We start from the raw sequence: 72,089 nt of genomic DNA, 5'->3' as shown, positions 1-72,089 counted from the left end.
AGTCCATGGAAAAAATGTCTCTTCACTATATTGTTATCTCTGCAGCACCAGCAATGAAGTTGTGTTAATATTTGTTATTGTTGCAGGATACTGAAAGCAGTTCAGTCCATGTGCCCCTGGGTCTGTCACTCTTTGTCTGGAGCACATCTCCTGACCTATATATGCTAGCTTCATGAAACTTGGTACACATATCAAGCATGATCGCTAGATGTGCCTTTGAGTGGGGTTGACCCATATATGAGTTATATGTTTTGTTGCTGGCCATAGCCATGGCTCCATGGCTAAGGCTGTGACTATGAGGATGTCATCTTGTCTGGAGCAGATCTTACAAACTATACATGCTAGCTTCATCACACTGGTTCCATAATATGTCAGGCATGATCCATAGATATGTCCTTTTTGGACAAGACCCTTGTATCAATTTTTTTTTGTTTCCATGCAAAGGTAACATGCTAACTTCATCAAGCACGGTCCCTAGATGTGCCTTTTGGGGGTTAGACCCAGATATGAATTTTTATTATGCTGTTTCCATGGAAACATAACTTATAATTAGGCTGTGACTAAGAGGATTCATATTTCCAGAGCTGAAGTTTAAACCCTTGAATATTTCATCACAAAACTTGGCACATAGATGGGTCTTGTGCCATTTGGTAGTTTTGTGTTCCTGAATAAAACATATTTTGCATTTTGATAGGAACAAGTTTGACTGACTGAAATTGGTGGTAATGCTGTTCTCAGGAGCTCAACTTCCACTTTGTAATACATTCACAGAATTGGTTGACACTTATCACTTTACCCCATTTCTGTAGATCGATGCTCATGCTATTGATATCTGGATTATCTGGTCCTGATGTTAGAGATATGAAGATCCATGTCAGAATTGATCTTCAGCAACACATGCTTGTCTAACAAATGGATTGTGGTCAGTCCCTCTGACTTGGTTGTCACATGTCATGGTATCCCAGTTGCATAGATAGATGCTCATGTTGTTGATCACTGGATTATCTGGCCCAGATTCTATTATTTACAGACAGCTAGAATATTGCTGAGTGTAACATAAAACTAAAATCACTCACTGCTATATACACACCAAAATATTTGACACAGTCCTAACTGACATACTGATGAAGAGTATTTTGCCACTGGGGGGATACTGATGAATTTGTCCTCTTGTTTTTGCAGTGACCTGTACAGGGAGGAGGTGGAGGTGTGCACAAGGACGGTCAGCTCCCAGTGTGGGGACAAGGACAACCACCTCCTTCTGTATGACTTCGCCTACCACTACATCTGTGACAGAAAACATGGTAAGTCTTTTACCTTGCCCTATTATACACATTTCCTCAATTAAGAACTGGGTTGTCACCCTTTTATATGGCATGTCCCAAAGGGAGACAGAGTGAGGACTTATCCAGAATTACAATGACCTTACTCTCTTGGGATCCTGGATTAGACTTGACCCAACGAACCTCTGTTGATTGTCCTGGGCAACTTAATCTATTGGTATTCAAATTGCCAGACCTGGGTGACTGCCAGCAGTTGATGCAGATGGTGTAGATACTAGTTCATGCTGTCTGTCACTTGTTTGTCGCTTCCAGACTGACCTGTTCCAGGCCTTACAAAAAAGTCATAGTTTAGCACAAGGAAGCCCAGTGGTCAGTTATTAGACTGAGCATGAGCGCTGGCTGTATGTGCACTTATCCAATAACCAGGATAATATTATTGAAGCGGTGAAAGCAAAACATATACAAGGCCTTATTGCTATCATTTTGTATTATTAGAAGTTGTCATTGATATATCCTTGTGAGGCCTGATGCACTTTAGTCTGTCTCTAAAACAGCATGGAAAGGCATTTCCTGTTCTTCTACCTATATTAATTGACTCGAGGTCCGCTAATAAAATACACTACTGTTCTTTTTTTCAGATTTCATTGAAGCTGAAGAATGCTTGCACAGTAATGACTTCACCCACATCTTAATTCAATGTATTAAAGAAAACGACAAGGCCGAAGATGGCTTGTGCACGTAGGTGTGAGTGAGTGATGTCTGTTAAGTGCTGTTCTATTGATTCATTCACATGGCAGTGATCAGCCTTCAGTGTGGGGAGGAATCCTGAGGGAGTATCCTTTTGATTTGTATTGGTGGGTGGAGAACAAACTGTCTTTTTCCCAAATGCATGCAAGAAACCTTCTATTTGCTGCCTCTATAAACTGTCATTTTTATATTTTACACTAACTTCAAGAAGAAGATCTAGGATTTTGGAGGAGGGGAAGTACATATGGGGAGGGTCGGTCAAGAAGAAGATCTAGGATTTTGGAGGAGGGGAAGCACATAAGGGGAGGGTTAACCACCCTGCTCTGGATCCACCCTTTGACTATCTGTTTTCATAACCACTGTCCCTTCCCACACCCCTCATTCCCCATGGCAATCAAATGGTTGTTCACTAACCTGACACAGGTAGGAGGCTGACAGAACCACCTAATGCAGGTGAACTCATTTGCCTTGGGTTGGGTCTAAAATGCAAAGGGTGGTGGGGTAGCCAAGTGGTTACTGAAGGCTGGGTATGATTCCCCACATGGGTACACTTTATGAAACCCATTTCTGGCGTCACTGTTGTGATGTTGCTGGAATATTGCTAAAAGTGGTGTAAAACCATATTCATTCATTGTAAAATTCAAATTATGGTTCAGCTTAAATCGGGGTGAAGGAGTTGGGAATACTCTTTTATAAAATTATTTTATTCAGACCTAAATCCACAACAAGCCTTTTGGTAGTGATTGACCTGCACCATTTCTTCATCGCTCTCTGAATGGTTTCAAAATTTGCAATGTGTTCCTGGTAGAAGTCTTCAAAATGACTTACAATTAGTATGCAGCCTTATATGCAGAAGAAAACAGAAACTAAAAGAAATGTGTCATTAAAGGCCACCAGTATCGTGCTCCCTACCATTGTCTGTATCCTGGGGCTTGTCAGTTCTGTCTTGGCTAATTTCTGTGACAGATGCAATGACACTTGCTGCTTCAGGCATGGTAAAAATGGTTTTTCCTGAACTTCATATGGCACTACCAAGACCTAAAGGACTAGTTAATATTGCATACACTTATCACAAAGATTCTGGAGCCACTCCCATGCACATATGTCCATCCTTAAGTGCCTTGCAAGGATTCCTTTCATAACTGACAGCAGTGTCAAGTTGCAGTTTTATTGCTCTCCACCATTATCTTAACTCATGTTACCCTATTTATTTTCTAGTTTGACTCTGCACATAAAACACAACATGTACTGACCTGTGGTCATTGGCTATATCCAGATGACTGAAGCCAGGTTTCTAATACTGTGATGGGTTGTGATTACATTACATATGGCCGTAACCCACTAGGTACCCGGGGGACATATAACTTTGACCAATGAATGTATTAGAAGGAAGTCGTACATAATCATCAAAGAGCAATTTTCTCGAGCATAATTTTCAAAAAGTCAAATTTTATTCCGGTTTCCAATCCAAAGTCAGAAAACTGGACAAAAATAATCGGGAAAGTCTAAATAGGTGGCCAAGAAATATGTCAGTACTTTCTTTGAGTGGCGTTAGGAAGTCGGTGTGATGAACAAGAAGATAATTCTATGAGAATACAACTTTTTTATTACAATATATGCATCGTTAAGTGTATATATTTCAAAACAGGTATCTTGTGCGTGCATCTCTTAGAGTCTTAGAGATTGCATAATTAGAAAGCATATTCCAACTGTCACACACTGGCATTCGGAATAGAATTTCCGAGACAAGATCCACCACGATATATATTCGTGTTACTTTCAGCGACTACCCAGCTTGTATACAACGCAGACTCGCTCGATCTAAGGACTGTTCAACAGAAGACGCAAGGACCATAGGTGGACTGTTGAGAGGAGCAATGAAGAGAAAACACCCGCACTGTCAGCACATTCCAGACTGACTTTGTCATTGAGTTACTGTCTATAAATGAGCTAAACGTCCTTTTGATTTAGTAAATGAGACTGATACCTCTGTGAATGAGTTGACATTAAGGTAAAGGGCCCCAAATCACAAAGCAACCATAAGTCTCCTTACATTTAGCTAAGATACACAGCGTTCACTACACAGCTACGTAACATTTCTTGTGGCATTCGTGCCCCCTATACGGTAAAATTGACTTACCATAGTTGTAGCGCTATGAGAGCTTTGTGAAAAGGGGTCCTGATGTATAATATGTCCTGTATTCAGGGACTATCAGCAAGAGGAAAGTGTGGTAATCAGGTAATATGAATCGGCCAGCCTTATCAACCTCACAGCATAAGTTGACCATGTTGAACACCAGTGCTTGTAACCCTGTTTGTGTTTGGTAACCTTATCCATTCAGCAGCTAGTTCCATATCAACAAGAATATTTTGCAGGGTGGGAGGTATCATGCTAATTAATGGATCACTCCCGTACTGCTGCTGAGAGATCCTGAAAGATATGGACATATGGCCTCGGAAAAAGTTACGCTTTTTAAATATTCCATCAGTATCACGGCAGGGACAGCAGAAATGGGCGTCACACATTGTACCCATGTTGAAAATTGAATCTTTGTCTCGAGTGTGACATGCACGCACGCACGCACGCACGCACGCACGCACGCACACACGCCTACCTGACGGTCGGCTTTACAAGGCAGAAAGAGGACTGGACGGCTCCCACTACGAATACTGTGCCTGAGTTATACAATAAGGCACACCTTGGCACTGTATCTAAGGAAAGCTAAAAAACATACATATCATTTTTCAAGCAACGCAAACACAGACACTTTCATGTGTGCATTTTCTATTCACCATGACGTCATTTCAACCCCTATTAGTTTCACTGACAGTTGTTTTAAAGCGAGGTACAGATCTGTGAGAATCGTGACATCACAGAGGTCTACTACAGGCAGGTCGGACTTGAGATTACGTTCCAGATAGTCAACCATGCCGACTGTATCATAGCTCACACATATTGCAACTGACCACATGGTCCTAGTGTGTACTTTGTCGGACAAGTTCCAGACTGCCTGACCTGGGAAATAATTCCCAGGATGATTATCAGAGAGAGAAAACAGCGATGTGATCAAACAGTACCGAACTTTCAAAGAACAAAGTCAAAGATCAATTAGTTTAGCACTGATGCCAGAGTTACTGCTTGGCAGTTGTTTTACTATTTATAGTATTGATAATGACATTTATACTGCCACGCCATGAAGGTATACTCAAATCGCAAAATACATAATTACTTGTCAGTATTATAGTTATGTTTGTTAAAATCCACTCAAGTCAATAGCAGACTGAATCAGTGATTGATGTTATGAGACACCGTCCTCACCATCAGGATCCGGAGACGGCCTCACCATCCGCTCCACAAAACCAACAACAAGCAATGTTTGCTGGGGAAATGTACTTTTTTATATTCATTGCTTGGAAAAGATATGTTCACTGCAATAATATCTAATGCGGTGAGTGAGTTTGGTTGTACGCCGGTTTTAGAAATATTCCAGCAATATCTCTAGCAATAGGCTTCACGCACTGTACCGACGTGGGGAACCCGGGTACACGGCGTAGAAAGCGAACGCTTTAACCTCTAGGCTACCCCACCGACCCTGGTATCTAAATACTAACCCATTTGTTAGTGTGAAGATGCTGCGTTTTTTTCTGTCCACCATGATTAAACGTAATATAAAATATCTACACCATCTTCATTTCATATTTACAAAGTACCAGAGGCTGGGCACAACCAGGTCGCCATTTGAAACCGTTCTACCATGTTAATGTGTTATAGAATAACTGCGCAAAGCGCTGTTAATCCAGCTCAAGGACATGGGTTCTCAAGGGTTGTCTACTTCCTTGTGGCAAACTGTCAAATTCCCGATGAAAAGTAGGAATGCCTCCGGAAAAAAACAAAACGAGAATGCCTACAGGAACACATTCACCATTCGGCTGTTACATTTCCCTCTCATTCCCCGTGTTTATGTGCTGCATGTATTGAGCGTCTTTGCGGGCGACACCAGAAATGATCTTCACAGATTGTACCCATGAGGGGTATCGAATCAGTGTCATCCACGTGAAGAGCAGAAGCGTTAATCACAAGGCTATATCCCACGTGGCCCTAAGCGCCTTGGAAACCATTCTTAATTTCCCCAGTATGACACACTTTTTAGATATAACCATAATACATGCATGACTGAGTCTAATAGAGTAAGATAACGTCCTGTATGTTCTAGGGAGGTCTTGTTCTAAATGCATTAATGTAGTCTAAAAACTCGTCCTTGAAAGCCTTTTCCGAATGACCCATTGATGATTCCCTTTCCAATTACCAACACAATGCCTGGGGTGTTGCACAAGGGTGAGCTGATGTTAACACCGGTCTAAACAGTATTCCATTTCAGTCAGGGAATTTCAGCTTGATCTAGAAGACAGCCTGAAGCCATGCAGGGCTCATAAGTCTTTTTTCACTTCAAAGGTATTTTTCATTCAGCCTGGTACCGCCCGTAAGGACCGTTTACTATTGACACATATTTGTTCCAATTTCCAACGACTGACGAGCCTTGGTATGGTTGTGACAAATCGGGAGGCATAACTGAGGCGAACTGTGTTTCTAACCCAGGATCGTCCGTTTGTGACTTAATCCCCCGGCATCTGTGCTTATCCAGGTGGTAACACCTGTGATGTTTTAAGCTGTTGGTCGATCATCAGTCATTAGGACAGGCAGGGTAGGCAAGTAAAGCAAAGCTAAGGGAGATCTGGTAGATAGCAGGAAGAGGACGGACAGACCAGCAGAAGGCAAGCAAGGACAAGGAGAGACGAACACTAACCAAACAATTTAGGAAATGTGCTGATCAGATGTCAGCCTCGCGTTGCCGCCTTCTCCTTTTAGTGTCTGTCGGACTCTGTGCAAACTGTTCACCCTAACCCACGAAGCTGCACTGCGAAAATAGGACCAACCGTTCTTTACTCGCCAGTACATGTGTCGTTTAAAAAGTGCCAGAGGTGTGCCCTGGAAACTGAGTAACCCAATGCCCCCACAATCAAGAGGACTGTAACAGTCATACATGTAACAATATTAGAAACAAATTAGTGAAATACATTTGTGTATTCTACAGATCCACTGCGTCAAAGTACGTGAAAACAAGGAGCTTCATATTGAAACTCGGTCAGAAACGCCATCACGATTTCTATTGAGGAATTAAGCTGAAAATGCATCTCACTTGCAGACATGCTAATTTATATAATGCAGTTGACTGTCAACACAGCATAGCAAAATATGTGCTATATTCTTACAGTGTTTTAACCTTGGCACCGAGTGCACTTTACCTGTTTTTGCAGCCAATACAAGCTATCGCGAGTCCTAGATGTGAGTATACGGGGGTGGTCGAAGAGGCCCAAGTATGGTGTAACATTACTTCCGTCTCTACTTCCCTGCCCACTCAGCGAATTAAGAATTGTTTCAAATGTAGCGACAAAACCTAATTCATTTCTGCCTGAAGTAGATTCCATTAGACTCAAAGAGTACCAATGTGTTTGTGATTCCATGATCAAATAGAGACGATACCAGGTATCCGCGAATATGTGTGCTAATTAAATAAACTTAAATAAATAAGTTAACCCAAATTACAGCTTTAAACTTTTACACGTAAAGCTAACAACACACACTCTCGCTGTTTCTTATTTTGCAGGAAATGGTGCGTCGTGTTGTTATCGATCAGTGTGAACTACACAGTTAGTTCTGCCCACGCTGGGACTGGGGTCCGCCAAGCTAACATGTCTGAGAGGGCTCTTTTCCCCCAAGCTCACACCATGTCGTGGTCTTGCATAAACTACCATCCTAACGTTACGTCTCTGTGCACGACCACCCACCAACAGTTTGAAGATCTTTTGACTCATGTGTAATTATTTTTGTTTAAGATTCAAAACTTCTTTTCTTCCCAAGTATGTGGTATTTCGCTGTCAGGTTTCGAAGCGTGTCAGATATATTTATGTGTCATGATAGATAAAGGTTTTATGCTAATGCTTCCTACAGTGCTCACAGGTTTTGTAGTTTTTTTTCCTTTGGCTACCATGTATGCTGGTTTCACTTATGGAGGTGACAGAGGATGAGTGAGTTTAGTGAAAGTTATGTTCTCTCTCTCTCTCTCTCTCTCTCTCTCTCTCTCTCTCTCTCTCTCTCTCTCTCTCTCTCTCTCTCTCTCTCTCTCTCTCTCTCTCTCTCTCTCTCTCTCTCTCTCTCTCTCTCTCTCTCTCTCAAGGGAGATGATAACTGTCCATGGCTGTCGTTGTAACTGTCTCTATTTATTGCGCATTACTGTGTCCTCTGGGCACACCAGTAACCAAGACCAAGGGTTCGAATCCCGATTCGATCAGGAAAATCAATAGTCCTTACAGGACTGTTCTCAAACCTCACATTGTTTCTGGTTAGACTGCAGCTGTGTTTGCGATTATTTTTGAACTTGCGATTAAAGATTCTACTCTCAAATTCGACAGACCGTTGCTACCAGCTAAGGCTACTTAATTAATTAAGAACTCGTAGTTTCCACGACCAACATCCTCTGACTTCACCTTTGAGTTGAGTGAATGAGAGAGACTGATCGAATGAATTCCGTGGCAATATTCCAGCTTTATCACCCATGACTGTAAAAAAACCTGTCTTGACCATACAAGATATTTCATTTAACGTTCCGATAGTTGCAAGTGGTCAGTTGAAATCACATGACGCCACAGTGCTTCACTATTGAGAATCTGATGTCATCCATCGTTCATGACTTCCCAAATTAATTATGATACACATGAACAGTTTGTTTGTTGTTTAACTCCGCACATGGTCTGTAAATTAATAGTCGTGTCTGAACGAGACAATCCAGTGATCAAAAGCATTGATCTACGCAGTAGAGTTGACATGCGTCAACCAAGAGAGCGAGCCTGACCACCCAATCCCGTTAGTCGCTTCTTACGACAAGCATGGGTCGCAGGATCATGCTGACAGAAAATTCAGGACTTATAATAGTAAGTGGTTGTGGTTTTACGCCGCTTTTGACAATAACACAGCAAAATCTCAGCCGGAGAAACAGAGCGTCCGGTCTGGTGTGCAAATGCTTTAAAGCACTAGGCTACCCCACCGCCTAGCAACGCACAAGAAACACATATGGAGATATGAAGACAAAACGAAGACCTCTTCTTAAACTACTGTGAGCTACCTTTGTACCGAACACGCATATTACGAACTGATGGATATATCAAACTATTCTCTTTTGGTCCAGGCCATTTAGTTTTGGGTAGGGTACTGTAGGTATTTAGAAATAAAAATAAATGGTCCCTCTGATTCATTTCAGGCGTAAGCTCCAACCAACTAGGTCGGATATAACGAACTGAATCTGTTCAACTTCGTCATATCAGTATTGCATTGTAGAGCCTCAGGGTTCATGTGTTCGTTAGTCACAACGAAGACAAGTGTTCTGTTCCAAGTTGTGTATCGCCAATATTAACGTTACATGTGTCCCTACTATTTGACTACACCTGTAAGTTAAATAAAAGCGTCGTAAAACATCACGCATTTATTACGTGGAACCGAGTCAAAAGTCACCTCGTTCCCAGGAGTAACCTCATTTCACAAAGAACGGAATTGGGTGACCTCTTTGCACCAGGCTATTAATGGCATCAGGGAGTCGTGCAACGCCAGCTGTCTGTGTCAAATGCGTGCACACTGACCACACCTCTCGGCCACACCATGTTTACAATATGACATTTTCTGTCCCTGCCGAAAGACTCGTTGCCAAATAATCCAGCATACTTGGGCACACAACGAGGGATTTTATTGGGCGCTCAGTGCTCAAACACTAGGCATCGATTGTTTTAGATCTCTCAGGCGCCCTGGACAGACTGGAGTGCGGAACATCGCCAGCGGAACATCCAGTGTGAGCGGTCATGTTATGGAATCTTAACTTATCAGACGTCATCAGACACCTCATACAGAAAGTAAGGTAGGATAACCTTAGGTAAAATATTAATTAGAGGATGGTTGCAGCTATTCGTTGAAAACAATCACGAATTCGTGTAACGTTGGCTAAGTTTCAAGTTGTCTCACGCTGTGACAAGGGTTAGACTCTCGTATTGATCTTTACGTTTCCCGGCGTTTGTAGACTATTTGCCGAATAATGCTAAAATGTTTAAGCGATAAGTCCGTTACTGTAACCTATTTTGCTGGCTTGTAAAATCTCTTAAAGGACCATCAGAAAACAAATGAATACAACTACTGAACACGGCAGGTAATAAACCCATTGATTTTTTTTTTTACTTTTTAACGTTTCTTTGAACATTGCAAGGTTGAGGAAAGGGGTTATGCATATTTCTTTTGTATTGTTTTTGTATGTTGTTCTTCGTTCCCCTGCCAGAAGAGAATCATCTGGATCCTACACTGATTTTAGTCTGAAATTGTTAATAGTAACATTGAAGTTGCTGTTAATGCAAGTTGTTGTCTCCGCAATGTTAACACCATAGACGACAGAGCCGTTTTGCTTTTAAATTTGTCATATCAGCAATAACTGTCTCGGTTCACCGAAGGTTCATTTCTCTCATGAACACAAACGTTCTAAAAAATTAAATACGTTGTATAATGAGTTTTAAAACAAAGGTATTCCTATTCCTGAAAAGTCACACTGGGTACGTAATTCATTTGTGGTATAAGGAATATACTAGTTATTTACGTGACTACTCCTGATCCAACACAACGTGGTCACATGTAGTGTTCGATTCTCATATTCTCCATGATATCTGTATATTTTAGTCAGAAACATACACTTGGCTTTTGCTAGACAATAACAAAATGTTTGATGACCCACGGAAGGTCGTGAATTCCTTCACGAACAGAAATACTATTACACAAAGAAACTCAGAGATTTAATATATTTTCGTCTTGTAATACATCATTTTCCTTTCCATCCCCATCCCGTTAATCCGGACAAGTTTAATGAAAACCCTCGATCATCCGGGCGGGTCCTTCTGATTAACAATGATTGTTTGATTGAGTAGGTCGATCGGGCTGGGAAGTGTATCGCCAGCGTTGTTTTGTGGATATGTCTCGTTTGGTTGAGTCTGTCAGAGCCTACATGTTGTATTTAACCCAGTGGTTATTTTTATCATTGTTACAGTTTCCTCACATTATCGACCTCCCACAAACAAACATTCGTCTTCCTCAAATAGAAGGGGTCTCTTTGTCGGTTGACCTAATATTTGTCTAGCTGTGTATTTGTTGTTTACTTGACAATGCTAAACGGCAAACACTCACTGGCGGATTTCTTCCCGTGAACACAGACTAAATCCACTAACGATCATCATGTTGTTTTGAATATTTTGTTTTCCTGAATACACACCCAAAGATAATCTACAAACTGGTGTAAAGATTGTGAACTTTTACCTTTATGACGGCGATCTGTAAATTATGACGTCTTAACCAGAATTTCTGATATTATTGACTGATATTATTAGGAACCTATTCAGCCAAGTAACCAAACTAGACTACTGTATCCATCTGACCGCATCACAGGCTGCTAATGAGTTCTGATCAATTTTAGCCCAATAGTTTGAGAGTAAACCACTGTATTTCACTCCGCAGTGACCTGATGTAAAGCAGCATTCCCTCTATACCACGGCAGTTTGCTAATAATTGAGATGCAGTTGTCAGTTGTTCATGGTGCGGTTGTCAGTTATGAAAGTCGCCATTATTGAAGTTACAAGAGCTGAAAGTAATGCTGTTCAAGATGCAGTAAATAGATGCATTTGTCTGTTTTCAAGATGCAGTTCAACTGTCAGTTCAAGATTTAGTTGTCAGTTGTTCAAGACGCAGTTCAACTTCACTTGTCCAAGATACAGTTGGTAGTTGTTCAAGATGGAGATGGGAGATGATCAAGATGCAGATCAATTGTCAGTTGTTCAAGATGCAGTTCAACTGGTAGTTGTTCAATATGCAGTTCAACTGGTAGTTGTTCAATATGCAGTTCAATTGTCAGTTGTTCAAGATGTAGTTGTCAATTGTCCCAGATGCAATTATAAAAGGCGTGTTTGTTGGTACAACAATAAAAGTTACTGTTGTTCTAGATGCAATAATAGTCAGTGAGCCTAAAAACGAATCTCTGAAATTCAAATGCAAAATGATAATGCCCAGTCATGACACATATTGTTCCACACTGTATTATAGTCTAATGTATTCTGTTCAGACTCAATTATTAACAACCTGCCGATGATCATGTAATCTCGCTGTATGGTAAAACAATATCCAGTCACGCCCACACAGATGAGTAGACCAAAAAGTTCAACAACAGTCCACGCCTCAAGGCACGACACCAACACCAACGCTGCGACCACCCCGTCTACAGTGAAGTGAGAGTCTAAATACCAACACTGCAGTGTGATAATGAGCGAAGATGTCCAAGGAATACCCACGACGATCATCGGAGTAAACGAGACCCGAACGTAATTGAAAAAAAATCCGGATACATCTTTGCCCTTTAATTTTGCGGCGTTTATAATGTCTAAGTACAAGACATCCATTACACTCGAGACTCTCAATCACTGTCATCTTGTGTTCTCATCCAAGGGGGCTGCGTGGGCCACGCTTTGAAAATGATTGGAAACTACAAAACAAACGGTTCTAGCACGTGTGGTAAGCGTCCAGCGAACGTCTCTATGCTCTAAATGATCAAATGATGGAAGCGGTCATTGATTCTCTGACTCCCAGACCTGAGGTGGTAGGAGCTTTGAGGACATGCGGCCGTTGTTTTGTGGTACGGATCTTCAGGTCGTCAGATTAGTTCCTGAGTTCAACTGCTTTGTAGTAATTGGTTTCTTTGGTGTTTAACGCTGCACTTATCAATATTTTAGTCGTATGACTTTGGTGTGTAAAAATTCAAATCTGTAAAAGACAGTTCTGTAATTGACAACATGAGCATCGATCTCCGCAATTTGTGACATTCAAGGGAGAAATTGGCAGAGCATCGAGTCTGATTTTTTTTTTTTTTTTTTTTTTTGTTCTTGTTTTTGTTTTTGTTTTTTGTTTTTTGTTTGTTTTTTGTTTTGTTTTGTTTTGTTTTGTTTTGTTTTTTTTGGGGGGGGGGGTTGTTTTTGTTTGTCTGAGCTAAAGCAAATAATTACTCCGGTAGCAATTATAGATATGAAGAATGTCTTTCACTCATCTTAGTTGGGACACGTGAAGGTCCGGGGTGGGACAGGCCTTCAGCAACCCATTCTTGTCGTAAGAGGCGACTGACGGGATCGGGTGGTCAGGCTCGCTGACTTAGTTGACATATGTCATCAGTTCCCAATTGCACAGATCGATGCTCATGTTGTTGATCACTGGATTGTCTGGTCCAGACTCGATTATTTACAGACCGTCGCCATGTAGCTGGAATATTGCTGAGTGCGGCGTAAAACTAAACTCACTTACTCATCTTACTTGGCTCCCTGGATTTCTATATTTATACTCAAACTATGTGACCATTCCTGTGATTAACAGCATGAGCACTGATCTTCGCAATTGGGAACAGATGACATGTGTCAACCAAATCAGCGAGCCTGACCACCCGATCCTGTCAGTCGCCTCTTGCGACAAGCATAGTCGCCTTTTGTGGCATGCATGGGGTTGCTGAAGGCCTTTTCTACCCCGGGACCTTCACGGGTTCTTTCGGTGAATGCAGAGAAAGTCTTGTCATGATTTCATTATGGAATATGATAAATCTTCCATGCATTGATGCCACTGTACATTTGGGTCCAGCAATGTGTTTCTCTTTCTACGAAGATTCGTGGAGTGAAATGAAGAAACTGAAATCCAGTCCTAAAGAGGCATAGGCAGGTTTTAGTGTCTAATCAAAAGTTACTTGTGCCTATTCAGGTGTCTCCTCGGTTAAAATAATGGCCTTAATTGATAGTCACTTTTTCTGATCTCCTTTGTGAAGCAATTAATGTAATGATGATCACATAAAATGATCATGTTTTACGAGGCTTTGGCTTGGGACAAACGTTTCATGTTTTTCAGACAGACTTGGGATGGGACGAAATGGGATGGTCCCAATTCTGTTTCCGCTATTTAGTGCATTCTTCGAATGCTCCCATCGAGCAGTGACTCACACTTCCTTGACAGACATTAAGTGAGTTCAACCTCTCGACTGCCCATTTTCCCAGCACCAATAAATATTATAAAATTCTTCCAAAGCATTTACAAGTTGATGTAGTAATATTAAACAAATGTTATGGACAATAGATTCTTTTTTTTGTTTCTTACCTGAATTGGAGGTAAGATGAAGCTCAGAAATTTCTGAGAAACAAAGAAGTTGTTATCCATAACATTGTCTTGTACCAATATATATGCTCGGGTTGTGGTTTCATTTAGAAGCAGTCTGTTTCCTACATGACGACCTATTTTGTAAAATTGGCAAAGGGTTTCTTGAACCAAACAGAAATCAGTTGTTTCAAAGGCATTTAGAAGTTGGAGGAATCAAACTAAAAGTGCTTTATGGTTCAACTTCTTTATTATACAAGTTCACAACGTTTCGAGACAGATTCTAGTCTCTTCTTCAGGTAAGGTGAGGATAAAACTAAAGGGTTGTAGTATATATACACATAACAGTAGACCGATGACAATGGGTAACAAGATATACAGGTTTGTATTGATTGATGCACAGGCTTCGACTGATTGATTTACAGGCTTCAACTTATGTACAGGCTTCAACTGATTGGTGTGCAGGCTTGTGTTGATTAGGTTAACGAGTTACAGGTAACGATGTTTGGTAAAGATTAGTCACTGAGGATAAGGTGGTTCCATGCATTGGGTAAGTAAACACCTCCGTCTCTGTTGATTGAGGGCTTGTTCCGCTTGATTGCAATGGCTTCTAGGAGCTTCCGTTTTTTGAAGTCACTGGCGTTCCTAACTAATGTCCTGGTGTTGTCCCAAACTGTCTTGTGATTGGGGTTGTGCATGATGTGTTCACATATGGCAGACTTCTGATCCAAATTTTGAACTGATGTTTTGTGTTCTTTTAACCTGATAGTCAGTGGTCGACCAGTTTCACCAGTATATGTCTCTTTACAACTACATTGGATCTGGTAGATGCGTCCTGCTGGATTGTTGCATTTAGGTGTTGTTGGCCCGCGTCCATTAGCTGATAGTAGCGTTTTCAGGTTGGTGTCGCTACGGAAGGTGACGTCTATTCCTGTTGTTTTCTTGATGAGACGGCTGATACGATGACTTATCTGGCCATGGTATGGTATGTTAATTCTGATGGGGGAAGGTTCTGGTTTAGTTGACTTGGGAGTTTCTTTCAGGGTCTTGGTGATGGTGTTGCTGACTAGAAGGGATGGGTACCCGTTAAGGTCTTGGAAGGTTGATTTCAGGTGTTTTAATTCGCTGTGGAGGCTGTCAGGCCAGGACTGCAGACTGCTTTTGCTCTTCGTGCCAGGGTAGCTACTATGCCTTTCTTGATCTGGGGATGATGGTTGGACTGGTGATGAATGTACTGATCCGTATGTGTTGGTTTACGGTAAACACTGGTGGCTATGGATTGTTGACGTCAATGGCGAAGAATGTCCAGGAAGGGAAGCTGTTGGTGTGTCTTTTCTTCCATTGTAAACTGAATTCTTGGGTGTTGGGAATTCAAGTGTTGCAGCAGGGCCTCTGGATCTTGGTTGTCGTCCAGGAGGGCAAGGACATCATCTACTTTGCGGAACCAATGCTTTGGGGTGAATGGTGCAGTTTTCAGGGCAGTTTCTTCAAAGGCAATCATGTATATTTCTGTCAGTAGTGGTGATAGAGGGGATCCCATTGGCAATCCATGGATCTGTTGGAAGAGCTGGCCATTCCAGTTGAAATATGAAGTCTCAAAGCATTTACTTACGAGAACGACGATGCTTTGGGTTGTGAGTTTGGTGTCTAGGTCTGGTAGAGATGTTTCCAGTCTAGTAGATAGGATGTGAATGGCTTCTTTGATGGGTATATTGGTAAATAGGTCTACCACGTCGTAGCTGACTTTTTTGTGTCACTGGTGTTTCTCAGTTGCTGTACGAGGGATTACCGAATCTTTCACGAAGCAGCTGCCAGTTTTTCCCAGTGGGGCTAGGATGCGGGATAGATGTTGGGCCATGTTGTATTAGACGGATCCTCTAGAGCACACAAGGATTCTAGTCTTTGCAGGGTTCTTATGTATTTTGACGGTGGCACGGGCATATGGCGATTGGGAGTTGTTGGGATTGAGGTGGTTGAATATGGAATCACTGATTTCTCGGTTGGTATGGAGGGTCTTCAGAGTTTTCTTTAGCTGTCTCTCTAGTTTGGCAGTAGGGTCTTTCTTTAGAGGTTTGTAAGTTGTGGGGTCTTTCAGGGTCTTGTCTACTAGCTGTGTGAATTCTGGAGTGTCCATGATAACGGTGGCTTTCCCTTTGTCTGCAGCCGTGATGGTGATCCCCTTGTCCTTTCTGAGTTCTTGTATTGCTTTCCTCTCATCTTTGGAAAGGTTGTTCTGTTGGCTTGGGGTCTTCCGGATGATGTCAGCTATTTGGTGTCGTAGGTAGTAAAAATTGCAATTAGGGGCCAGTTGTTGCAGTCCTTTCTCTAGTGATTGTACAAGAACAGCAGCTAAATTCCAAATTCAGGAATGTAGGGATTTCTTGCTATTTTTATTACTTTTTTTTCTCTTTTGTCAAAACGTTTCTTGTTAATATCAAGAACGATACCGTGTGCTCTAACTGTTCGTTGACCCATTCATCAAAGAGCAAAAGGTACTGGGGTAATAATTTTGTCGAAAAAACTGAATGTAGTACACTCTTCTATATTGGTATATTGTTATTCTTGCTGAACTCGTATGTCATGCCGAGTGAAGGCTATATACAGCACATAATGTTTGAGTAATTCACACACACACACACACACACACACACACACACACACACACACACACACACACACACACACACACTCACACACACACACTCACACACTCACTCACTGACATGCACATAGCTTCATGTCGCGTAATGACCTACAATATAGGTATGTTTTCTTATTATAAGACGAATGTTACATGTTTCTTTTCAAATGAGTTATTTATCAATTTACGTTTTCCATTTCGTTTTCGTTTCCAGCTACATTTTAACTGCTCCAACTCAGGATCGTTAAGGTGAAAGTTGACAGTAGTATGGAAACAGAGGGAGAGTGGGTTGTCACGTTTGACATTTTATCGAGATCAGTAGATCATGATCATCCAAAGAATGAGCCTTGCGGTGGCCTAGTGGTTAAAGCGTTTGCTCGTCATGCCGAAGACTCGCTTTCCATTCCCCACATGGATACACCGTGTGAAGCCCATTTCTGGTGCCCTGCGCCATGATATCGCTGGAACATTGCCAAACTCACACATCCAGAGAAACATCCCCGTGTTACTGCATCTCTGGTTTGTCCCAACAGGACAAAATGTTTGATAAAATACACCATGTGTTAAGAATTTGAATATTTTATATATGATATTTTACTTAGACATTAATTTTTCTAATGATGTGAATGGAATGGCGGTTGTACAGTAATTGCTCATTGAGGGGTCATAGTTAAGGCTTATGGTCTGCAACACACTCAAAACGGGCCCATTCAGGCATTTCAGCAAAATGTATTCAAGCCATAAACTTAGTTCTGAGCTATCCGGTTTAGAAATGTTTCTTTTTAGGTGATGCTTATGACCAATTGGTTCCTCTGGCAGGACACAGAAGAAATAGATTGTTCTGGTTGGACACATAACCAATGGATTGTTCCGGCAGGACACAGAAGAAACAGATTGTTCTGGTTGGACACATAAACAATAGATTGCTCTGGCAGGACACAGAAGAAACAGATTGTTCTGGTTGGACACATAAACAATAGATTGCTCTGGCAGGACACAGAAGAAACAGATTGTTCTGGTTGGACACATAAACAATAGATTGCTCTGGCAGGACACAGAAGAAATAGATTGTTCTGGTTGGACACATAAACAATAGATTGCTCTGGCAGGACACAGAAGAAACAGATTGTTCTGGTTGGACACATAAACAATGGATTGCTCTGGCAGGACACAGAAGAAATAGATTGTTCTGGCATGACACATAACCAATAGATTACTCTGACAGGACACAGAAGAAACAGATTGTTCTGGCAGGACACATAACCAAGAGATAGCTCTGGCAGGACACAGAAGAGATAGCTCTGGCAGGACACAGAAGAAATAGATTGCTCTGGCAGGACACAGAAGAAACAGATTGTTCTGGCAGGACACATAACCAACAGATTGCTCTGGCAGGACACAGAAGAAATAGATTGTTCTGGCAGGACACATAACCAACAGATTGCTCTGGCAGGACACAGAAGAAACAGATTGCTCTGGCAGGACACATAACCAACAGATTAGCCTGTTTCATCAGCAAACAAATCAGAGCAATGGAAATTACACGTGTATACTATGACACTATTCACTCTGTGACATAACATCATATAGGTCTGTACTCACACTGTGTTGCTTGTATGCTTATATATATTAGCACCATAACGTCTACATTTAGTCAAGGATGTACCAGTATATGCAGTGTAATACGAGCGTTGTCGGGCTTTTCTTCAGAAGTTCAGGACAAACCTATACTTTATCATACCACAGAATAGGGTAGATATGTTGCATACAAGACTACCCTTCAGTAGACCTGTGGATTTCTGAAACGTTTCTGAAAACTGGATTTAGCCAGTTTGTGTCAATCTAGTGACCCAGGTGGCCTGCATATATTGCTTTATATGGTGATTGGCGTTCAAACTGAATATTAGTTTGGGCTTACCAACTGGTGCACTTAACTGCACGAACCTCGTGGTAAGGGAGACAAAGTTCCTTTCAACGATGATAAACCACTACTAAAATGGTTAGTTTATGGTTAATAAAGTCATTTTTATCCTTTCCGTGTGTGATTACGCATGACCCCAGGCCGCGATAACGAGGATATCAAATTTGAGTATATCTTAAATTGTTGCAGCCGAATCAGATGCCGAGCTGTCTCATGTAAATATAGTTGAAGTTCTATCGGGCTGCTTGTTCGTGCTTTTTTCGGAGGGACTGCAGCTTTGTTTTGCCAATAATATCAGACAGAAGCAACTACAAGTGAAATACTGTGCTTTTCTGTCTGGTTGCCTTGGGAACGGAGGAATGTAGTCAGATGAAATGTAATAGGGTTTGTTTTGTTCGACTGCAGCATGTTGTTAAATGACGTACAGCGAGCAAGTGATGTATATGTGGTTATGAAACTGATTTGGGATCAAAGCTAGAAATGGTCTTAAGTAATCCTTGTTCAAATGTAATCGGGTGGCCAGGCTCGCTGACTTGCTTCACTCATGTCCAAAAGATCGATGCTCATGCTGTTGTCCACTTGATTGTCTGACCTACACTCGATTACATACAGACACCGCAGCCACAAGCTGGAATATTGATATTGCATTAGAGAACTTAAAAAAAAACTTTGAAGACTGCACATTCCAGTGGTCAGGTACAGTTTAATGTTCGCCTGGGGCACCAACTTTGTGGCGCCCAGAATATGTTCGGGGAAACCTAACACTATAGTGAACACCGTCTCCCTACATTCGTTTATAGATCATTCCTTCGGAAACGATGTGGGAAAACCATCTTGTTTGACATTAACGAAAGGACGAAGTCACCAAGATCAAAGGGGAGGTAATTTTAACAATCTCCTGACGTCGGTTGATTATGGCAATATTTTACGATGAATGTCAGTCGGTGCCTTGAAATATTTTAGAGAAGCGTCTCATCTTAAACATCTTTGGCACAAAGCACGTGTATACACATGCACATACTCCATAGCATCTACATACACGACCAAATCATACGTGGAAATCGCTTGTGCACGTTAGTGCATTTAAATGTATCAGTGCATCTGCACAAGTACAAATATGAACAGTAGTCTATCTGGGTGTTCGCGTCTCACTCCACCACCTCATCTGCCTCCACTCAGCGTGTCTGCCTCACCACTCTCCACCGTCCCCTCCACCAATCTCTACGAACTCAATCAGGACCGACCTCACCCATAGGTGCACTAAGTATTGATCTCGCCAAATATGTGGCGCCTGATTTTCCGGGCTATGATGAAGCTGCCCTCGCAATCGGCAGACGGAAAAGACGGCAGATTCGCTCTATCCCTCAATCAATATAGTTTGACTTTTCAAAGAGGGAATCGTGGACAAAACGGCTGAAACATGTGATCACAGTACCCACGTTCGTCCATTATAAACCATCCACTTGACGTGATGCATGCCCCGCGCATAAACACGTAACAGTTTTTTATGAAATTTATAGCTGGTACAGACTAGCGTTAATTTGCCGGATTGTTCGTCGCCCTACGGAAACACACGACTGAAAGAACCGTTTATGGTTTTGGTATTTGAATGTAAACGAGGGTATTTGTCATGTATGCAGGCCGGAGTGGACGTGTAGATCACACTCTCGGGTAAGTGGGATCCATCTGTCATCAATAGCTTCCATATTCGTATTTTTGTTCTCAGAATTGATGTAAAATTATGCAACAGCTTTCTGGCGTATTTCGGGGTTAGATGAACTATCTTGTCGATTGGCCAACATGTCTGTCCAGTGGTGGTTTACTGGTAGGGTTTTGATGAAATATGACTAGCTGTATGAATAATGGTGCTATATCATCAGGTATGTGTTGAAAACGACTGTCAGATCTGCCTTTTCGATGAGGATATGGTCTATAATCATCTGCAACCTTCTTTGAGTTTTCGTAACTGTTTGTGGTCACTGTCTGCATTATCTGACGGCTTCTCATTATCATTGAAGCAAATGGCCAGATCCTTGGGTTTTAGTACCGAGCTTCATCTTTTACAGAACAGCTGACTGAATTTCACATAAACAGAGCTGTTTCTGTGGAGAAAACCAAGCTCGTCTGCCTCATCCGCAGCAATAATTTTACACAGCGTTATGCTGACAGTTAAAGCCCCACATCACTTGGGTGATTACAAGCAGTAAAGCCATTAACTTGGAACAGGGATGTTTTGTATGACCAAAGCCGCGCTCAGTGCTGAAACCGAAATCTCGCTCAAGAGTCTGGTATGCCTTACGCCAAATGGATGTCATGTCTAGTGGACGGATAGGCTTACTAGAACAAATACAAAACGCCATAGTACAACGAAACTTTGAAACAATTTACTGAAAAGACAATCAGCATTTTTTTATTTGTTATATAATTTGATGAATGACAGGCCTTGATTCCTTGGAGTACGTGATTTGATGTCAATACAAGAAATTAAATGAGATAGCTCAGTGGCTGTATCAATAGTGGTTGCTAGTCACGCCAAAGTAACTGATTCCATCCCTCACGTGGGTACAATGTTGAAGCCATTTCTGAGCCCCAGTCGTTATGGTGCTGAAATATGGATAAAAGCAGTAAAAATGGAATTATACGATCAATGCAAGAGACCCCAAAGGGCTTTAAAACAAGAACACATACCAAGGGAAATCTGACACGTGTTCCATTTAGTAACTACATCATACAAACCTACTGTATTCCTGCTAAAGCCTCCACACTGTAGATACAGGTAAGCATGCCCTATACTCCTGCACTTTGCCATCAGCCAGGGAAGCCGTTTAAATGAATGTTTCAGTGCCTTCAGGGCACGTAGATTTAGGAGGGGATAGACGGAGGAGACCTAGTTTGTTTTACATTCGGGTATTGTACAGAAGATATGGTCTAAAAGCACTCTTATTTGCTGAATATTACTTACATTCTAATTGGCAATAATTTAAATTGCCAAATTAGAAACTACTGCACATATTGACTGCATATTCCAACCACTTAGATTTTGTTGAGTTTTACGTCGCTTTTAGTCAAATTCGCCAGGAATGGGCTTCACACATTGCGCCTACGTTGGAAATCGAACTCGGATCTTCGGTGTGACGAGCGAACGCTTTAATCACTTGGCTATCTCACTTTCTTCCCTTCTCCAAACACCCCCGAATTGTCTTAGACGTATCTGGAGTTTTATCAGAGAGAGCTATTTATCATAATGTTTAACATGACGCAGTCCAACCTGTTTGATGGTGAACATTTCATCATGCTAAGTAGTATAACCCCGGTAGGCTTTAATACTCAAATTACCTCCACATTGTCTTTGATAAACGCTCTTCATCATGTTTTTATTGATTCGGGACTTGAGATCCAGGGAGTTAAAAGCTTCCAGATCATTTTTGTTGTTGATTTTTGCGTATTTGCATTAATAAGGAAAATGTTAAGGAACCAATGCAAACTCGCCACACCCTGTCTATATCTTTCTTGGGTAATGAAGAATACGTATAGCATTGTTTCTTCTACGTGCTCCCTTGTTCAGCTATCCTGTATACTAACGTAAATCATCCATGCTGTTTGCGGATGAAGGTGTCAATGTCAAAAGCCTTCTCGCCCATCAGAAGATGCACCAAGACTTTGTGTGAGACTGAATTCCAGGTCCGTGATTGGCTACACCATGGTGATGACCTAAGGTCAGTTTATGACAGGCTCCATTTCCTCATTCTAACCGACGTCTTCGGCATGATGTTATGGTTATGATATAGAGTGTTCAGTAAATGATGGTGATGATGATGATGATGATGATGATGATAATGATGATGATGATGATTTGTGTGATGATCATCGCCTTAGGATGAGAAAGCCACTATAAACTCGGTGCGCCATGTGACAGCAAGAGTTGTATATGATTCTTCAAAGGCGTTTAGAAGTTGGCGTAGTAATACAGGACAAATTTTATGGATAGCAACTTCTGGAGTTTATTTTCACGACGTTTCGGGGCTTATCCTAGCCCCCTCATCAGGTTGAGCTGAACTGAACAGTAAGGCTAACTGTTAACTCTGCCCATGACCTCACAATGCTTATGACGTCACAATGCTATGACAACATGATACCAGTAGCTAACAGGAATGCTATGACAACATATTAGAATTAGTAGTGAATGGTTACAACTAACATGACTCACAGAATGAATACATCTTATTAAGAATGTATAGCAGTGTTGTTGGATTAAATTAGAAATGGCAGATCCCTATTATACCAAATTGTAGGTTCGGACATGTACAGAGATTTTTTGCTAAATGTATTGCATGTATAACATGTATAGCATGTAAAATTTTGACGTCATTTTAAGCTTTGTGACGAAACAATATGGAATTATGTGCATATATGCCAAAATAGACATACATATGGAAATGTTCGCCTAAATGACAATAGACACAATATGGAATCAGGCGCCTATATATGACAACACAATATAAAATTATGCGCCTACAGGACAATAGACACAGTATAGATCCACCAATGTGACAGCAACGCTGGAGTGTCTACAGTACAAACTATTGCCCCGTATATGCATTAATTTTCGAAACCTATTTTAAATTTAGTGAAATACGTTTAAAGGAAACCCATATGGTTTACAAATTATATTTCATTATATCCGTAGTTCGTTATACGCACATTCGACAAGTGGCCACTAACAACACAACAGCATATTTTATATTCTTCTATTCTTTTGTTCGTAATAGACATGTTTGTTATAAAAGTAGTTCAATTTAAGTTGTTTTAATGTAGGATAAACGTACCTGAAGATGACTGAGTATGGACTTACACCAGTTTTAGCAACAGTCCAACAATATCATGGCCCGGGCTTTCCGCGTGAAAACGAACCTTTAACCACTAGGCTACCCTACCACATCTGAAGGATGCTCGGGTTGTAGCTATTTATTGTGGTGGGCATTTTGTTTTTCCTCCTCGGTATATTTTCAGTTTAGATACACCAAAGAGAAGACCTTAGTTTGTTGAACACTTTAATATCGATGCAGACTGAAAATCTTGAGGAGCACCATTAGAATGTTGTATGTCTTTCAGTAGTGACGCCATCAGTTCCGAACCATCGATCCCTAAAGTGGGGCGTAATTATCTCATCCTTTGAAACAGCATTACATTGGATAATACAATTTGGGAAGCCTGCTTTAAGTCAGTTAAACAAGTCCGTTAGTTATCTGACAGAAATGTTATTTCAAATTGCATTAAGTTCTAATTTACGTTTACAAGACATGAAAATGGAGATCTGATAGTTTGCTGACTGTCCATGTCGGAACGTTCTCGTATGAAAACCATAGGGAATGTTCGGGGAGCGTTGAGTCAACTCAGTGTTCACATTGTTTCATCGCTGAGTGCCGCAGAAAAGCGTATGGTTACAGCATTTATCCACGAGAATTTGATTCCAGTTATGTGGATCAGGAATTTATTGATCATTATTGTTTTTTTCCTTTCGTAAGAAGAAATTTGTCTGTCATCTGTGAAATAAACCAGATCGTCATTGGAAAACTGACGAATAGGGGTTTAGTAGTAATACCGATATGTTATGGCGGCCCATATACTGAAGTCACCAGATAAAGTATGTGGTTTAAAGGGATCGAGGCATTAATTGATATACTGTTTTGTTGTTTGACGCCGCACTCAGTGATAGTTCCCCGAGTAATCGAATCTAGACCACACAAACCGGTGATCAACAGCACGAGCGTCGATCTACGCAACCGAGAACCAATGGCATATGTCATCGTGTTACTCCCCGATCCCGTTAGTCGCCTCGTACGACAATCGTGGGTACTGGCCAACCCGAATTCTAACCCGAATCTTCATATATTGGGAACGATGACACACTATCAACTGGAATAGGTGAAACACCATAACAAACCACCGGTTAAATCACCACTATGGACCCACGTTTGCAGCATGCTGGGAGTGATCTGATGTCACTTTGGGATGAAGTCGGACGTGGCACTTACAGAAACTAGTGGTGGATAGTATGAGCAGTTAGCGATTTGGTGGGAACTGAGTTCATGGCTTAATTGGCGAGATGGGTGAGTTGGATTTATGCCACTGTTTACAATTTTCCAATTCGGCAAGATGCAATACCACTTCAAGAAACACAAAAATGATCTTAACGCATATTACCGTTGTGGGAAATGTAGAACTGTTATTATGTAGAAATTGGAAGCACGTATATAACTATTGGATGCGGGTGGTAAATAAGGGATAGAATGAACACATATCGTCTTACGACTTGTTTGTGACCGACAAAGTGCATAAATCGGACACTGAAGTAGTGAATGTGTCATCTCTATTCGGCAGTTCTTCGTACGGTGAGGTAGCCGAATGGTTAAGGCGTTCACTCGTCACGCCGAAGACCTGGGTTCGATTCCTCACAAGAGTACTTTGTCTGAAGCCCATTTCTGATGTCCCCCGCCGTGATATTGCTGGACTGTTGCTAAAACCGACATAAAACCATAAACCCAGTCTGTCACTGGTCAGCTCTTTCGACCAATTAGAGGTACTGAGGGAAAGTTTGGTCCAGAATCCAGAGACAGGTTTTTTTCTTCTTCTACGAGGGGATGTCAATAAATATTGAGCCTTGCATAGAAAAACACAAAATATTGATATGGACCACATTTATTTTTCAACATAGTCCCCTTGTGGGTCAAGACACTTGTTTCATCTTTTCTGGCGCTGATGCCATCTCTGTAGAAGGCGTCATTTTGGTCCTCAAACCAAGCCTCAGTAGCAGCAATAAGCTCATTATCATCCTGAAATCTACAACCACGCAAATGTTTCTTGAGATTTGGGAACAGATGGTAATCACTTGGTGCCAGGTCTGGAGAGTAGGGGGGATGCGGCAAGATTTCGTACCCGCATTCCTGGACAGCAGCGGCTGCAACGCGAGAGTTGTGTACTGGAGCATTGTCTTGATGTAGAAGAATACCATGTCTGATCTTGCCCCGGCACTTCTCCTTGATTGACTGTCGCACTTGCCTCAACAAGTTAGCGTAATATTCCCCATTCATTGTTCTTCCTTTTGGTAAGTAATCTATGTGGATGACGCCTTTGCTATCTCAGAAGACTGTCGCCATTACCTTCGGCACTGATCTGGAGGCTTTGAACTTTTTGGTCTTGGGAGAAGTGACATGTTTCCATTCCATGGATTCTTGTTTGCTCTCAGGATCATAGTGGTGGATCCAGGTTTCATCACAGGTTACTAGCCTAAAGCGAAAATCTTCTGAATTCTTGTTGTATCTGGTTAGCATGGAGTTGCTTATGGTGACCCTTGTTCATCTGTAAGCATTCTTGGCACACATCTTGCGTACACCTTAGACATGACGAGATGTTCATGAAGAATTGTCTCGATGGATTCGTGTGAAATGCCTGTGGTCTCCTCTAACTCGTGGAGTGTGATTTTCAACGATTTTCCAGCACAAGTCTATGCACTCTGTCAATGTTTTCCTGACTAGTGCTTTTTGTTGGGCGACCTGGACGGGGGTCATCTTCAAGACTCTGTCTACCATGTTTAAATTCATTGACCCATCGTTTGATGGTAGCAGATGAAGGGGAAGACTTCCCATAAACTGCTGAAAGCATTTTTTTAATGTTCTTCGCCGAGTGTCCTTCAAGAACTAAAAACTTAATTACTGCCCTATACTCAATTTTATTCATTTTCACTGCCGTGAGGGGGGTCTCTTTCTGTCAATGTGAGCTGTTCAATAACTTCTGAGAGTAGGGTACCAAAACCTGTGACACCTGGGTATGAAAAATGCTCAAGTCTCAAAACTTATTGACACCCCCTCGTATGATTTCAGATAATGCCAATCGGCGAGTACTGAGCTGAAGCGACTGCAATACAATTCAGGCTGTCGTAGGTCATGTCAATCTGAGCGAAACTGGAATACAGTTCTATCGATCAGTTGACAGGCGTTTTGTCACGTTACTGTGTCACATGCCCTTCACAGTCCTGACACTGAAAAATAATAAATTTCATACTTCATTTTTCACATTTGCAAATATGATATATTCCAATGATAGCGTGGCCAAAAGCAAGGGATTTTGAACAGAACTTTTTACACTCTTAGGAAAATGTTATTCATTCTTAAACTGTTTTAAAAAGTAGGTCTCGGGTTTAAAGAAAGAAGACACTAATTCGATTGCCGTGCTGAGTGTCCTTGATGTAACAATGTCTAACTTCTCACGTTGATGAACAAGTTGCATGTATTGAAGTGCTCACAGGTAGAGAACATCTCCTCACAAAACAAACCCTCAAGGATCATATTTACGGCATAATATTTTGTGTCTTAATTTGAAAGTCATAGAAGCACAGTTGTATATATTTCCGATTCTTTCGCATTAAATGCTTATGACATCTCTTTTCACTTTTTTCAGGTACGATTCAAGCCGACATTTTGGATACCATGTACAGTCGCCTGAAGCACTATCTCACAGTCGTTCTTCTTTTCATTATCCTGTTCCTCGTCTTCACAGCCTCGGGTGCTCTCCCCTTTGCCACTGATCCGTTAGAGGGCGTTGATCCTTACACAAAATATGGCACAATGCTAACTCTGTTTATGTATATTCTTCGAATCCTTGCCTTGGTGCCGTTACCTATAACGCTAAGCAACTTTATTGGGATACTGGTGGGAAATACACATCCAGATCCCCCGAAACTGATGATGTCACCACTCTTTGGACCTATCTGTTTTAGAGTGGTGACCCGTGGCACCTACCCAGAATTAGTGAAGAGGAATGTCCAAAGAAACGTAGAACTGTGTTCCAAAGTAGGTCTTACCAATTATATATTTGAGGTTGTGACAGACAGACCGATCTCTCTGGACGAGTCCATCAATGTGAGAGAGCTGGTTGTACCATCCATGTACAAGACGTCAAGGGGGGCCTTATACAAAGCACGTGCACTGCAATACTCTCTAGAAGATGACGTCACGGTTTTGAACGACAGTGATTGGGTAGTTCATCTCGACGAGGAGACACTGTTAACAGAATCTTCTCTGGCTGGAGTGTTGAACTTCATCCGTGCAGGACAGTACGAGTTTGGACAAGGAGTTATCACATATGCCAGTGACTCTATCGTCAACTGGGTGACAACACTGGCAGATCTTCTAAGGGTTGGAGCTGATTATGGCACGTTGCGATTCACTCTCGGGGTGCTTCACAAGCCTGTGTTCAGCTGGAAAGGTTCATTTATCGTTGCTAACGCCGGCGCTGAGAAAAAGGTTTCTTTTGACTTTGGCCCTGAAGGAAGCATAGCTGAAGATTGCTTCTTCGCCCTCAGGGCGTGGAAAGAAGGATATAAATTTGGATACGTCGAGGGCGAAATGTGGGAAAAGTCAACGTTTTCTGTCATGGACTATATTCGACAGCGGAAGCGTTGGGTTCAGGGCATATCGCTCACTTTCCTTAGCAACCAGATTCCTTTCCGATACAAACTTGGGATCAGTGTAATGATTCTGTCGTGGGTGGTGATGCCGGTGACGTCGTTAAACTTCATCCTTATTCCCCTTTTCCCTATCCCAGTGCATCCTTTGCTTGATCTGTTGTTTGCGTTCACTGGGGGCGTTGTCTTATTCCTCTTCATCCTCGGAGCAATCAAATCCTTCTCTATTCGTAGACACGGAATTCTGAAGTGTATAGTACTGTGTGTCTTAACTATATTCATAGCACCGTTGACTATGGTTCTGGAGAGTATAGGCGTGGTGTTAGCAGCTATATCACGGAGAAGCTATGAGTTTCATATAGTAAGAAAGGACTTAGAAACAGTTCTAACTATCCCTGTATAAAAGCAACGAATACAATAATACTGCATGTCCGTGTCTTGTGTTCCCTTGCAATTGTCTTTGTCTCAGTCGTGGGTTCAACTAATTGGTTCCAGAGAGTACTTGGCAATAGTCATTTCATTTCCCGAGCCACAAATCGTTCGTACTGTTACGACCTGTCGTAACTCTACATTTTTTCATAGGCTGACGAATGTCGTAGCGCAACGAACGCTGTCTGGATCGGAATCCTGAACACTCAAACCAAACACAGGGTGGGTCATTATCAACGATGCAGGGTTGTACTTTTAATATGCACATCTAGGTTAAGCATTGATTGGGTTAAAGCTGTCTTACACCGTGGACCTGTTTTACAGCTTGTAGGATTGTCCTTAGCTGAATCTATCTCAATGGCTTAGAGAGGGGTAATTGATAAAATGAATGACAGATGGCATGACCCCGCAGAGACTCTGACCCAGCAGCTTCTTTAGGATTCGAACCGAGGACCCTCTGATCGAAAGTCTCGTCTCTATTTCCAGAGGCAAACCCCGTCATGAATAACACGTGTTTTCATATTTTCAGACATTATTCATCATATGTGAATCTACATATGATTCCTAGTTTCGACATCTGGGAAATTGGCCTCTCTCTCTCTCTCTCTCTCTCTCTCTCTCTCTCTCTCTCTCTCTCTCTCTCTCTCTCTCTCTCTCTCTCTCTCTCTCTCTCTCTCTCTCTCTCTCTCTCTCTCTCTCTCTCAACGTGTACGTTGACATTTGACAACGCTTGAGTAAAATCATGAATTATTTGGCAGGCAGTCTCAGTGTAACAAATATCTACTCAATAAGGAAACCATCAACATTGGTAATGAATCCTCGCCGATTTCCGCTTGCAAATATGAGAACATCTGATAATCTTGCACCTAGCTAATACTTGTATGAATGGTGGTTAATGTTTTGGGTTTTTTTTATAAAACAACGTCTCACTTATTCCAAGTAATACAAGTAAAGAGCTGGTATGCCATAGGCCAAACACAGAGGTCCACATTCCATCATACACCATGAAAAGCTCTCCTCCCATAACACAAGAAGAGAGTTCTTGTTCCATTATATAAATGAAGAGCTGTTATTCCATAACACAGAGAGTTGCCGTTCCATTTCTCAGGTAAAAACCCTCATCCCACAACACAAGTAGAGAAGTCTTATTACATTACATAAATACGGAGCTAATATTCCACTGCTCAAAAAAGTTATCTTTCCATGGCACAAATACAGTGCTGTTACAAAAAGCAAGTAAAGAACTGTTACTCCAATACACAATGCAGAGTGACAAGTGTGCTTAAATCAATCGTCCCGTGCCTACAATTTAAAAAATGTGGGCAGGTAAACATATAATATATCTTTCCTGTAAATGAACTTAATATATAAACTAAAATCTGTGATGACTGAAGTAGAAGAGGTTATGTGAATGTATCCGCCGTTGTTAACTTATATTTTGTCCCATGTATTTAATTATTTATGCCATAAAGCAAAAACGAAGCCACCAGTACTTTTTAAATTAATGAATTAATATAAATCTACAATCTTGATGAGAAGGGGTTGTGTTAAGCGAATCGTTGCTATAGTAACATATTTTGCCCTGTGCCTTTAATAATTTAGAGAATAAAACAGTTTCGAAGCAGCAAATAGGGATTTGTTTCTGTTTATCTTTACATCGTTTAGATGGTTTCAGTAGTTCGTTCGATAAGACTCAGAAAACAGAACATCTACACCTCGTGATAATAGTAGGACGTTCTGAATAACAGCCAGGAAATGAATTAATGACTCAAGTACATCTGGTACACCAGTGATCCAGTCAAGTTGCATGTAACTACTAAGGAAGTGCAGAAAAAATCCCATATATCGCGGCAGGGCAAACCTTTGCGGACCACCTGTGCAACTGAACATCTTCAGGCGTCGTAAGGAAGAGTGTCTCACATTTTACATATTCATATCAACGAGAGGGACATTTTTGTTTGTTTGTTTAATTAAATGGAGAATCAAATGTTATAGATGTTTCGAGAAAGCGTTACATTTATAATTTAGCTTTAGTAGCAGCTCATATTTCATACTGCATTATCTGAAAAGGAGAAACTGACAATGGCTTCATAGAACCTACGTTCGTATGAACATGCATTTATGAATTACAATCCAAATGAGAATGGTTGTACGTCGCTTTCAGCAATATTCCAGCAATATCTCGACCGAGAACAGTGCTAGGGCACCAGAAATGGGCTCCACACATTGTACCCATGTGGGGAATCAAACCTATGTCCTTACCGTTACGAGCGCGTACTTTAACCACTAGGCTACGCCACCTAAAACCAGTCCAACAGAGATCATGGAAGTGTATTCATAGTCTGCATCGAGAACTTTAACCAGTCAAAAGACGTTGTTTATGTTGTTATATGTTTTGATATATATGGCAATGAGAGTACATGCCGATGATCCAAACGCATTATGGATTGGATATGCCTTTCAGAAATGTCATACTTATTGATGTGGATAGTCACAAGATCTGGAACGGAACTGTCAACGCCCAGCATACGGGGATTAATAATGCCAAGAGATGAGCGCTAAATTTGTCATTGATGTGTTGTAGTTGGTAGATATTTGATCCAAAGAAGTGTATTCAAGGTGTTCGCATGTCTGTCTCACCAAGGATCTTTGCACTGCAACTGTCTTTAAAAAGTTGCTGGGATTACTGTTGAATGCTGGATTCAGCAATTTTCCAGCAATACAACTGCGGTCTGTAAATCATCCAGTGATCAACAGCATGAGCATCGATCTACACAATTGGGATGTGATGGCATATGCCAACCAAGTCAGCGAGCCAGACAACCGATCCCGTTTGTCTTACTACAAGCATGGGTTATTGAAGACCAGTTTTAACTCAGGTATTTAGTGATGATCAGTATCATCAGAGGTAATAAGGATATTCATAGTACTGTGATCATTTACTGTCACTGCCTCCCGCTATCAGAGAATAATGGTTATTAAAACGTTGACTTGTCATGCCGAAGACCCATGTTCTTTTCTCTTCACGACTTTGAGCTCCCATTTGGTACAGCGGCATGCAATTCCAATTGCTCAATCACGCTGACTATTGATCATCTGGTGAACGAAACGATGCTAGTACTGTATCCATTCTCATTACAAATACACTGGGAACCAGGACGGTCTGTTTATTTGTTTCTTGGGGGTAATGTGGTATTCACGACATGCTCTAAACAAGCAACTCATGCCTCGATTTCCATTTTCTGCAACATTGTCGCTTAGACCTGGGACAAACCCGACTTTGTTTGGGTTTTTTATGAATAAAAATGTTTGTAATAATTGTCGTGAAATCTAATGACCTCTCGTAAGATCTCTTTCTATCTGACACTTTGCGTTTGCTCTTGGGGCTCCTTTCCGGAAGCAGTCTTTGTTAAGGTTAATCTTTAATCCCATTCTTTAACATTGCGCTGAGGTTTCCTACTGACAGTCTTAGTTTGAAGAACAGTCTGATACTGATGCAGGCTGAAAATCTTTGGAACCGTCAGAATAGTGTTTGTCTTCCAGTAATGACGTCATAAAGTCCAAACTATCGATTCCTAAACCAGAGTAATTATCTCGCCGTTTGATGTAGAATTACAGTGGTTAATATCATTTGGGAAGTCTGCTTTAAACCAGTTAAACAACTCCTTTAGCTGTCTGACCAAGCTAGGATTATTCACATGGTATTAAGTGCAAATTTACGCTCAGCGGAGCTCCGAGAGATCGCTGACTGTCCACGTCAGAATCGCCTGGTATCAACACAACAAGACAGAGACGGGAGTTGACCTTTATGTTGACATTCATTGTTATACTCGGATAGCAACAAGCCTTGTTCATGACAATTCTGTTCAAACTATCTAAAATTTGGTTCAGGAATTTATTGATCAATATTGTGTTTTTCTTTCCGAAATATACAATATGTTGCTGTAAAACATTCCACAGGTTGTGGAGAAATAGTGAAAGTGACGGCAAGGAGATAAGTGATCCACTGATACCATGCTGGAGGCAAAAGTTATTGTGACATGAAGTGTGTTCATTGGTATTACTGTGAATGAAATGTTGGAATTACCCTTGAGAAAGAATATGTTAAAAGGTGGATGAAACGTAGCCAGGAAGTTGTTCGAACTGCACGAAATTTGAAAGAAGCACAAAATATTCGAGAAGAATAACCATCAATGTTCACGTTGACAGACCACACAACCATTTCCTCTCAAGGTAGCCTATTAAAGCCACAGAAACACCATCGGTATCTGAGGCGATGTTTTCACTAAAACAGTCACGTTATAGACCACCCTAGTAGTGGTCACCCACAGTAACGACCCCACGTCACGGCCGATAGATTCGAACCCCGCACCTCTCAGAAAATGGTCAAATGTAACAAATGTTATATTTGGGATAACACTTTCTTAGAAATGTACAGACTCTAGTACCTTTGTTGGGTTGAGTCCCATCAGACTCCGAACCCACACCCTAATAACAGGCACCAAATCGTCAGAGCACAATTCAGTCGCCTAACCCCCTCAGCCACCACTGCTTCCACGTGTAGTATAATCTGTACATTACTAAGAAAGTGTAATCTCAAATATAGCGTATGTTACAATGTATTGTCTGCATATAATCGAGTATGGAACAGACGATCCAGTGAGCAGCAATATCAGCAGCAATCTACGCCATCGGGATACGATGACGTTTCAACCATTTCAGCGAGCCTGGCCACACGATCCCGTTGACTGGAAGTCGTGCTCTCAATATTACCAGAAGCAAATCCCCAGGACGAAAGGAATCATGCGATGCTTAGACCTTGGCATACCAGTGTAGGTGTACTTGAATCAACAACTGATTTCTCGTTTTGACATCTGAGCAGTCAACCACTCACTCAATGTCTCGTTCTGTTTTAAAGATGATCAGATGAAACTGAGATCAATATAGAAACATGATATTTCATTACTAAGCTGAAGAGCTGCCTCAGGTAGCCACTGTGCGTTCATTGACATTTCTGTTAGGTGGAATAATGAATTATTGGGTAAGCCGTTCGCTAATCAACGTGGAAATCTGCTGAAAGGGTTTCAAGTTCTAACCAATTTCATCATTCGATACATCCTGCATCCTGTATAATACAATTGATGTAAACCTAAGATCTCTGTTGACTGAAGGTTTTGGCAATGCGTTTACAAAATACGTCATCTATCCCCGATTCTTTAATATCTTTTGCATAAAAATAATAACAATAATTAACATTTCAGGACACTTTCACAGCGTTTGGTCGTTTTCAATATGTTAATCAATAAATTTGGGAATACACAGCAAATGAATCTCACGTTTTTGTAAATAACTATTGAAAGAAGAAATTAACACATACGACGCCTATCTCGACATTACGGAATGGAAAGAGCCACGGTGAAAATAAAACGTTTTGGTGTCACTATCTCCTACGTAGGGGTTATTAAGACAATACGTAGGACAAAGTATCCCCCACGTAGGATTACTCTCTCCAACGTAGGACTTAGTATCTCCTACTTAAGTTACTATCTAATGTTATATATCTATCAAAGTTAATATCTACGGAAGACCTACGTAGGAGATATTAAGTACTACGAAGGAGATGGTAAGTCCTGCGTTAGAGATACTAAGTCCTATGTAGGAAATACTAAATACTACGTAGGAGATACTAAGTCCTAAGTCCTAAGTAGGGAATATTAAGTTCTACATAGTAGATAATATCTCTTACGTAGGGGATAATGAGACTAAATACGTTTTCACCGTTACCCTACTACGCGTCCGTACGACATCGATGATACAACGAAGATGTACCTGGGTGGACGGGTGGACGGGTGGACGGATGGACGGGTGCTCCCTGCCCCATTGCTAGTTCAGTGGGAATGAGCTTTTCTTCCTGGACGGTGACAGTTTGTTTGTATGTTTGTTGTTTAACGCCGCACACAGCAATATTCCAGCTATATGGCGAGGACCTGTAAATTCCTATGGTTGTCCCAGACAACCCAGGGATCAACGGCATGAGCATAAATGTACACAAATCCGATACGGTCACATGTGTCAACCACGTTAGCCAGAATGACCACCCGATCTCTCTCACAACAAGTATTGGCTGTTGAAGACTACGACATTAATCTCATTTAGTCATGGGAACACATATATCTTATCAGGAATATTTTGAACCATAATATGTTTTTTAACAGTTGGTAAAAACTAAGGCATCGATCCTTCTTTCTGCACATTCTGCAATATTCCGGCCTTGTAAACCAACGATGAATACAAAATTAAGATCAACCATTTTTTAGTACTTTTTGCGAACACATTTCTTCGTATATTTTATGCTGATCTAGGTTCGCCCAATACAGGTCTTTTTGCATGCATGTGAAAAGATGATTTGACTACATCTCGACCCAATTTGAAGCCAAAAATCTGGTCTTTTCATCTTCAGTATATCTTCAAACAGTGCAAGCTAAATAAGTGATATTGTGAAGAACCAGCCGTGTTGACCCGACCCGTCGACGCTAAATAACTGACATGTGGCACTCATACAGTCACCCAGAGGCCCAGCACATGTAATGATACAAGCACACATACACGTGTATGTCCTTCTGGAGTGACCAAAGTGTACCTGTTATAGCAACATGGCAGCAAGGTGGAGATTGGAACTGTACAGGTGACATGAAAATACTTCAATCAACAATATGACTGATAATTTCCCGAGAGTGACCTGCACTGGAAGATTTTACGAACGTTTCGAGGTTGCGCAGGTGCCTATAATCAATTGTTTGATGTGCATTCCTGAGCTTTGAACGTTAATTACTTTAAGATTCAACCGATTCATGATTTCACCATGAAACAGTTTAAGGAACGTGGCGTTGTTTAAGCCATCCACGAAGTCTTACTTTTTCATCACAATCAGAAGAGCAGTATGTTTGCTTCACTGTATGGCACACGCTACTATTCCAGCTATCTGGCGGCGGTAGACAGTTGCGAATGGGTTCTGAAGGCTTGGAGCACAACGTATCGGTCATCTGCACTTCATGTTTTTCTGGGTCTTACAGAACGAGGTCCGTCTTGCATATTCTAGCAGTGGCACCATGTCACAAGTTGCATGGGAAGTTTGTCCTTCACATGCACTAGGTTGTTGTGTTTGGGCGTTGGAATCAAACATGGTGTTTCGGGACCCTTGTTTTTCGCATATAAATGTGCTTTTTCTACAGATCCATAACTTTTCAAACCCCACATTTCTGATCCATACTGCAGTACTGCGCTTGCTTTAGTATGAAACATTATAAAGAATGATTTCTGTGATATCTGGCCCAAAATATGGACATTTTTAATTATATTAATCAAATCCTTACGGGCCTGTACAGATGACTGTTTATTGTGGTTTGTCCAAGAAAGATGATTAGAAATATAAACCTCAAGATATGTAAATATGCTTGTAGTTACAGGTTTTTCACCTTTGCAAGTTCATTTCTCACTTTTTAAAGTCCCCGCCATTTTTGAAAACAATGTTATATTCTGCCAAATTTCATTCACCGGAATAGATTTCAAGTTGGTCAGTTTGTTACTGTAGACCATTATGGTGCTAGTAAATAAGATAATATCATCCGCAAAGAGCAGCAAAAATGGCTGAGTCAAAACAGGGTGTAACTTGATTCACTGACACAAAATGTAAACAGATAGGGACTAAAAATACAGCCTTACCTGACACCTAAATGGCAAATAGAATTTTCTGAGATTTCGTTGTTTCTTACACATACTTTGACATTTTCATATATACTACATAAGGATTTATTCATTTTGTGGTTGAGTCCATGAGTTTGCAATAGGCCCCATAATCTATTTCTCTTTATAGAATCAAATGCCTAAGCAGAATCCACAAATATCACATAGAATTTTCCACCTCTTAAATTCATTTTTGCACAATAAATTGAAATATGATTATATTGTCAGTTGTGGTATAGTCCTGTCTGAAACCGGCTTGGCCGTTATATACTTTATCGATAGTGGTAATCTTTTGTTTATGATATATGTAAAATGTTTTCCGAAGGTACTAAGAAGTGTAAACCACGGTCGGTATTTTGGGTTGTTTACATCACCTTGGTCATGTAAGGGTACAATACCAGTTGACCTTGACGAAGGAAAATGACCGATTTCTAGTATAACATTACATAGAAAGTCAAGATAAGGCAGTATCAGACGAATGTTTAAAAAAGTCCCCTAGGACATAATGTATCCCTGTTGCTTTATTGCACTTGAGATTCTGTATACTTTCTAATGTTTCTTGTCTATCTATGGATGTATGTAGAAGTCAACGAGCCTAAGTGAGTCAATGAGCCTATCCGCCACCTGATACCACAACCATGGGTTACTGACGACAAAACATTGTGCAATCGATCAATTACAATTTATATGGATGTGCCCAAGTCAGTTTGTAATTAGTTTCAGAAAATATGTTAAAGAGAACACTACTTCGCTTAAATTTGCATTTTTATTGCATAATGAACATTTGTACAAAATCATAATATAAAAGACAATATCAAACACGTCATATGAAACACTAACACATACTATCTAATGTAAGAAGTGCTATAAGAGCCTTTATAAATGGCATTGGTGTACATATGTGCAAAGGTAAGCACAACAAAACACTTTGCAATATAATCATGACACATCTATACCTAAACGTGGCTTGACAAGCAACAAGAGGTAAAACTAAGGAAAAGATTATTCTAAACGGTTCAACCTCTTTTGAATCAGTTCTTTAGTTACTAGGTGGTGTGTGTTATTTCCACGTTTTACACATGTGACCAAAGGGTAAAACTAATCATATATTAAAATTCGTTGTAATTTTGATGCTGGAAGTAAATTATGGGTATTAGTTCGGTTCCAGGCGATAACAGTTCTTTACAATGAGATGTGATAACAAATATTATTTGTACTGCTCGCCCAAGAGCACAATAAAAATGACAGTCAAAGCAGAAGGCAGGACGTAACATATGACCTTATTTCCCCAGAATATATCTAACAATCACTTCTTTCACATTGGTCCATACTGTTGCACTTGTTTGTGCATTGCCTACACAAAGTAAAACCTCATGAAAGACCGGCTCGACTGCAGCCCTTAAGAGGAGGGTTACGTACCTCTAATCTAGAAACAGCTTCCACACACAAATAATGATATCCATATTCTACAGTTTCTTAAGAAAGCACATATAAAATTGCCAACTGTCTTTGTTTCATTTAGGGGGTTAAAAATATTTTTACCCTCCAGACTTCATTGTGCAAGTCAAACAATCCAAACAATGGTGTGGTCGACTAATTTCAAAAACAGTAGGCAACGGAATAGCACAAAAGGATGCAGAGCAGGATTGCGTGCCTCTAATTTAGAAATAACATCATACCTTATGAGGCACGTATGAGACCTCGCTTCCACGCATACATAAAACATCCATATACAACACTTTCTTCCAAAAGCACATATAAAGTTGCCAGTTGTAGCCAAATGTCATTTTTTCATTTTGTGCATTAAATATATATTATTACTCTCAGGTCTTCATTGTGCAAGTCAAACAAGTCAAACTATCGTGTTGTCGACTAATTTCGGCAACAGCAGGCAACACAGCAGCACAGAAGGATGCAGACTCCGAGCAGGATGTAACCGGCCGTGATGATCCAGAATGCAAACAAGTAAAAGTCGTGCATACAGTAGTTGTCGGCAGTGGTCTCTGTGGGGCTGTACTTGCCGTACAGGCCGTAGACCCACACGTTGCCTGAAAATATATTACTACATCAACCGTTCGATAAATAGTTGGGAGGAGACCAAAACGGGTTTGAACAAACACTTCTGTTATTAAAAGACCTATCCCGTGTATAGGACCATATAGAGTTACCATCAGACCCTTGCACTGTGTCTACAGTACTTCAGACCACACAGTTATCCCTTGGCTAAGCCACTTAACTCAGTTAATGTTACTGTATTATATTCCATTCTATTAGCCCAATATGATGAAACTACCTGTAGGTCAGACAAACCATCTATAACAAAATTATATATAAATATGTCTTTATCCACGGCCAACTTCTTAATGAACGTTAAAGAATTGATTCATCAGTATCGATAAATGGACAAATGATCTCAAATATGGCTTCGGGTCTGCCCACATGCGTAGTAAAACATATATAATACAAACACCAAGCATATTTCATACAATTTTGTTTCTTATTGGTGATTCGGGCAACATTAACATCAAAAAGCCTATTTGTTTTTGATTTTGTGTTTTGTTTTGTTTTGTTTTTTCTTACCTGCAATAAACCAGGCAAACAGGAAGATTCCGATGACACCGTTCACAATTGAACAAGGTAAAGGTGCGTTTCCATCTGAATCCGAGCAGCACATCCTGGCCACTAGTTTTAGTACAGACATGGCGGCGGCAAAGGCTCCAGCTACAATCAGGTAGACAGCGATGTACTTCTGTGCAGGACAGTCGTCTATGTGGATGGCTCCTTTAATCAAGAAACACCGTCAGTTGTATCACTATCACGTCAGAATGAGACGTATGTATATATGTGTGTATGTGAGTGTGTGTGTGCAGGCGTGTTTTCTCTCTGTGTTTGTGTCTGTGTGTGTGATTTTTGTGTCTGTGTGTGCGTGCATGTCTCTGTGTGTGTCTGTGTCTTTCTTTGTATGTTTGTGTGTATGCATATGCGTGCGTGTGCGTGAGTTTATCACATATCACATATATGCATATGATAAAGATTTCAAACAGTTTGTGAACTGAAAATAAACTTTTGTTGGATGGACCCGAGGTTCATCTCTGCCAAGGCAGCATTTAGATTTCAGCTTCGTATAAATGTATAAAGGAGGAAAATGGCATATTCTGAATCCACTTGGGCAGTGCACACAAAAGCATTATTTGAATTGTTATATATTAAAAGACATGTACCTGTTACCCGGATCACTATGAATTGATGCTAAAGCCTGTCTTATAAACGTATTGACATTTGCAATGCCAGGTGAAGCTTAAGTGTTTTATCCATAATAAAAGAAGCACCGATACTGTAAAATCGTTGAGAAAAAGAAAATATTCGATCTTGATGCCATTATTGGATAAGTGCCAATGATAGGCTGGTACACGAGAAAGTTCATAACACAAACTCACCCATCGATATCATTGCAATTGGAATTGCAAGGCCGACAACGGTGCCAACGACTGTGCCGGCTGAAACATAACATTGAAAAACTGTCATGCAGGCAATGAAGGTATGAATATACATAACTCACTGACAGTGAAACCATTATTCGTTCTTAAAAAGCAAATTCAAAAGTTATTCCTTAGAACAGTTTATGAAAACGTCCCGACTGACTAAAGAGGCTTTTAGTGTCCTGCATCTGTGCGTTACACGGTTTAAAATCAAACCTCACCTTTGCCTGATTTCTCGGTGACCGCGTTGTACGTCTTCACTATGGCTGAAACATACATTTGAAGGGGATGAGTCATCCATCAACACACACACATACACCCACACGCACACATGCGCATGCGCACGCGCACGCACAAACCAACAAACAAGACACACGCTCTCTGTTCATCCTCAAGGTTGTTAGGTAACATTCATGTGTATAAAAACATATTCTATGTAACAGGACGTTATTCCTCGTGACTGGGGACAGGGGTGAGCTTGTCGTCAAAATGAGGCAAATGGCGTCCCTTGAAGCACAGGTACACGATAATGGTTCGAAATCCTGTTTTGTCCCGATTATCTCACAATATTTTGGCACTGCTCCATGCTCCTCGGGATGCACTGTCCACGGTAGCTGTAGCACGTCCGGTCTACCTCTACTTGGACCTGACACGTCAGGAATACTAGAATACTGTTCAAACTCCTTGCTCTCTATTATCATTGCGGAATAATGTTGAAACCGATGTTGACCTTATTCCTTGACTTCCGTATCCGCTCTAATTGTTATAGATATTGCATTAAAGTATTTCCTAAATGTTCAAAGGTAAAGGTTGCTGGTATGTTATTGTCTTTGACAGCCAGTTGGAAGTTGGAAGCACATCAATACAAGACACATTTATGGAATCAAACAAGTTATCATTCACTAAAAGATCGCCATGCATTGAGCATGGTTGAAAACGACTTTGAACACGGCTCTTATTACTGTAGATAGTGCATAAAGAATTAACTGAATGTCCATAGGAGGACAGGTAGGACACGTTACACCACAGTTGGTCACAGGGAACAGCTTCATTGATGGGAGCCCTTTTAGACCAACGTGTAGCCTCTGAATATGCATATTATAATTTTATAGTAACGAATCGGCCCTTTTGAATTGAAAAGGAGCCCTAGTCTGGTGGAACATTCAGACTTGCTACATTTAGGGAGAGGTAATGTGGCTCACGGACTGTGAGACAGACTAAGGTCCTTTTTGGTTGTAACATTTCTCACAGGGGTGACTGGTCCTGTAGTGGATGAATACATTAATTCGCACAGTTTGCAACTTTTAGTCTACACTGACAAGCTACAAGAGGAATTCTATAACTGATTTGTCGAGTTTGGCCTTGAATGTGGGAACCATAGCTCTAACGGTTAACAATAACTTTCACTGGAGCATAAAGTCGATAACAAAGATTGCAACTCGATTAGTCATACTGGATAAGGACCGGAAAAGGTCCCTATTTAGTTGACAGGATCTCTATGGTTTGATAGCAAGCATGAGAAATGGTGACACGAACGAGAGTTACACATAAAATAACTTTATTGCGTGTATGTGGGAAAATTTTATGGAAAAGCTGATGCCAAGGATTTTCAAGGAGCGTTTTGGGTTGTTGGTTTAATTTGTAGCCAATGAACATAAGCGACTTTTATAATCCAATTACTGCGGAGTCGGGAAGCTACATACTGTAAATGTATTTTGTAAATTTTGAATATCCCACAACAACTTCAAAGTCAACGAAATTAATATAGAAATACCAAAGGTACACCAATAACAGAATTCTACTTTCCAAACTGTGATGCTAGGGAAACTGAAAACATAAACCATCCGATTTATTTTTCATGTGTCGTAAATACCAGCATGTACGAGATGGATACTTCTCACAGCTACATAATGCTCAAAATGATCAGTTAACTATTCCAGCTTTGTCTTAGTGAAACCCGCCGCGTAATCCAAAATAACAATTTTATTTCTTCATCATATCTTCAAACATTGATCAGCCTTTGTACACCGATATTGGCCAAGTGAACTGTAAACTGTATTGAAGGCCACTAGGACAGCATTACGAATAAAACTGTCTGTTTGTCTGTCTGTCTGCCTGTCGGTATATTGTACACATAACCAGTTAGGAACCAGGTCTCTGTGTTTTGGTGGATATTTTAGCTATTCTTATCAATAAAACCATACCAGAAAGTAAACCAGGTGTGAGAAAGCATAATTTTCACAATCAGAACTTTGAAAATGTCTTCCCTTTTATTACAGTTTAAAAAAACGTTCTTTTTCAAATTCGACGTTTCATGTTGGCCTATATATTCGTTCATTGGCATAGGCGAGGTTAATTGCCCTTTACAAGATTAACTGCCCTGGTTGTATTGTTGTGATGCTACACGGTGGTGCTTAGTGCTTTGTGTTGATGAATGGTGTTTAGAATACCAGTGTCTGCATTGCCTGGTTGAGACTGGATGTAATCACAGGCCGTCAACTACCTGAATACTGGTGTGCAGGATAAAACAATAAAACAATATAGCATGTCAAGCGGTCGTTGGCTGCTACATCCGCTATCTTCGCTTGAAATCTCGTCATGCTACCCGTTTTTGTTTTCCCAAGTAATGTCTTGCTTCTTGAGACAAGATCATACTGTTGAGAGCCTCCCCCAAATGCGTCCTTTGTCACAATAGCTGTTTCGCGAAGGTGTTTTTGTGTTTATGAAATGTTCGGAATTCATGTAACAAGATCTATGCACATTTTGTGTCGATGCTACACTTTAATGTTAATATTGATAAATGCGAAGTTAAAGGGTTTACACGTATGGCCTTGACCTTGGTATGAGCATTCACCTCTGTAATCCAGTTTCGTGTTACTACGTTCGGCGTTCAGGTAAACCTGTTGTATACTTTAAGCAACACTCTGTTACCCCACACCCGCTATTACCGTAATAATCAATATTCTGGCAACCAGGCAGAGAACAGGCTTTGTAGAGAGGTTACATAATAGGAAATCACGTTGTGCTACGTAAGCACTGGGTGGTGTGTCTGCCTATGTACAATAATCACTCACTCACTCACTCACTGGGTCACATGCATGTTCACACTTCCCATACATAAAATAGAGTATGTGATTGACTGAGTATGGTTTTATGCCGCTTTCAGCAGTAATCCAGCAATATCGCTGTGGTATGTGGCTTTCCATAGTTTACCCTTTTGGAGATTCGAACCTGGGTCTGCGGCGTGATGAGCAAATGCACCGCCCCACATAAAATAGAACGGCATTTGAATGTGTTTGATATAAACGCTTCTTAGTATAACATCAGCTTGGTACATACATATTTAAGAATATGTAAACGAAAACATGCTTACCTGAACTGTTGAACAGTTTACGGTACTATTACTGATGACATTACATGCCACATATTTCATTCTATCCTGTGTTACAATGTAAACAAAATGCTTTAAACATTGCATATATGTACTAGCAACGCTCGTAGAATTACGTTTTAACTGTTATTGTCGGTGCTTTAAATAATAACGTTATACTTACACCTCATGTTTCTTGTGTAACAGTATCTGTGGTTAACGCCTGTACCTGAAACTGAAACAGATGAAGTAACATGTAGATAGCATCAGGGTTATCAAGTCAATGCATGCTGAATTTCTCAGTAATATCACTGTATTAGCTTCAACTCGTTTCTGTGAGTGGGTGTACAACTCATTTTTGTCTTTTTCTTCTGCCTTACCAACAAATCAGTTTTTAAGACCCAGTGCGTAGATTCGATCTTGATAATCATGAGCTTATTATCCAAAATATAGACAATGCAGTATAAAATTAGAGACTTGAAATAGTCTCGCAGATTTTGTAATAACTTTGCAGTTAATTTTCAAGAGTGAGATTTTAAACACAATGAGAGATTTTGTAATAAAACTGTTGTTATTTCCTGAAGAGGGAATATAACAACAACAGATTGCTGAAAAGCTATATGTTTATTTTCTAAAAAGCAAGATGGTAGTTATTGTCCAACAGCGAAACAATACAACATCAAATAAGAGTTGTGAAATAAACTTGTGATTATTTCCCAAAGCAAAACAGAACACAGAAGAGAGACAGGGAGAGAAAGAGACAGAGAGAGAGGGTTAGCGAGAGAGACAGAAAGAGACACAGAGAGAGAGACAGACATGAAAGAGAAAAGGAGAGAGAGAAACAGACAGACACAGAGAGAGGAGGGAGGGATCGCGATGTTGTCTTATGGATGTCACTTGTGTCGTATAGATTTGCAACCGTTTGGTTGACTTGTTCGAGCATTTCAAAGGTGACTCTATTATTTTACAATCTGCTTTGACTTGCTTATTGAAAATAACTGCGTTTCTATTCAACAATATTTATTTCATAGTTTACTATCTCTCTTTTGTTAAAACGACACGTGTGGATTTCAAATACAACATATGTAACGTTGGACCCATTTCATCAAGCGTAATGTATTTATAGCTCTCCTCCATGGGAGCCGTCTGATACTTGTCAGAGAGGTAAACGTAGAGGTAAACGAAGAGGTAAACCGAGAGGTAAACGTAGAGGTAAACAGACAGGTAAACAGAGAGGTAAACGTAGAGGTAAACAGACAGGTAGACAGAGAGGTAAACGAAGAGGTAAACAGACAGGTAAACAGAGAGGTAAACGTAGAGGTAAACAGACAGGTAGACAGAGAGGTAAACGTAGAGGTAAACAGACAGGTAGACAGAGAGGTAAACGTAGAGGTAAACAGAGAGGTAAACGTAGAGGTAAGCAGACAGGTAAACGTAGAGGTAAACAGACAGGTAAACAGAGAGGTATACGTAGAGGTAAACAGACAGGTAAACAGAGAGGTATACGTAGAGGTAAACAGACAGGTAAACAGAGAGGTAAACGTAGAGGTAAACAGACAGGTAAACAGAGAGGTAAACGTAGAGGTAAACAGAGAGGTAAACAGAGAGGTAGACAGAGAGGTAAACGAAGAGGTAAACAGACAGGTAAACAGAGAGGTAAACGTAGAGGTAAACAGACAGGTAGACAGAGAGGTAAACGTAGAGGTAAACAGACAGGTAGACAGAGAGGTAAACGTAGAGGTAAACAGAGAGGTAAACGTAGAGGTAAACAGACAGGTAAACGTAGAGGTAAACAGACAGGTAAACAGAGAGGTATACGTAGAGGTAAACAGACAGGTAAACGTAGAGGTAAACGTAGAGGTAAACAGAGAGGTAAACGTAGAGGTAAACAGACAGGTAAACAGAGAGGTAAACGTAGAGGTAAACAGAGAGGTAAACAGAGAGGTAAACAGAGAGGTAAACAGAGAGGTAAACGTAGAGGTAAACAGAGAGGTAAACAGAGAGGTAAACAGAGAGGTAAACGTAGAGGTAAACAGAGAGGTAAACAGAGAGGTAAACGTAGAGGTAAACAGACAGGTAGACAGAGAGGTAAACGTAGAGGTAAACAGACAGGTAAACAGAGAGGTAAACGTAGAGGTAAACAGAGAGGTAAACAGAGAGGTAAACAGAGAGGTAAACAGAGAGGTAAACGTAGAGGTAAACAGAGAGGTAAACAGAGAGGTAAACGTAGAGGTAAACAGAGAGGTAAACAGAGAGGTAAACGTAGAGGTAAACAGACAGGTAGACAGAGAGGTAAACGTAGAGGTAAACAGACAGGTAAACGTAGAGGTAAACAGACAGGTAAACAGACAGGTAAACAGAGAGGTAAACAGACAGGTAAACAGAGAGGTAAACGTAGAGGTAAATAGACAGGTAAACGTAGAGGTAAACGTAGAGGTAAACAGAGAGGTAAACAGAGAGGTAAACGTAGAGGTAAACAGACAGGTAAACGTAGAGGTAAACAGAGAGGTAAACAGAGAGGTAAACAGACAGGTAAACAGAGAGGTAAACGTAGAGGTAAACAGAGAGGTAAACGTAGAGGTAAACAGAGAGGTAAACAGAGAGGTAAACAGACAGGTAAACAGAGAGGTAAACGTAGAGGTAAACGTAGAGGTAAACAGACAGGTAAACAGAGAGGTAAACGTAGAGGTAAACGTAGAGGTAAACAGAGAGGTAAACAGAGAGGTATACAGACAGGTAAACAGAGAGGTAAACGTAGAGGTAAACAGACAGGTAAACAGACAGGTAAACGTAGAGGTAAACAGAGAAGTACACAGAGCACGTGGTTCCGTTATCTGTACAGCCTTTGTGGAATAGTTCTTTACATTTGTGTGCTATGATCAGATGTCCCTCTTTAAGAACATGGATTCCAATCACTGAGGGGACTACACAGAGTATAAAATCTGTACTTTACTGAGAAAACGTCACCCCAAACACATTATATTTTATATTTTAGCATTTTCTGGAAGGAATTTTGTGTTCATATTGTTCTTTCACAGTGGTCTTGAATTCGAGCATTTTACCTTTATATACGCTATCACTGTGTTGTTTTTACATTAGCGTTTTCAAATACTATGAATACTTTTTGTACAAAAGCGTCACTATTCCGCCGGGAGTTTGTATACACGCCTGTGCATGTTGGTGTAATGTTCACGCCAGAGCGCCGTAACCAGCTTGTACTTAAACCTGGGATATTATTCAGTCTCCAGCTAGGCCTTGTCACTCAGCTTTCAAATAGAAGGATTTGCTCCTACACTAAGACATATATGTACACGAAGGCATGCACACAGACATACATGTACAAGTAGGCATACACACAGACATGTATATACAAGTAGGCATACACACAGACATACATGTAAATGGAGTGATACAGACATATATGGAGACAGAGTGTGTTTTTATGTACATGAGACAGGAACACATTTACAGGAAATATTAAATAAATTAAAACATTCACACGGGCATATTCACACGGGCATATATATGTACACGAAAGCAAAAACACACTTAAACATGCACACGAAGGCAAACATATACGGTAAGGCATACACTCTGGTACACAGGAAGGTAAACACACAGGTATAGATATACATGAAGGCATACACTCAGGTACACAGGCAGGTAAACACACAGGTATAAATATACATGAAGGCATACACTCAGGTACACAGGAAGGTAAACACACAGGTATAGATATACATGAAGGCATACTCTCAGGTACACAGGCAGGTAAACACACGGGTATAGATATGCATGAAGGCATACACTCAGGTACACAGGAAGGTAAACACACAGGTATAGATATACATGAAGGCATACTCTCAGGTACACAGGCAGGTAAACACACGGGTATAGATATGCATGAAGGCATACACTCAGGTACACAGGAAGGTAAACACACGGGTATAGATATACATGAAGGCATACACTCAGGCATGCACGTACATATACAAGAATGCATTCACACAGGTATACGGTAAAGCATGTACTCATGTATATGTGTACATGGAGATATACAAATATAGGATGGCATACACTGAGCATTGTGCGAAGGCAATCGATGAGTTTCAAACGGGCATCAAAAGTGCACTTCACCCTGTAAGCCCAGACCTGCCCTGTCCCTACCGCACCCTATCCCACCCAGTGTCACGCAATCTACCCGATATGCAGATCTACAACACTAACACTCTAGACTGCGGAAAACACATACCTGCTACCCTAGCAACCTTCGTCTGTACCAGCGGGACAAGACAGCAATACAGCACCTTGTCAATTTGTACTTGTAAATATATTCAGACTATCAAACTTTCCACTCAGCCATACTAAGCGTTGCGAAATATCCTGTTGCAAGGACTGTGTGAACTTGTGTAAGGCGACCGTTACTTGATCGTCAACGTCAAGACTGGTTGTGTTATGCTCGATTGAACTAGGTCAGAGTATAGTCAGTCCTAGCTGTTGGTTCAATCATCCACCTTGTCGACACGCCTCCAAGTTCCTGTTTACCCTCGATACGGACTTCTGAAAACATGCCAACTATCACTTAAGCATGGAAAGTCTTTGTGACGAATTGCTTCGATAGAATCAGAGCAAACGACTTTGATTTCTGCACATTCTCTAATGCTTGCCATGAACGGCGACTATGCTTGTCGTAAGAGGCGACTAACAGGATCGGGTGGTCATGTTCGATGACTTGGTTGACATATGTCAACGGTTCCCAACTGACTGCAAATCGATGCTCATGCTGCTGATCACTGGATTGTCTGGTCGGGACTCAATTATTTACAGACCGCCGTCATATAGCTGGAATATTGCTGAGTGCGGCGTAAAAGTAAACTTACTTACTGACTGTAATTGTATTCCGGCTTTGTAAAATAACGACATAAATAAAAGTAATTATTCAAGCATGCATTTAAGTGCTTTTGGAGAATTGTATTAGAGAGTATTTGTTTTCTTCATACTAAAGTATTTTCAGTGTATAATGTGTTATGTAATGGGACATTATAATGCACATTTGATGATACAGACACATTAACAAGTGGTTATATCTACCAGGTATGACCAAACAATCACGTTCATAATAGCAAATCCACGACGTGGAGAACAATAACAGCAGTAGTCGGTGTACGGTGAATAGCAAATACTTCAGAGAAAAAACAACCGAGTGTTTCTTTAATAAGTTAATCAGTTTCAGTTTTCAACTGAACGACTGAGACATGTTCCAAGGGTGACCGGCACTGGAAGATTTTACGCTTTTGAGTATTAATCACTTTAAGAGTTATACGTTTCACAATAAAAAAAGAAGTTGAGGGCCGTGACTAAGTCTGTCTTTTTAAAGGCACAATCAAACGAGAGATGACTGTACATGTGTTTATATACTCGTGAATACCAAAGTTCCTTATATGTGACATAGTTGTAAGGACTGGTCCTGGGGGTCTTTATCCAAAGATGTGTATTCTGGTCATAGACGTTCCGTGCATATGACATACTTGTCAAAGACACATACTTGAGATCTAAATCCGAAGGTGTGTACTAATGGATATAGAGATGTCATGTGGTTATAGAAGTTACGTGTATGTGGCATCGCTAGTTGCGACAATACAAGCATGGGTTATTGGATATCGACGGCATCAAAAACGAGCAAAACATTTTGAAATTATATGTTGAGGCACTAGATGCACGTCAAGACACTCTGGAATCCAGTCTTTCATCTCTGAACCCAAAGAATTCCACCCAGTTAGAAAATCCCATCAAAAAGGTGAAAAATATGCAAGATTATGTAGAACGACCAGAGCAATACAGACGGCGAAGGAACCAATTCAATTACATATATCCGTCATAGTAAATGTGTCTCCAAATATCACTATCATGTACTCTTAACTTCCTTGTACTAAATCCATTACAGGATCGACCGAGCTTCGTTCCCACTCATTTCTTTTTTCTTAACGGTTTCGTTGTGCTAGCGGATGTGCCCCTTTCTCATCCAACAAAATTCTCCCCTTGGCAATATCCTGTGCTTCATTCCAGATCCACAGCTTCATAAAATCTTGTCAAAATGTAATTAATTTGAGAAAATATTATTATTATTATTATTATAGAGAACAGAAAAGGAGTGGACTAAAATATACATTTTATTAAAAATCAGAACATGTGTACAAAACTTAATACATCAAAGACGACATTAAACACTACCATGAGACAACCATGAAACAGTATCAAACACTTTTTAATGTCCCAAGTATAAGAAAGGCTTTATAAATGACAAATGATCATGTACAAACGAGCAACAATAAGCACAAAAAACATTTTTGGAATGTAATCATGACACATTCATACTTAAAAAGGTCACATGCAACGCAAAACATAACTTATCCAAAATGCAAATTCAGCTTATAAATTTGAAAAATATCGCGATGAAAGCCCCAAGCGTTGTTTGAATCTGGACTCCTAAGTGGATCAAGTCTAGACTCCGGCTTCAGTATGGCTGCATGAACATGATTTTTCTTTCGAGACAAAGCGTCAGTCTATGTATCACTGAGTAAGTGAGTGAATATGATGTTATGCCGCTTTTGGCACTATTCAAGCAATATGACGGTGGGAAACACCTGAAATGGGCTTCACACATTGTACCCATGTGGAACATGGAATCAGGAAAAGATGCTAGTGAATGTGTATGATACCAATAATGGTGAGTATTTATCAAGCGTTGTATCTATCCTTTATATCTATCCTTTATCGGGGCTTTTAGTTTTCATCATATGCATAAATAATATTTCTTTTTTTTTTTTAGAGTAGCAGAATATCTGTAGGGACGTTACATTAACCCAAACAGTTCTTTACAATGGGATGCAGTAATGAATAATAAATAAAAAATTTACTGTTCTTCCAAGAACACAATAAAAATCGCCATCAAGCCAGAAATCTTAACTTCAACTTCAACTTCATTTATTGTCCAAAGACCACCAATGGTGGTATGAGAGTACATGGTAAACACATCAATCTACACATACGTCAAAATGGCGGCAGAGTCTGACAATATATTATAACAAATCAGTTGATGATATGACATGTCTGTTTCCTAACAGTTCCTATAGCAGAAGAAATAACATTCACAAACTTTATACGATACAATGTTTGAGTGTTTCAATAATTTGGTTGATATTAATTTTTTTCTAGATTCGTTAAAGGCAGGGCAGCGAAAAATGTAGTGAAACTCATCTGCAATTGCTGGGGAGTCACATAATTTACAGGTTCTATTTTCTCTTGGAATTTTATTCCAGCGCCCGGTTTCAATTGGTAGCCAATGATTGGAAGTTCTGAATTTTAATAATGGAACATAAATATGCTTGGGCAAGAATAGAAAGGCTTCAAATGAGGGTAGAGTTTTAATAAATTTATAATATTGTCCCTTAGAGCTCATGTCTATTTTATTCCTCCAATCTTGAAGAAAATGATCTCTTAATCTGCATTCTACCATATTCAACAACCATGTTCAACTACAATTACTAGGGAACATGTACACATTGCTAAGTCCGCGTGAGTTTAAGAAATTTTCAACACGTTTAAGCCAAGGATGGGAATGATTAGTTACTACACTATCTAGTGACATGAGATTATAGATTACCTACGATAATTTGGATTGGGACATGGTCGTAGTAAGTTTATGCCAATAACTAATAATTCTTTTAGATACATGGATACTGATAGGACATTTTCCGAATTTACCATATAAGAAGTAATTTGGTGTAGACATTCTGAGACCCGAGGCCAGTTTTAAAAATTTTATATGCACGGTTTCAAGTATATCAATTTTACCATGGCCGCAAAATTCAGAGCCATACAACATGATAGGTAAAATCATTATATCAAACGCTTTAAGTACACAGTCTAGTGGTAAGTCAATATTTCTTGCCATTTTCAACAACAAAAACATACATTTTTTGCCTGTGTAGCTAGTACATTAATACCGAAGGAAACCTTTCTATTTTTGTGAAAATTAAACCCCAGGTAGTTATAATTATCTACTATTTCAATTTCATTTGTGCCATAATGAAAGGATAGCTTATTTACTCTACACTTCCCACTTCCATAAATAACAACTTTAGTTTTATCACTATTTACAGTCAGTCTCCACATCTGGCAATACCCATGAAACTGGTCCAAGGACCAGGGATGCTGCTGAGGTAGCAAATAGTACGGTGTCGTCTGCATATTCATATTACATTCATATCATAGTTATTAATAGATATATCAACGTCATTACAATCAAATGTTTTTAACCATAATTCTAAATCATTTATGAAAATAGAGAGCAATAAAGGAGAGAGATTTTCTCCCTGTCGGACCCCAGAGAAACTTGGAAAAGATGCCGATTTTTCATAGTTAAACTCTATACTTGATTTGATGTTAGAGTACATATTTTGAACTAATGTAAAAAACTTTCCCTGAATACCATAAGATAATATTTTTGACCAAAGGCCAACTCTCCAGACAATATCGAATGCGTTAGAAAAGTCAATGAAAGCACAGTACAGCTTGTACTTATTATGCTTTAGAAATTCAATGACTGAGTTTAGAACAAACATATTGTCGACCGTAGAGTAACCTTTACGAAATCCGGCTTGACAAGGTGATAATAAAGAATTGGTATCTACGAATCTGGATAATCTACAGGTAAGTATGCCAGCTAAAAGCTTTCCAAGACAACTTAAGATTGTAATCGGTCTATATGAACTCGGATCACGTGAGTCACCTTTACATCTGTAGATGGGTTTGATGACTCCAATTAACCATGATTCTGGAACTTCTCCTGTGTCCAATACAACATTAAAAAGATTTTCTAGGAATGGGAGAAATAAATCTATGGAGTCAATCATGTAATCATTTCCTATAAGATCTTCACCTGATGCTTTGTTTCTTTTTAGTTGTGAGACTACATCGGAGATTTCCTTCTGTGTTATGGCAGCGTTAAGAGTTGAGCAGTTCATGTGTACATCCGTATCAGTAATATGTTCAGAGACACATGAACTAAATTCAGCCTTTAGAAGAGGTCTGCGTGTCTCTAATCTGGAAATAGCAGGGTACCCTTGCAAGTATGAAACCATGCATTCACACATACGAAAATATAGCCCATACTACAATGTCTCACATACGAAATTGAACTGGTTCAATTTGGTGGTCGTTTAACGGCGCTTGCAGCAGCAGGAAACACAGCAGACCAGGAGGATTAGAACTCCGAGCAGGATGTAGCCTGTCGTGATGATCCAAAATGCAAACTCGTAAACGAGTTCTTTACAGTAGTTGTCAGCCTTTTTGTCTGTCGGATTGTACTTGCCGTACAGGCCGTAGACCCACACGTTGCCTGAAATAGAATTACTGCATCAACCGTTGGCTAAAAGGCTGAACTGCTGAACTGGGATTGAAAGAAACACACCAGTTATTGGCCAGCGTGTGAGTGTGTGAGTTCAGTCTTTCGTCGCCCTGTGCGCCTTTGTAGCAATATTACGACTTCACGTACATTTATCGTATCCAAGATGGGATTCACACCCGTGTCTGCGGCGAGACGAGCGAACACTGTAACGACTTGGCTACCCCACCATCCCAGTAATGGGCAGTCATAAGGAGGTGTAAACTAAGTATGCTAAACTGGATCATCATACCCAAATGTGAGCATCATTAACCTATTTAGACAATGACCTACCGATCCGAATTTTCTCGTGTGAAAGTAAACATAGACACCACAAACAATTTTGGTTACACTGAATTCCAATTCCTTGTTTCAGAAGAAAATGGTATTTACAAAAGAATTTTGATTTTAAACTTTAATAACACCGCATTTCTATACTTGCGGTGACCACCTGACCACGACTTCCACTAAGAAAGTGAAATCCCAAATATGACATATGCTGCATTTGACCACTTTCTAAATGGCATCGTGTAATCATAGCTTTCGGCCATGGGAGCCGTGCCAATTTACACTCATCAGAGGGGTACACAAAGTACGCAGTCTAGACTACCAGTTGTCCGACTTTCATTTTTGTGGAAGTCGCGGTGGCTGAGCGGGCTAGGCGGCTGACTTTGTGTGCTGGCGATTAGGTGAGTGACTCTGAGGGTGCGGGTTCGAATCCCGGATGGGACTCAACCGAAAAAGTACTAGAATTTGTACTTTACTAAGAAAGTGAAATCCCAAATATGACATATGTTGCATTTGACCACTTTCTAAATGGCATCGTGTAGGCACACTGAACGATGTGTTTGCAAGGATAAGAAGGAGCGTAGTGTTGCAATAGACAAGTGCTTAGACGCGTCAAATCACAGCGATTAATAATTATGCATCCAGTTACATGAATTAGGCTATTTTTTGACTGGTCGTCGCACAAAGTTGCGCAATGAGGCGGAACCCAGTAAACAGGAAACGAGACTGTTCTGCAATCGTTGTTTTGACTTGAACAATTACCATCGGCCATGTACTTTCAACTTTACATTTACATTGTAACAGTGCCTCCCAGCACACATTCCTTTGGCTAGCCCACTCACCGTAACCACCTTGTTTTCACACGTTTACTGTCCTTTAGTCCAATACGATGCAGCTATTTGTAGGTCAGACAACCCGTATATAACAATGTTTTGCCACAATAACTTTATGTCTTTATCCATATATCTTTAATGACAGTCAGTGACTTGTTTGATCTCTAACGACAAATCCACAAGTGATCTTAAACATGTCAATCCGTCCATCCATATGTTTTACCACATGAAATCTGTTGAAAGTTTTTGTGGATTTTTTGTTACGCTGTCGTGGAAAACGCCATTCACAGTTTGTAACAGCTTCATTTTTACCTGCAATAAACCAGGAGAACAGGAAGAGACCAAGAATGCCATTGACAACCAGGAAAGGCAAAGGAGGGGTGCCCGAGTCACTAGTGCTGCACATACTCCCCAGACAGCGCACCCCTGTTACCAGGATAGCAAAGGCTCCGGCTACAATCAGGTAAATACAGATGTACTTCTGAGCAGGACAGTCGTCTATGTGGATGGCTCCTGGAATTAAGGAATATGATCAGTTGTATCACTATCACGATATGTGGTTCTGTATAGGCCATGGATGACAGGAAGGGGAGTCTGAAGTTAGCTTAAACACCTTTTTCTTTTGAGTGTGCGTTAGCGTACGTGTGTGTTTTATTTGTTTGTGTGCTGTGTGTTTGGATTGTTTATTTTGTTTCTGTTCTGTTTGTGTGTTTGTTGTGTGTGGATTGTTTGTTTTGCTTGCATGTGTGGATTGTTTGTTTTGTATGTTGTTTATATAGATTGTTTGGGTTTTTTCGCTTTCTGTTTGTGTGTTTGTGGTGCATGGATTGTTTGTGTTTTGCTTGTCTGTGTATTTGTTTGTGTGTGGATTTTGGCTTAACTTGTGAGTGAACTGTTTTGTATGTTGGGTATATAGATTGTTTGTTTTATTTGTTCGTGTGTGGATTGTTTGTTTATTTGTGTCAGTGTGTGGGTTTGGGGGGTTTTTTTGTTGTGTGTGGATTGTTTGTTTTGCTTGTGTGTGTAATTGGTTTTGTTGGGGGGGGGAGGGGGTTAATGTGTGTATTGACTGTTTGTTTTGTTTGTGTACTGTGTTTTGTGTGTGCAAGTGTTTTCTCTCCAAAATGAATTAGTCTACTACCTCGATTAGACTTATGATTAACCGATTGTACTGAATGCACGAATCTGTCATAAGCAAACATGTCTTCGGTTTTAATCAGGTTCTCATGATAATAAATATAGTTTTGTACATCGTACATTTGCATCATTTGTTATGAATGATGGAATGTTGAATAAAATAACATCTCTACTTTTCTGCTTGTTATTTCAATGTGTCCCGTCATAACGTTACTGCCTTTATTCTAATACATCTTCAGAACAACGTCAGAAAATAGAATACTATACACAGAGAACTTAATTAAGCCCTCCCCCGACCCTTGTATTGTTGAAAATGATAGGTTTTCAACGCGAACATAAAATATTTGGTGGTGTATGATGCTTTCATGAAAACGACAAAGTGATTGGAATCCATGTAGGTTTTGTAATGATAATTGCTAATTTAAAAGAAAACACTGATTTTCAAAACCATGTCTATGCATGTATGACCATGGACTGTTTACTGTCGAATTTATTGGTGAATGTGAAAAAGTGTCATTTCGCGTGTCTTACATGAGTCAAGGTCAACACCGAAGCTAACCTCCATGTGACTGTATGGCAGCCAGCACTCTCCTCCTCATACACCCCGGCAGCCTCCTGATCCTGTGAAGGAGCCAGGTTCGGTACAGGGGGATCCCTTTGCTGCATATGACGACCAATCATGTCCCAGATATGCTCCAAAGGGTTTAGATAGGGGCTCATTCAATCGTGAGACATGCTTAGTGCTTAACTAAGATCTTTGTGTTACAGGCATAATACTGTAAAACGCCCTCAGCTCTTATGCATAGTGCACGCAAATGCTTTATTGCATTTGTTACATGTTAAACGGTGTGTACACATTGCCTTGATCACTGCCGATAAAAGAGACAGATACTGTAAAAGCGTTTGGGGAAAGGTTAGGTCTTGATGCAGTAACTGGATCTGTGCCAGCGATAATGTCGACGCATAAGGTACCTCCCACTTACCCACTGATATCATGGCGATCGGAAGTATAATACCAATGACGTTGCAAATTATTGATCCTCCTGAAAGCAATTTGAAAAAGTTTCACTCAAACAATTCATATGAAATGGATATTATGATGAAAGACAGACTTCCCGTGTAGCTTGTAGCTTCCTTTGAAAGAAGACCTCACCAAGTTCATATATGACTATCAAAGTTTAGAGTGTTCCCATACTTTTTGTTTGTAGTGTATATATTGATTGCGACAGGAGAACATTATGTATATGACAAAATATATGCAAATTCGTACAAAAACAAATGTACATGTATTGTTATTCCAAAGTATACTTTGAGAAAAGGTTCCAAAAGACTAATGCGGTTTCTAATGTTAGCCATCTATACCGTTTCAGCTCGGAAGCATGGCTTACCTTTTCCGCATTTTTCCGAGACCAGATTATATGAGTCGAACATGGCTGAAACATACACATGTGGGGATAATATGCTTAGTAGTGTGACCTGGCGTGCACGTGGATACGCCAGAAATGATTATTAAATGTAGGGGTCAGACAATCCAGTGGTTATTCTGCGCATATCTACGCAACTGGCCAACGATGTTTCAGTCAAGTCATTAAGCCTAGTCACAATCCTGTTAAACGCCTCTTACAAGCATGAATTGCTGAAAAACAATTCTGAACCGGATCGTCAAAGAGATTTCCTAGTAGGAAAGTCACACAAGCGCCCAAACTCCATCAATAGTATTCTCGAGTGTTAAACAAAGATCACTCACCCGCTCAGTGACCAATGTTTCATTACATACACATACACTTCTCAACAACGCCATACCAAAAGTTAATCATTTGCACGTGCGATATATATGGCATTTGAAAATCTGATCATATCTTTCATATGTTTCATATTGGCAGGCGATATTAACTGTTACTGAAAAATCAGATTGTATTGTTGTGGTGCTGCCCGATGAGACTGGCTGCTCTCAGTTGATGAATGGTGTTCCGAGTGTGTATAAAAGAGAACATACAAATGGGTGCTATATTTATCACCACTTGTTCAAATTGATGCATATATATTTAAGAACATGTAAATAGAAACACATTTACCATTGCACATATCACATGGCATATACTTCATGCTATTAATAGTACCCGTATAAACACTTTCTAAATATTCTTACAGGTAATTTATATAAGAAGGTTATACTTACACCCCATGTTTCGTGGTTAACAGTATCTGTGGTTAACGCCTGTACCTGAAACTGAAACAGATGAAGTAACATGTAGATAGCATCAATGTTATCAAGTCAGTGCATGTAAGTGTTTAATAATATCACGGTATGATTTGCAACTAGTTTATGTGCGTGGGTGTATAACTCTTGTTTGTCTTTTTCTTTTGCCTTACCAACAAAACAGTTTTTAAGAACCAAACTCAAACTTGATACGATTCGTCTTGAATTGTCTGAACAAGAAACACAAGAGGTTGCATACAGTTACGAGAAACCTGACGGATATAATGACATTGTTAAAATAACGTTGTGTGCGCATGCGTGCGTGCATGTGTTAGAGAGGCAGAGTGTGTGCGTGCGTCCGTGCCTGCGCGTGTGTGTAGGTGTGTGTCTTTGTCTCTGTGTGTGTGTGTCTATCTGTGTTAGAAGTATTGCAAGATAGTTGTCATATTTGTTTGAAATTCATGAATTATGATTTCCTTCATATTGATACAAAGTACACAAGAGCGTCGGGTTTATTTATATAATTGATCCTAGTCAGTGAAGAAGAGTGAGTCTAGTTTTACACCGCACTCAGCAATATTCCAGCTATATGGCGGTGGTCTGTAAATGATCGAGTCTGGACCAGACAATCTGGTAGCAACAGCATGAGCATCCATCTGCGCAGTTGGGAACCGATGATATGTGTCAACCAAGTCAGCAAGCCTGACCACCCGATCTCGTTAGTCGCCCCTTACGACAAGCATAGTCGCGGAAGGCCTATTCTACCCCGGACCTTCACGAGTACAGTGAAGAAGAAATACAATCAGACAATTCATGACATTATATCGGCAACAGTGGGCTTGACGCCAGATATGCACTCAGAGTCCTTATAAAAGAAGACATACAAATTGTATTTATGAGTCACAAAAGTCTTGTGCTTTTACGTATTCATACCAACAAAATAAAATGTGCATATACGTAACAACAAATATATAAAACGTACCTCATACGACATCACTTATTAAAAACTTACTCAGCAAAAAACTCACACAATTATCATGGAGGTTAAGAAGTATGTAACTGACTCCATGTCAACCTGTTATTCCTCGTTAGAGAGTTACTCATCACTAGGGTTAGTTAATAACAATATATTCATCATCATTATTATCACTGTTGTTGTCGTCGTTTGTGATGATGAAGCTGGTGTTTATACATAACAGAACAATGCATTAAAAATACTACTTTTTCAAATATAATTTCTAAGTAGCTGTTATTCTGTTTCACCTGACTATGGGTGACTGCCTAAAAATAAAATGTAATAATACCCAGCCCTGAAACTTTTTTCTGAAACTCGCTTATGTCTAATATATCACATTTGGAAGTAAACATTTAGTTCTTTCTACAATCTGTAATTTTAGCGTTCCGTTTTCCTTTGGGAAATAAGCACAAGTTTATTACACAATTTTTATTTGATGCTGTATTGTTTCGCTGTTGGAAAATAACTGCGAGACTATTCCACAGTCAATATCTCGCTGCTGGAAAATAACTGAGAGACTATTTCACAATCTCTTTCTGATAGAGCCATATCTCGTATCACAATATGATTACACTGGACCTTCCTATTAGCATAATGTATTCACACCTTTCCCCGGTGAAGTAAAAGCCGTAAGAAGTGGAAGTCCTAGTACCAAGGAGATGGTATCTCCTACGTAGCGGTTAATATCTCCTAAGTAGGACTTAGTATCTCCTACGTAGAACTTATTATCTCCTGTGGGAGATGCTTGATATATGTTTATATACATTAATCTGAAATGGCCAGCTTAGTTCCCCCAGACATGGAAACCATTTCCTTTTGACTGTTTCAGTCACTGTTTTAGAGTTTACAGCCAGGTGTTTCATTTACCTTTAGAGTCTACAGCTATGTGTTCTATTTACCATTAGAGTCTACTATCATGTGTTTCATTTACTCTAAGAGTCTACTGTTTCCTTCACCATTAGACTCGTGTGTTCAACTCTATAATTGTTGCATATTACTTTCAGGTGTTGGACCGACTGTCGTACTCTAGTGCCTCGCGTTCAGTTTGCACTACTGTTACGCGTTGTAGTTAGTTCACTATTGCACGTTACACGAGCGAGATATCTGATCCAATCTATCCCCATATGGAGACAAGTAAAACGTGTCATAACGAGAATTTCAAACCAGAACTTTTGTGTGCTGGCGATGAGGTGTTTAACTTTGAAAGCATGGGTTCGAATCCTTCAAAAAGTACTAGAATCTGTACTTCACTGATAACGTATAAACAAAACGCATGTTAGGTTTGACCATTTTCTGTCACAATAGTCTTAGATGAGACATTAAAACACGTGTTATATCCACTGCCACCGCGTTTTCATTTTTTAACGTTTTCAAAATACTATAAATAATATCACAATCCTACAGAAATCTTGGACTGAACAACCCCATTTACTTCAAGTCCCTCATATGCACTGCTCGTTTCCTTATAGAGACCCTGTAGAAAATATATCCTAGGAAGCCCGTGCAAGTCTAGAATATGTGGCAAGTACAGATTTGTGAAGACGAAGAAGTCTCTGGACTCCTTTATATTATATTTTATCATTATAATTTAGCAATTTTATTTCTGTAAAAAAAGTATTCATTTAAGAGACTAGGTGTTGGTTTAGTTCACCGTCAGCTGCACGACTCACTGCTGTCAGTGGAGCATATGCTGACGCTTTGTCTCGAAAGAAATTATTATTATATCATTTTCAAGCAGCCATATATGCTGAACAGGGCTTCAGTCTGGGCAGTCTAGACTTGCTTCATTTATGAATCCAGCTTCACACAGCGGTAAGGGCTGGGCGGAAGGTAAAAGAATACGTTTCCTTGTATTTGCTCAGGATATCGCGATCGTTAATGCAAAACAACCGAGACAAGCATGTATATTGTCAAAGACCCATGAGAACAAACACTCCACAAGGGCGTGGCGCTTGTTATTAACGTTTACAAATGCCGTGAATGAGATTCTTTTCAGTGTGGTGCTGGGTGTTTGTGTACACGCCGGTGCATGTCGTTGTAGCGTCCAGGTCAGTGCGCCAGAAACTAGGCCGTGGGTCGAAATGTGCAGATGCTTGGGATATTATTCAGTCTCCAGCTATTCGTGTCTCACTAGGCTGGTAAATGGAGGATTTGTTCCTACACACAGGCATACAGGTACACGAAGCCATACATAGAAGCATACCTATACAGACGTACATACATGTGTACCTGTACTTGGATCTATACACGCACTAATGCTATTTGTGTTTATTGCTCAAGCGTTCAGCTTCTCACCTGGCCTGCACTCCCAAGCACGTCTGTTCCCAATCTAACCTAAGCCACCACCCACAATACCACCCCCACCCCCTGCACACCAACACTCATATATACAGACATGCAGACATACAGATACATAACACAAAGGTCACATACAACACACAACTAACAATGTGTAACACACAGCGTACCTGCTACATCAGCAACCTTCGTCGACAACAAAGTAATACCCTCACAATGTCAGTATGTACTTGTATTTATATCCAGATCTTCAAACGTTCCTTGAATCACAGTAATCGTTGCGAAATATCCTTTTGCAAGAACGATGTGAACATATGCAAGGTGATCGTTACCCGATGGTTAACCTCAAGGTTTGTTGTGTTATGGTTGATTGAACAAGGCCAGGGCAGGTATCAAGTGTTCTACCTGGCTGTTGCTTCAATTACCCACTATGTTAAAACGTGTGCAACTTCCTGTTTACCTTAGATACGCACTTATCAACTATTACTTCCCTTTGGCAGTCTCTGTACCAATACATTGATCGATACCGAACTAATGCTGGGTGGATGGTTTGCATCAACTTGCATCGACTCTTCTGCAACTGCGCCGCCCACGCTCCTTGTGGTGGCGTGGTCCCTGGCATGTATGAACGAATCGCTAGGACATCGTTTTTCAAATGAGTCGTTAAATGTATTGTAGTTTTTGTCGCTGATTTGCTTTCTTTCTCTTACCCGTGAAGATCCGGGTTAGAAATGTTCCTCAGCAACCCATGATTTTTTTATTTCATTTGTGCAAACGTTTGTCGTGATGATGATTTTCCAGATGTGACGTACCAAATACAAACATGATGTCCCATACTTCATATCTCCATTTGAGCTGTTATTCGTTCTTAGTTGTTTCCTTGCAGTTTTATTTGCATTTTGTTTGCGGAAATTGGACTCATGGTTTTGGGGCGATGTTTTACCCAGAACATATTACAGTTAAAAAAACTGAAAAAAATAGTCTAGACCAGACAATCCAATGATGAGCATGGTGGTACAGCCCTGAGTAATGTTCCATCGTTTCCCAAATACCTAGATCGCTCTGCCATAAGTTACCATGCATCACTCATCACATCAGCTCGACGAGCCAATGTCCCGATCCACAAAGCGTTCGTAACGATACGACCTGTCGTAACTATACAGTTTATCTTAGGCTTAGGAACATCAACCCCATTTCTGGTGTTCCCCGCCATGATATTGCTAGAATATTGCTAAAAGCTGCGTTCAGTCAATGCCACTCACTCACTCACTCACTCACTCACAAATGTCGTAGCGTTGGCTTGTGAGCATCCCGATGATTCTAACAGAAATGACTCGTTGAAGAGCCTGGATCTTCACGGCTACTTTTTGACAGTAACAATGCGTGTATGTTGATATACGTTTATTGATCTTTTCTTTATGTTATCTGTTATGACCCTGCCGAGTAAACAGCAACCCTTCTTAGCTCCAACTCGTCAAACAACATTCCTGAAGTATCTCTGTTCTCCACGCAAAGACAGACTCAGCATGACCAGGACAAACAGAGAGACCATGACGACGGCGGCTGTTTTCGGATTTTGTTCCTAATATTTACAACGTGTGATGATCAGTTTTCAGGTTTTGTATTTCACGCCCCCTGTCCTATCGTGGCTGAGTGAGTGGGTGAGTAAGTTGGATATAACGCCGCTTTTGAAAGAATTCCCAATGTGTCTTCGGGAGGAAAGTCTACACTGACCCCGAATCTCGAAATAAACTTTTTAAATCAAATTTGGAATAGAGTTTGACAATTTGAAAGAACTGAATATCTAACTCAGCTGCATTTTTTAAATGAAACAGCCCAATCAACTTAAATATTCTATTCACCAAACTCAAGGCCTCAGCTATTCAGTTCCTTTGGTGCGATTTCAATATTTGTTTGATCATATTTTATTCTGGGATTGTGGACACGTTATTCAACATATTAATTCCTGTTAAATCATTCACATTGACAAATACATATAATGGGCAAGATGTATTACACATTAATTGAAAGGCTTATTACATGCAATGAATTTATTTTCACTTAAAGTGTTCATACAGTGAAATGTCTAAGCTAACTTTTAGGATTCCAAAGCCTTGTTTCACATCAAACCGGTAGCTGACATACTTTGGACATTGTCAAAACAAATGATTCCACCAGAGCACCTCAAAGACAAGTCATACTTTCAGTTAAACTGACACGAAAAAAATTATTACTTAAAGAACTACATGAATGCCTTAACCAAATGTACAGAATGTTGATTATAGCAATATTCCACATCGAAGGACACCAGCACCGAGATTGGTGGACATGCTGGCTGACTTGGCTGGCACTCATCTAACATTAATTGCGTTGATTGATGCGCATTCTGTTGATCGCTGATTTTCTGTTTCATTCAATGGCTTGACGTAAGCAAAAATAGCGTTCTTCTGTGACACTGTGAGACAGATTAGGATTTATTGTTGAAACTGGTGTCAAGAAACCTTCATTGTAAGAGATACAAGACAGCGAGCCTGACCACCCGATCCCGTTGAATTTTTGTTCTTATCAGAGGAAAGGCACAATTAAATATCTTTCATTAAGGTATCTTAGACGGCAGGAGCATATTTTGAGTGAGTGAATTTGTAAATGAGTTTGGTTATTGCCGATTTTTACAGTAATCCAGTTATATCACAGCGTCTGAGTTCGTTGTTGGAGTGGTGGAGGTCTGAGACATTTGGGGCGATGGGATAGTGTAGTGGTTAAAGCTTTCGCCCGTCACACCGAAGACCCGGGTTCGATACCTCACATGGATACAATGTGTGAAGCCCATTTCTGATGTTCCCCGCTGTGATATTGTTGGAATATTGCTAAAAACGGCGTAAAACAAAACAGACTCAATTGCTCCGAGACGTTGAAAACAACGAGCACGGGTGTGATACTTATTCGCATTGACGCCATTTTCGAGAAATAATTTCTGATATTATTGACAATGTTCATATTACTATACTGATACCTTACGTCATATACATCGTCTTACTAACAGCGTTATTGGTCAATATCGTGTCGTGCTATAAAGCTGGAGAATGAATTCTAACGGGTTTAACGAAGCACCCCTACAATATTTTGAATCTACGTTCTAATTTATTGGACCTGGCTTTCAACCGTTGATAATTATGAGCGAGCTGACCTGAAGTAAGAGCTGACTGGTTTCCCGGATACTAAATGACACCGATACCTCTGTCTTTATTGTTGCAATGACTGCTTTTATTCTGCAGTTGAATTTATACTTGTTGGTTAGTCTGTTGTTTTACGTCGCACTCAACAATATTCCAGGTATATGGCTGTGGTCTGCACATAATAATCCAGTCTGTGCCAGACAATACAGTGATAAACATTATGGGTATCGATCACGCAACTGGGACACGATGACATGTGTCAATCAAGTCAGCAGGACTGACCACCCGATCCGACTCATTCGCCTTTTACGGGAGGCATGGGTATCTGAAGACCACGGGTCAAGGCCACAACAGACAGAAAGTAGCAGTGGTAAGATTGATTCTAATCCAGATCTTCACGCGTTGCAATGACAAAGCCCTAAATGAAGCAAGTCTATATTTTCCTCAGGCCCTACTCACATCTCACTCGGGTTCCCTTTTAAATAAATGAATTTTCAACAAGATATATATTTAGACACGAAGCGTTTGTCTAGTCAAAGTATCACCAGGCTCCAAATCTAGATCCCCTTTTTTGCCTAGCAATACCATGCGTGGGTTAAATTCTGTCTCGGGTTCCCGTGGGATCGCTCAGTTACTGGAAATGGTATCCCACGCGTCAATATTCAACAAGTTCAAGAACAGGAGAGCAGAAATAACTACAGATTCCCATGGAAGCTGAATGACATCCCAAAATTAACGCATGGTGGTTGAAAATATTAACGTTTAATAGAAACAACCAACAGTTACTACATTTAATATAAGTTTTTGAAAAGCATTTAATAGGAGCCCCAGTAAGTTTTGAGATACAGACGGACGTATGGAAAATCTAAACCTGCTCTACTTCGAGCTGTAGCATTAGAGTAAGGGCTGAGCGGTTGTGAATAATTAGGTTTTCAGACGAATGTCTGGAAGACCTATTGTTATTATCCGAATATTATTTTTATTATTAATTGTACGATTTTTGTACCAGGTCTCCTGACCTAACCACTGGGGCAATTATGATGAAACTTTCAGGGATGCTAACCTGTATGCTGAAAGGTATACAATGAACAAACAATCCGGCTACATGGAAGGGCAGATAACCCAAAATGTGAAAAGTTTCCACCCTGAATATCCCCAAAACTATAGGAGATAAATTAACCAAATTTTCACCCAATGCAGACTATGTCATTCCCCATCGATTCAACGCAAATCGGAAGTTAGCCGCCATGATAGGTTTTCCGCCATTTTGAAACAAAACTGAATTTTTTGCCGATTTTCGCGTTTTGACGGTGCCTGTCTCTGAAAATTTTCTTCTCAAGAATGGCATAGAGCACAATCGTGTCCGATGCGCCGTTGGATAGTATATAGCCTGGAAAGTTATTTAAAAGTTTTAGAGTTATCTCCCTTGGAAGTTAGTCAAATTTTCCAAGACGCGTTTTCATAGGGTTCATGAAAGTGTCATAACTCTGCCAAAACACGAGGATTTCATCGGATAAGGTACCAAATTGTAAATAATTGAATGCAAAACATTTTTGCTTCACATTATGGCTATGTAGAAATCAATACGTACGTCACAATAACGACACAACCACAAGATTTGCGATTTATTACATTTTCGCAAGTTTTGACGGAACCTGTGTTTCAAGATCGCCTCCTTCTGAACAGCGAATAGTACCCTAGTGTTTGATGTATCGTTCTAAAGCCCACATGCCTGGCTACTCAGATTGCTAACGACAGGCCGTAGCTCCGTTGTCCTTAGGTCTACAGTGAATATATTTTGTATTCAAGAAATGTCAGGATCTGATCTTTCCAGTAGTCTGTATAGTTGGCCGTGCCTTCCTGTTTGTTTCTCTTCAGTTTGTGAATTTTGCGTTTTTGTCAGCAGCGTTGAATCAGAGCCAATTAAACCTCCAAAACATAGTAATGGGCGGCCCAGCTGGCGTCCAAAGAAACTGTTCAAGGGAAGATTGCCACGCTGGGTGTGTGGGGGAAGTCTGAAGACCGTCAGTATTGCCCATGAAGCAATCCTAGTTACCATTGTTATTGTGTCATTTTAAAAATGTGATGTTCTTGTTGATGTAGTAGTTGCTTTTGTATTACCGTCTAGTATTTGGCTAAAGAGGACTTTGAAGCTAAAATGTGTCTAAATATAACGGACACCAAAGTCACACGAAACTGATTGAAAACCTTTAGGCACCCTACTCGCAGTTAATGGGTTTTATGATACCTCTATGGAGAGATACACACCAACATATACGGACGCTGTTGTAGTTATGGACGTTTGTGTGGGTCACATGATCTGATAAACCTTTCGCCTTATGTATGAGGTGATATCAATGTTTAGACACATCCTACTATCATGTTCAAGGGTGAACACTGTAATCTAATCATTCTGACCGTACAGACCGCTGCAAACTACCCTGTATACTGTGTCAGGGCCGCAGTATGTAGACCTCGGTATCTGACATGCATATTCAACGTCACTAAATGGTCGTGACAGTTGAACGACGTTCTCTGAACAGCAAGCATGGCAGCTAGGGCTAAAGGCAAGGGGACCCTCGCCCAAGGCCTCGATTCCCAACCTCAGCAGAAAGTGCAGTTAAAAAAACAGATAAACCTCTTTCACTGTGTTTCTATAATCGTCGGGATTATAATCGGAGCTGGGATTTTCGTGTCACCAGTTGGGATCCTTGCCAATGTGCGCTCTGTGGGGATGTCTTGTGTAATGTGGGCGCTGTGTGGAGTATACTCCACCCTGTGTGCCTTGTGCTTTGCGGAACTTGGGGCATCGATTCCCGAATCGGGAGGAGAATATGTGTACATTAAACGTGCATTTGGGGATTGTCCCGCATTTCTGTGTCTCTGGGTGAATCTTATCATTCTGTGTCCCGTAGGGGTGGCCGCGGCTAGTCTAATCTTTGCCACCTACATACTTCGTCCCGTGTTTCCAGATTGCGACCCCCCTTCTTCGTCTATCAGGCTCCTCGCAGCGATAATCATCAGTAAGTATCCGAACATAATGATCGAACAGCGTTAACAAGACAGCCTAGACTTGGACGAATCTATGCGGTAATCGTTACAAGTTTAAGTAATTTCTTCTAAAGAAATTATATAAATAACATACCGGAGTCCTTAGATGTCCGCCTATCTATTCTTGCCTCTTTACGATAGAAATACTCTACATGCATGATCTCAGCACTCAGTACAGCTTTGGATCAAGGCTGAGAACCATTCACATGTATTTAATACACATTTAACTGATCGCTATACAAACAGGCCAGCTGCCGAATATTTTCCGGTAAACTGCAGATTTGATCATGAAATGATATGAAACGAAATATATACTGTTAGTTGTTCTGGGCACGAGTCAGGTAAAACCGCCTTGCTTAAAAAAGTATCCATCAGTTTAGATGGAGGACAGAAGCAGAACAAACCAAACTGGTTCTACGATGATGGTGCCGGAATCATATGCGCTTTGCGACTATTTTACTAGACATATGATTGTCTAATGATACGACAGTACAGATTTGACCAAAAAGACTTCTTGTATCATTCTTATAGGAGCAGAAATTGTCCACGTGAATGACCGTTCGTATCTGACTGTTTGTGAACAGTGCGTTGTGGGTCAACGTTGACTGGGATTGTTGTGATATCACATGGGGCAAGTTGTGATAACAGCGCGTCACGCATTTCAGTTAGACTGGTTACAAGTTAGAAACGAGGAAGAGTTCTGTACTCGAAAGCATACTTGAAATATATTAGTTTGGGCGGTGGCGTGGCTAAAAGGGAACAAAACTGTTTCCATTATCATAAAAAAGTGAATCCTAGTTTATCACACGTGGCTATGGATTTTATATGATAGAAAAGGATGCGCACGGATAAGTGCACTTATTGGGGGTGTACTGGTTGGACTGAGCCTCATTATAACGCTATTTCATACAGACAGTAATTCAGCATGCATGATGCATAGGTATATATTGGAGGACATGTGTACGGGTTATATATATACATGATCCACAACACGCCAAGGCCATAGATATCAGAGATATACAGGTGCTACTTAACACCAGGATTGTCGTTATTCAGAGCCTGAGAATATCAAAGGCACGTATGGTATCATAGCAACACACTATTACAGTGTTTTAGAGTGAATGGTGGCCATAGGTTATTGTTTATGCTGTTGAAATTGTTGTATTAGAGACTGAAATAGATTTGTGCAGCTTGTACAAACGCATACGTATGGTTTATAAATGCAGATTGTTGCGTTAATCAACCTACCAACAATACCACATAGTGCTCTATATTTGCCTGCTTCTGCAGATCGTGCATAGATTACGTATCGGTGTTCTATTTTGAACCACGCCACGTGACACGCCGCAGTTTACATGAGTGTAGATGTCTTGTTTATTGCTTTGATTAGAAAACGGCTGAAAACATCGTTCTCTTTTAATTCATACAAGAATGAAGTGATTTCAATGAGATATACCAGTTACTCAATCGAAATTGCAGAATCGTTATATCGAAACACGTATCTACACAAAGAAACTATGGTTGGCACTCTGTCTGGAACGGTCAAGGTCAGGTAGGAGATGTGTACCAAGCACTTGTGTCTACGTTAAAATGTTATCTCGTCGCGATATAGCTTGCAAAATGCCGAATTTATCTCTCACACACTGTGTGTACGTGTACGGTTAATGACGGTTTTTTCCATGCAATTTCCTGACAATGTATACAGTGGCTCAAACAGATCACGTTGCCCGCTGACGTACCATGACGTACAGGTCACCGCTCATGACCCGTGAAGTGGTTTGGATATGGCTGAGAGCTTATTGGAACTTACCTCACGCAGTAGAATGATACGTAGATTAGTCTTGCAAGTTGTCAATTTGAAGCCTCCAAAACGTTCATTTTGCAGGCATCACAGTATGGCAATACAAACACGGGGTCAAACGTCGTATTGCCGTCATAATATCCACAGACCAGGCATCACCAACATGATAGCACGTGGGTAAGGCTCACAAGTGTTCTACTTGAAGCCTCTAGAATGTCCACAGACCAGGCATCACCAACATGATAGCACGTGGGTAAGGCTCACAAGTGTTCTACTTGAAGCCTCTAGAATGTCCACAGACCAGGCATCACCAACATGATAGCACGTGGGTAAGGCTCACAAGTGTTCTACTTGAAGCCTCTAGAATGTTCACAGGCCAGGCATCACCAACATGATAGCACGTGGGTAAGGCTCACAAGTGTTCTACTTGAAGCCTCTAGAATGTTCACAGACCAGGCATCACCAACATGATAGCACGTGGGCAAGGCTCACAAGTGTTCTACTTGAAGCCTCTAGAATGTTCACAGACCAGGCATCACCAACATGATAGCACGTGGGTAAGGCTCACAAGTGTTCTACTTGAAGCCTCTAGAATGTTCACAGGCCAGGCATCACCAACATGATAGCACGTGGGTAAGGCTCACAAGTGTTCTACTTGAAGCCTCTAGAATGTCCACAGACCAGGCATCACCAACATGATAGCACGTGGATAAGGCTCACAAATGTTCTACTTGAAGCCTCTAGAATGTTCACAGACCAGGCATCACCAACATGATAGCACGTGGGTAAGGCTTACAAGTGTTCTACTTGAAGCCTCTAGAATGTTCACAGACCAGGCATCACCAACATGATCGCACGTGGGTAAGGCTCACAAGTGTTCTACTTGAAGCCTCTAGAATGTTCACAGACCAGGCATCACCAACATGATAGCACGTGGGCAAGGCTCACAAGTGTTCTACTTGAAGCCTCTAGAATGTTCACAGACCAGGCATCACCATCATGATAGCACGTGGGTAAGGCTCACAAGTGTTCTACTTGAAGCCTCTAGAATGTTCACAGACCAGGCATCACCAACATGATAGCACGTGGGCAAGGCTCACAAGTGTTCTACTTGAAGCCTCTAGAATGTCCACAGACCAGGCATCACCAACATGATAGCACGTGGATAAGGCTCACAAATGTTCTACTTGAAGCCTCTAGAATGTTCACAGACCAGGCATCACCAACATGATAGCACGTGGGTAAGGCTTACAAGTGTTCTACTTGAAGCCTCTAGAATGTTCACAGACCAGGCATCACCAACATGATCGCACGTGGGTAAGGCTCACAAGTGTTCTACTTGAAGCCTCTAGAATGTTCACAGACCAAGAATTACCAGCAAGATGACACGTGGACGAGACACGGAAGTGTCATATTTGAAGCCTCTAGAATGTTCACAGACCAGGTATCACCAACAAGATGGCATTACCAACAACACGAATCGTGGACGAGACACGGAAGTGTCGTATTTGAAGCCCCTCTAGAATGTTTACAGATCAGGCATCACCAACAAGATGACACATGGACGAGACTCACAAGTGTTCTACTTGAAACCTCCAGAATGTTTACAGATCAGGCATCACCAACAGGATGACATATGGACTTGACCCACAAGTGTTCCACTTGAAGTCACCAGAATCTTCACAGACCAGCCATCACCAACAAGATGACACATGGACTTGACCCACAAGTGTTCTACTTGAAGCCTCCGGAATGTTCACAGATCAGGCATCACCAACAAGATGACACATGGACATGACGCACAAGTGTTCTGCTTGAAGTCACCAGAATGTTCACAGATCAGGCATCACCAACAAGATGACACGTCAACAAGGCTCGCTTAGTTCACATTCAGCCCTTCAGAATGTTGTCAGACCATGCATAATCAGCAGGATGGGACATAGAAAAACACCGCTGCAAGCGTTCTACATGTAGCATCCAGAATGACCTGTAACCCTAGATTCATAACGACTCTAACCACGGAAAAAGCACCGTGGTTCCCTCGTAGGTTGATCCGGGAGATATTGTAGAAGTCTCGAAAGAACTGGAAGTGGAACGGAAGAACAGAACTGTCAACACTAATACTGATGTTACACATTGGCATAATGTAAGCATGAACGGAAAGGCAACGGCATCCAATGTAAAAGTATTAACACGGGGAAATTGGACAAAAGTTTACCAATATTTTATAACGGTTTGTGTTACTGGAAATTTACAGACCAACTGACCACGTTCCTCAATGTTAAACCTGTCAAGGGTCACTGTGAGAACGAGCATCAGACTTAATCCGTGATCCGTAATCTTAAACTAACAGAACCAAGGTGCAATGGATGCATCTGTCTCTACGGCTGTTTGTGGTTTACGCTGGTCAAATCACGTGCGTGCCACGTATACCCTCGTGGCATACTCACGACTGGCCATCGATGTCTTGGTCCATCTAAATGACATAATTTCAAGTTCACAATAACAACGATATCGTAAGTTTTATTTGTAAACGCGATTATCTGCGATAGCTGGAATAGGTATATAATACGGATGACAGTTACAAATCAGGGGTGGCTGTCTAGTACAAGCAGTCCTGTGCGTTGTGTGGGTTGGTTGTGGGACTGGTATCTCTGCTGAACGAGTTGAAACCAGCTCGCTCTTGATAAGCGGCAGAGGACCAAAAGTGGCCATTTCGGCTCACCAACCCACACACATGGCAACACCGGACACAGGACCCAGACGGCACATCCACCGAACGCAGGACCCAGACGACGCATCCACAGACGACGCCTTCCACAGAACAGTGATGCATCAGTGACCCTATCCCTAAATACACGCCATTTTAAACTGCAAGCAGACTATAGTTGTAGACCCACTGACGACGCGACGACTCCCTACTCGTATACATGTTTGGAAAAAGGATATAGCCCATAATGTTACATATTTGTACAAGCTAGTATATCCAATATGGCCGCCAGACCAAACAGGTATGGGGTACATGCTCTCCAAGGCGTGAAACAACGCAACGAAGTTCAGCTGAAAAGGCAGATCAGCCTTTTCCATGGTGTTTCCATAATTGTTGGTGGAATTATTGGAGCTGGGATTTTTATTTCCCCTGTCGGGATTCTCGCCAATGTGCGCTCAGTCGGGATGTCATGTGTCACTTGGGCGCTGTGCGGAGTTTACTCAACACTGTGCGCCCTGTGCTATGCAGAACTTGGCGCTTCTATGCCCCAAAGCGGAGGAGAATATGTGTACCTTAAACGTTCACTCGGGGATCTTCCAGCCTTTTTGTGTCTCTGGTTTTACCTAATCATCAGCGTTCCCATGTCCCAAGCCGTCGCGGGCCTCACAGTCGCCACTTACGTCCTTCGCCCTGTATTTCCACACTGTGATCCTCCGTTTTCTTCGATATGGCTCGTTGCAGCCATAATCAACAGTAGGTATCAATTTAGGTTAACAAAACCACATATTTTCCCATTGATTTCTACG

General features: G+C 40.7%; 6 protein-coding genes across 8 annotated transcripts in view; 4 read left to right on the top strand and 2 right to left on the bottom strand.

Moving 5' to 3' along the window:
* Positions 1-3,949, top strand: part of LOC137271935 (uncharacterized) — a gene marked incomplete at its 5' end in the record, with an annotated part of 5,743 nt that extends 1,794 nt beyond the window's left edge. The window contains 3 exons of the mRNA XM_067804317.1: positions 1,183-1,304; positions 1,922-2,021; positions 3,814-3,949. Of these exons, the coding sequence (XP_067660418.1) occupies positions 1,183-1,304; positions 1,922-2,021; positions 3,814-3,949 (358 nt within the window). The remainder of the gene's footprint in view (positions 1-1,182; positions 1,305-1,921; positions 2,022-3,813) is intronic.
* A 23,382-nt stretch (positions 3,950-27,331) lies between these two features.
* LOC137272769 (beta-1,4-mannosyltransferase egh-like) lies at positions 27,332-28,711 on the top strand. Its single transcript, XM_067805159.1, has one exon. The coding sequence runs from the start codon at positions 27,332-27,334 to the stop codon at positions 28,709-28,711; it is 1,380 nt and encodes a 459-aa protein (XP_067661260.1).
* An 8,521-nt stretch (positions 28,712-37,232) lies between these two features.
* Positions 37,233-48,028, bottom strand: LOC137274082 (transmembrane protein 272-like). 2 transcript variants are annotated; one of them, XM_067807075.1, is made up of 6 exons: positions 47,582-48,028; positions 43,514-43,564; positions 40,181-40,225; positions 39,918-39,977; positions 39,061-39,261; positions 37,233-38,528 (listed from the first exon to the last, which is right to left on the bottom strand). In XM_067807075.1, exons 2-6 carry the CDS (start codon positions 43,518-43,520, stop codon positions 38,353-38,355), a joined length of 489 nt encoding a protein of 162 aa, XP_067663176.1. In that variant the 5' UTR covers positions 43,521-43,564; positions 47,582-48,028; the 3' UTR covers positions 37,233-38,352. The 2 variants fall into 2 exon arrangements, with proteins under 2 accessions (XP_067663176.1, XP_067663177.1); XM_067807076.1 differs by having other exon boundaries at positions 43,514-43,558; positions 47,582-47,781.
* Positions 43,574-45,737, top strand: LOC137271934 (putative per-hexamer repeat protein 5). Its single transcript, XM_067804316.1, has 2 exons — positions 43,574-43,578; positions 44,456-45,737. Exons 1-2 carry the CDS (start codon positions 43,574-43,576, stop codon positions 45,735-45,737), a joined length of 1,287 nt encoding a protein of 428 aa, XP_067660417.1.
* A 2,112-nt stretch (positions 48,029-50,140) lies between the features above and the next one.
* LOC137272768 (transmembrane protein 272-like) lies at positions 50,141-60,977 on the bottom strand. 2 transcript variants are annotated; one of them, XM_067805156.1, is made up of 7 exons: positions 60,716-60,977; positions 57,212-57,262; positions 56,421-56,465; positions 56,016-56,075; positions 54,208-54,408; positions 52,389-52,729; positions 50,141-50,301 (listed from the first exon to the last, which is right to left on the bottom strand). In XM_067805156.1, the coding sequence occupies exons 2-6, from the start codon at positions 57,216-57,218 to the stop codon at positions 52,551-52,553; spliced, it is 492 nt and encodes a 163-aa protein (XP_067661257.1). In that variant the 5' UTR covers positions 57,219-57,262; positions 60,716-60,977; the 3' UTR covers positions 50,141-50,301; positions 52,389-52,550. The 2 variants fall into 2 exon arrangements, with proteins under 2 accessions (XP_067661257.1, XP_067661259.1); XM_067805158.1 differs by having other exon boundaries at positions 52,389-52,743; positions 60,716-60,924.
* A 5,235-nt stretch (positions 60,978-66,212) lies between these two features.
* Positions 66,213-72,089, top strand: part of LOC137272767 (large neutral amino acids transporter small subunit 2-like) — a 22,317-nt gene continuing 16,440 nt past the window's right edge. Inside the window, exon 1 of the mRNA XM_067805155.1 lies at positions 66,213-66,744. Coding sequence (XP_067661256.1) covers positions 66,270-66,744 — 475 coding nt within the window. The 5' untranslated portion in view covers positions 66,213-66,269. The remainder of the gene's footprint in view (positions 66,745-72,089) is intronic.

Source organism: Haliotis asinina, chromosome 2 (assembly GCF_037392515.1).
Source record: "Haliotis asinina isolate JCU_RB_2024 chromosome 2, JCU_Hal_asi_v2, whole genome shotgun sequence".
Classification (NCBI taxonomy): Eukaryota; Metazoa; Mollusca; class Gastropoda; order Lepetellida; family Haliotidae; genus Haliotis; species Haliotis asinina.
This window is presented reverse-complemented; position numbering and strand designations above follow the sequence as displayed.

Bases quoted from the DNA above. Each gene is read 5' to 3' on its own strand.
- LOC137272769 (XM_067805159.1), top strand. From the start codon at position 27,332: ATGTACAGTCGCCTGAAGCACTATCTCACAGTCGTTCTTCTTTTCATT.
- LOC137274082 (XM_067807075.1), bottom strand. The intron at 39,262-39,917 runs GTGAGTTTGTGT...TCTTGATTAAAG, and splicing joins AATTGCAATGATATCGATGG to GAGCCATCCACATAGACGAC. The intron at 38,529-39,060 runs GTAAGAAAAAAC...ATATATTTTCAG, and splicing joins GTTTGCCTGGTTTATTGCAG to GCAACGTGTGGGTCTACGGC.
- LOC137272768 (XM_067805156.1), bottom strand. The intron at 56,076-56,420 runs GTAAGCCATGCT...AATTGCTTTCAG, and splicing joins CTCGGAAAAATGCGGAAAAG to GAGGATCAATAATTTGCAAC. The intron at 52,730-54,207 runs GTAAAAATGAAG...ATTCTATTTCAG, and splicing joins GTTCTCCTGGTTTATTGCAG to GCAACGTGTGGGTCTACGGC.